Source organism: Cupressus sempervirens, chromosome 7, assembly GCF_028749045.1.
Source record: "Cupressus sempervirens isolate cs-2001-9-10 chromosome 7, ASM2874904v1, whole genome shotgun sequence".
Lineage (NCBI taxonomy): Eukaryota > Viridiplantae > Streptophyta > Pinopsida > Cupressales > Cupressaceae > Cupressus > Cupressus sempervirens.
Genome location: NC_143124.1, coordinates 14,239,914 through 14,312,002, shown reverse-complemented (window position 1 = coordinate 14,312,002; position 72,089 = coordinate 14,239,914). Strand labels below are relative to the sequence as shown.

General features: G+C 33.5%; 1 protein-coding gene across 9 annotated transcripts; it reads right to left on the bottom strand.

The window, feature by feature from the left end:
• Positions 1-21,363: 21,363 nt before the first annotated feature.
• LOC149545176 (RING/FYVE/PHD zinc finger superfamily protein) lies at positions 21,364-51,264 on the bottom strand. 9 transcript variants are annotated; one of them, XM_089790561.1, is made up of 9 exons: positions 51,086-51,264; positions 50,432-50,473; positions 49,976-50,073; positions 49,481-49,709; positions 44,315-44,400; positions 44,070-44,216; positions 22,570-22,693; positions 22,120-22,406; positions 21,364-21,986 (listed from the first exon to the last, which is right to left on the bottom strand). In XM_089790561.1, the coding sequence occupies exons 4-9, from the start codon at positions 49,674-49,676 to the stop codon at positions 21,894-21,896; spliced, it is 933 nt and encodes a 310-aa protein (XP_089646687.1). In that variant the 5' UTR covers positions 49,677-49,709; positions 49,976-50,073; positions 50,432-50,473; positions 51,086-51,264; the 3' UTR covers positions 21,364-21,893. The 9 variants fall into 9 exon arrangements, with proteins under 9 accessions (XP_089646687.1, XP_089646685.1, XP_089646688.1 ...); XM_089790559.1 differs by having other exon boundaries at positions 49,481-49,705; XM_089790562.1 differs by lacking the exon at positions 50,432-50,473 and having other exon boundaries at positions 21,364-21,691; positions 21,873-21,986; positions 49,481-49,705; positions 49,976-50,234.
• Between the last annotated feature and the right edge of the window lie 20,825 nt (positions 51,265-72,089).

Here is a 72,089-nt window from a genome sequence, read left to right as displayed (position 1 = left end):
GAATCTAATCTTTGTTATAGCATTTGAAGATTATGGACATAAGGTTGCATTCATGGATGGTAAAGTAATGACTTGGTCTAAGAACTCTTCATTTAAGAAATCAAAGTTGATTGGTCAAAGAAAGGGATACTTTTATGAATTAAATATAGAACCTATTCAAGCCTTGATCCATGAAGTTGTTGATATAAACAAAATGTGGCATAGAAGGTTAGGGCATCTAAACTTCAAATTCTTATCGATTATGGAGAAGATGGTTGTTGGTTTACCTAAATTAAATAAAGATGATTATAGCATATGAAAAGGATGTGCACTAGGTAAGAACACCAAAAGTCCATTTCAAATTAGTACTAGAAAATCTAACAATGTTTTAGAAATAGTCCACTCATATTTATGTGGACCTAGGTGTGTTCCTTCTCTTGGAGGATTTTTGTACTATATACTTTTTATAGATGATTTCTCTAGGAAAAATAGATTTACTTCTTAAAATGTAAAGAATCAGAAGAAATCCTTAAGAGATTTAAAGAATTCAAAACCTTAACTAAAAACCTATCAGGACATAAAATTAAAACTCTTAGGTCTAATAATGGAGGGGAATTTACTTCAGATTTGTTTGAATATTTTTGTAAAGAAGTAGAAATTAAAAGGGATTATATTGTTCCTTATAATCCACAACAAAATGGGGTAGTAGAAAGGAAGAATAAGACAATTATAGAAGCAGCAAGAGTTATGATACTTGATCAAAACTTAGAATTTTATCTTTGAGCAGAAGCCTCATGTAATGATGTCTATATTCAAAATAGAAGTCCTCACTCCCACCTTAGAGATAAAACTCTTGAAGAAGTCTTTTCTAAGGTTAAACCAAATATAAATCATCTTAGGATATTTGGGTACCCTGTATACATACATGTTCCAAAAGAAAAGAGAACTAATTTAGAACCCTCTAGAAGGAAAGGTATCTCTGTCGGGTATATTGAAACCTCTAAAGCATATAGAATTTACATGCCTGGTTAGAAGAACATTGAACTTAGTAGAGATGTTATCTTTGAAGAAGAGCTTGCATTCAATAGAGCCCTAAGTTTTGAAGACCCCTCTCATACACTTAGTTCTGAAGAAAATCATGATCTTGAGTTTTAAAGGGAGAACATTGAAGAAATCAAAGGTGAGATTCAAAAACTTAATCTTGAAGAAACTCAAAATCCTAAGAAAACACCACTTTGGGTTGTTAAGTCTATAGAGGAAGCACAAGACTTCGCTACACCATATGGAACCTTCAAAGAGAGCAAAAGATCCAAAAGATTATCTAGCTATGCAGTAAACATGAGTAACTTATCTAAAAATTAGAACCAACAAATATTTCAGATGTTATCAAGCATATAGCTTGGAAGGATGGCATGACAGAAGAATACCAATACATTATTAAGAATGATATTTGGAAAATTATTCCAAGGCCTGAGGGAAAAAATTGTGTTCCTTTGAAGTGGATATCCAAGATCAAGCATACTAATAATAGTAGCATTAAAAAATATAAAGCCATATTCGTAGCTAGAGGATTCTCTCAGGAGGGAATTGATTATGAAGAAACCTTTTTTCTAGTTGCCAGATACACCTCTATAAGAGCAATCCTAATTATTACAGCATTGAAGGGATGGAAAGTACATCAGATGGATGTGAAAACAACATTTTTGAATGGAAAGATTATAGAAGAAGTATACTTGGAACAACCTAAAGGATTTGAAACTCATAATCCTATAGTCTTTGTTTGCAAACTTAAGAAATCTCTCCATGAATTTAAACAGGCTCCAAGGGCATGGTATGAAAGAATCGATACGTATCTCACCGGTTTAGGATTCTCTAACAATGAAGTTTATCCAAATCTCTATTATAAAAGGGATAAAGATGATATGATAATTCTGCTACTATATGTTGATGATTTACTAATAACAAGTGATGATCATCTTATAGATCAATACAAAAAATATCTAATCAGAGAATTTAATATGAAAGATTTAGGACTCCTTCATTACTTCCTAGGACTAGAAGTATAGCAAAACTCTGATAGTATCATACTTAATCAAGGAAATTTTACATTAGATATCTTGAAGAGATTTGGAATGTGGAATTGTAGACCTATGTCTTCTCAAATGGAGACCAATCTACAAAAACATAAGGAAGCAACAACACAATCACCCTCCATAGATTCTACTTTTTATAGATAGATGGTTGGATCTCTTATGTACTTGGTAAACACAAGACATGATATTTGCTATGCTATTAATGCCTTAAGTCAATTTATGTGTGAGCCAAAGGATATTCACCTGGTTGCAAACAAACACATTATGAGATACTTACAAGGCACTCTTAACCTTGGGCTTAAGTATAAGAAAGTTGACTTGAAGTTACACAAATTCACAAACTCAGATTGAGCTAGAAGTATTATTGATAGTAAAAGCACTTTAGGATGTTGTTTCAGTTTAGTCTCAGCAATGATATCATGGATAGGAAGAAAGCAGTCATTAGTAGCACAAAGTTCCATAGAAGTTGAATACATTGTAGTTACAATGGCTTCTCGGGAAGCAGTTTGGCTTAGAAAGTTACTTGTGGGATTATTTGATCAACCCATGAATCCCACTATCATTCATTGTGATAATTATAGTTCCATCAAGCTTTCTGTGAATCCATTTTTCATCACAGATCCAAGCATATTGAAATTCCTTAACATTATGTAAGAGTTTTGGTAGACAAGAAAACTGTCAAGTTAGAATACATTTGCACTATAGATCAGACAACAAATATTCTTACCAAACCTCTCTCTTGAATGAAGATAGATCCCTTCAAAAAAGGACTTGGTATAGTTGAATTATAATACATATTTATTCTTTAAATTATTAAAGAAATAATTTTGTCTTAAAATTATTATTGTCAAGTTATTGCCTGTTATGGGCTTCATCATTTGTATTCATTATCTAAGAGGTGACGATCTCTGAGATAATGAGCACTTGTATACAAGACATTATGAGAGATGATGATCTCTAAGATAATGTACTAAATAGTAGAGAACTACTAATAGATCTGGATGAGTTCAAGATCACATTATGATGTAGACATTTCTATGCATATAAGTCACAACTTGGATAAATGAAGAATTTAATCATTCTCCAAATTTTATCTTGTGTACTAGCAAATATTAACTCAAGATCATATAGTGATATAGGCTTGTTAGAGCCTATGAGTCACATCTTAGATAAAGGAAGAATTTAATCTCTCTAGATTTTATCTTGAATATTGCATTCCATGTAATATTGTTATCACAAATATAAATGATAAGCCATATTACAGGTATAGTAATATGACAAAGTATCATGTGTACAATGATACCACATGCTTAGAAGATTTTGATAGACATATTATCTTTCATTTGTATTATCATGTTAAGAGGGAGTGTTAATTCTTGATAACTTAACAATGTAAATATTCTGATTTATCATATCAGTCTGAACAAGATGCATGAATAACCTTATAAAATGGACCTAGAATTATTATACTTCCTCTAGGAATAATCGGCAATTTTCTATGGGTCTTATTAGACCTACTATTGACTAATGTGGTTATTTAACCACTAACCATTAGTCAAAATAGAATGGATATTGATTTTGAGGAAGGGACGTGATTTGGAAAAGGCCAACCTAGGAAGGGGTGTGTTGTTGAAAGGTCAAGACCCTTGGGTTATGTATAAGATAGGGGTGTGTTTGTAGATAGAAGGCACAAGAAAAATTATTATACAAATCTGCTCCTTCTAGCATTCAGCCCTAGGTGATCTACTTGCAAAATTAATAACAAATTCAAAACTTACTTTCAAATCGATTATATTCAATCCATAATATTTGAAGGTTACTCTCAGCAAATTATAAGTACTTCGTCAACACTCTCATTATCAAAATTTGTAGAAAATTTACATGTTGCGTGTTGAAGCATATGTTTGATTCATGTTGGATCAATTATTGTTGTCATTGATGTCAACTTGATTTTTGGCTCTAAACTAGTCATTGGAAAGCTAATTTTTTTGCTATGCAAGTGACAAATCAAGTGTATGATTGATTTGTGTGGTGAACTAGCATGCACAATGCATATGGGAGACTCATAGATGTTTCTAGTTGTTGTATATGAAGTTTCAAGTGCTATACATAAGTATTGAATGAGTTATGATTGATTGAAGGAAGATAATCCAACTAGGTTGATCAGTTTATGGTAGACATAGAATGATTTGATTGGCCTATCAAATTTCTTATTTTTCAAGAGATGAATTTTAGGATTTATTATTTTTAATTTTTTTAATCCTACTCAAAGTTGTGTATTGGTTTACATGAAGGAAACTTTTGGATTGACTAAAGACAGTGCAGGAAAGAAATTGAATAACAAGTTGAATGTTTAAGTTTGATCTTGAACTAGTAACATGTAGGTCATTTTCGATAGATCTTTCAAGATGATAAGTTAGTTGATGAAGTGACAATGACATAGAACCAATAAATTTTTATGGATGGGTTATACATTGGTAGTTGTGATGGAATTTCTTGGAAATGTGTATCTTCATTGGAAAAGTGATATTGTCAAATGTTGTTTATTGATTCAATGTTTGATTCAAATGGTTGATCGTGTGGTACCAGCTAATGATGGATTAGGGTTTGGTAATACATTTTGGTCAAGCTATGGTTGATTCTGTGTAACACAATTAGGTTAAGTTGGTGGATTGACCTAATGTTGAGAAGTATATTTATATGGAAAAAAAAAATTGCAAGTATTAGTGAGACTGTGTGATCAACAAGGGTTGTGCGATCAAGTTGGTAGTTGAATATTTGTAAGGAGATGTAGATGGTGAGCTAAAAGGGATCTATAAAAAGCATATTGAAGTGTTATTTCTAGATCATGGCACTTGGATAATCCTAACAGGTTTTCAAGTTTAAAGCCTCTAATAAGGTCAGTTTTACCAGGGTGAGCAAGATCTTGACAGGGCTGAAGTTAATTCCTTTAACCGAGTGACTCATTAATTTGAGTTAGATAATCCTTTAACAAGGTTATTCCTAAAAGGGTCAAGATCTTAACAAGTCTAAGTTAAATTTGTTAATTGGGTAATCTTAACAAGGTATGCTCTTAATTGAGTATTTTTGTAAGCTCTTAATAGGGCCAAGCCTTTAGCAAGGCACATTATAGAATAGTGCAAAATACTTATGAGTATTAATTCATGTCATGTTTCTTCCCTTCGACAAAGGGTTTTCATGATAAAAATCTTGGTGTTATTATGTTACTTGTGTGGATGTTTTTGTTTGATATTTCATTGATAAGCTTCACAAGTTAATATGTAATGAATAGATGAAATGAGATACGTTAGATTTTATATTGGTTAATCAGTTTTGTGAAGTTGTGGCGAAAGTTTGAATTTGTGGATTAATGATTTTCCACCCCTCGCTCAGTAATCTTGGAACTTGAGTATGTTCTAAGAGTGCAGTAGGTAGATCTTTCTAGTGGGCATGTCTCTAGCTTGTCTAGGCTTGTTGGTGTAGTATTTTATTGTGTTCTCAAAATATTTATCTTTCTTGACAATATGACCAGCTTTTGTTATCCTTTTTTGGTCAAAACTTGTCTATTAGGTTTGAGTTGCTTGTACTCTCAAGGATAGATTTGGTGCAATTGGATGGTGATGGGTTTGATAACTTGGCAAGCTAGCAACTTGAGGTAATGTGGAATGTGTCCTTTGTTTTCATTTTTCAAACATCTTCCATGAGTAACTTCCATTGTGTTGCTAAATAGATTCGTTCTTTTTATTTTCTGTAAAAATATGACTCAATGCCCGGATTATGAACAATATCTATTCACAACAGTTGAAAAACCGTTTTATGGTTACTGGCTTTTCTCTGAATTGGTAGGTACAGCTCCCTATATGAATGATACTCAATAAATTATGTTTGTTCCTACTTATCTAATTTGGGATATGCTCTTAACCTGAGAGCAAAAAAGGAAAACCAAATTAAGCCTAACTAGAACTTAATTCAGGCAAGAAATACTTCTCAGTACTGCAATGGATTCACGTATCCACACCTCTTACGAATCCATAAATCCATCTGCACAAGACTTAAATAAGTTGAAAATTAAATCTAAACTATGACTGATGAATTGGAGAAACTAATAACAAAATCCTTTCATCAAATGAATTATAACAATACGTATTACATTCATTTGTGTTTTGGAAAATAGGGGAAATGAAACTCTATTCTTCCTCAGTTCTTTGTAATACAGAAAGGAAATACTAACAAACTACAATACCTACTGGAATGGAAAATGATTGAAATAAAATACCATTCAATTGTCTCTGCAACAAATAGTACTTTACACCAAAAATTTTGTTGACCTTTGATTAATCATTGAATTTCATACATATAGGATTTGAGAGATGACCGTTACAATAGGAATATTAATCAGTTCATCTTCTCTAGATGAAAAATGGCAAGATGCCAAGTTATCATATCAAAACATTAACAAAGATTTCAAAATTTACAACAAAAAATGAAAAGGGGGTCATCTGAATCACTTGGACTTCTTCCCCTTTTCAGTTTTTGTCCTATATGTTTTAGCAGCCACTATGATGGGAATCAATTCTTCATGATTGGGTACTTGCACGTTAGTGAATCTCAAAAGCCACCTTGAATGTTCTAGAGCTAGTTCTTTTACTTCATTCAGCTGACTTGTCACTTCTTCAACAGCCACATGCACGCATCCGCCAAGGGTTTGCAGTTCTGTCACTCTATTTTGACTGCTTGAAGCTATCTCGGACAGATTACTCAAATACGTAGAGAAATTATTCTTCATCACTTCTACATTAATAAAGGATTTCCCTTGCCCACTGGTTTGTGACTCAGTGTGCAATCCTCGCATAAGCTCAAATGCTCTGTCCTGGGTCTTCTTCACTTCGTCCCTTGTTTCTCTGAGTCCCTTCTCAGCTTCTTGAATCATTTCTAGCTTGAACTGCATACTCTGGAGCCATTCATTCAGGGGTTCATATCCTTTCTTCAGAATCTTCACTTCAACTGCATCCTTTTCTTTCATCTGAATGACCATTTTTAGGAGAGAAATGCAATATATACACCTCTCTCTTTCTCCAGCCAACGCATTACTGTTAGACGTAATATTATCCTTTTCAATTTCTAGTCGAAGGATAATATTTCCAATTTGATCAACTAGTGAAACTCCATCTACATTGAGTTTCTCAATCCATTCCTTTCCAATTTGACCCAAATGCCTATCTTTCTGGAGCTGAGATATGAAAGCTTGTACCTCTTCTGCTGAAGGATTTTCAGTAGCAGGCACACCAGTAATAGTTGCCAATGGAACAACTAATTGCCTGATAAACCTTTTTAACTCTTCTATTTCAGCTTTCATTTTGATCTTCGACGACTTGAGGTTCTCCAGTTGCTCTTCTATCACCTCATTACTCGATTTCCATAGGCTTACTTTTGTATCATGTCTAGCCTCTCCAAGATCAATTGAATGCAGAGTGAAGTCCTCTAGCATCATATCTTCAATTCTCCCTGCTTTGTTTGGTTTTGCTACCTCCATAGTTAAGTGCCCTGTTTCTGGATCTTGTCCCAATATTGACAAGGTCTTCTGCTTTTTAGCTTTTACTATGGCAGATCCTGAGCGAACCGCTTGAGATATAATATCCTTTGAAGGAACACTTTCATCTTTTCTTTTCCTCTTCTTCTCCAAAGTATCCTCGAGCCAAGACTTTGTACTAATCACTTTGGAGGCTGTTCCAAGTGATTCAATGCTAAACATTGTCTTCTTCACTAGAGTCGTTGTCACTGTAGTTGCAGAAAAGGGGGTCTTTGGATCTCGAGAAAGGAGCCGAGATGAACCTGAAGCTTTCTTTTCTTCTTGAGTTCTCTTTGCAACTTCATCAGACTCAGTGGATTCAGTACTACTACTTTTATCATCTCCAATCTCTACTATTTGAATAGGAGAACCACCGGGCTTTATAAAAGGAGCACTCACATATGGAGTAGGGCTATGATGAGGGGATAAGACAGGGGTGACATGAGGAGATGGAGTTGGAGAAGGCTGAGGAGATGGGGGTAGAGTGGCATGTGGAGGTAAGATTGGAGCAGGAGATCCATCTTTTTGTTCTTTCGTTCCTTTTTCAGCTTCATCTTGAGCTCCAATGACTGGTAGTGATCCACCTTGACAGGTTGGGGCGATTGGAACATTCTTCTCTAGGGGTTGATCACCTCCTCCTACATATTGGGCTGGTCCTTGAGCAGTTGTGGTAGCAGCACTGGGTGTGGCACTTTGAGATGAAGCAGGAGTAGCTGCAGGTGGAGAAGCTTGAGTAGTTTTGCTCCTGCTTCGGCCTTTCTTAGCTGTCCACTCAACCCACTTCCTAGTCCTTTTGGTAAATCTTACTAGGTAAATCTTGCCATCATGACATCGAAGTCCTCTTCTATGTCAACATATGGTTCAAAACTAATGGGAGTATTCCTTAACTTAGTCAAATATGTATTACTGTACATATTTTGACCATCATCTTCCAGCCCTTCCACATCTAAATTTATACCATATGTCTTTACCTGATCAATTATAAATCTAGCAAAGGCATGATCTCGACTCTCCAGCTCATTTTTACAATTTTCCCAATAATCCTCCATGGTTGTCACACGTTTGATTACACTTCCAATTTGAAGCACGTCTCTGGCATATCCTTTCGGATCAAACATGGGCCTTACTACTTCATACTCTTCCAATTTGTATTTACTCTCAAATGCTTTGAGTATATTCTTTGCATCTGATCTGGTTTCACAACTATATGCTCCAACTTTTATACGGAATTCATACCCTTTCTTCCTCAGGGTGGCGCTCAACACATTCACTTTGATTGCTTGCCTCACAATCTCCACGAGCACGATCATATCATCTAGATACCTAGGCAGCTTCAGTGGAAATCCATCAAACACTGCAAGACGAAAATAAGAAAATGATGAGAACTGAATGAAATAACTGCCAAATTGATTGATGGTCACCATTGCTTCTGGACTGAATCTCCGCTCTGGACACACTTGGAGCTCCTTGCAAATCCTCATGGTGAATGCATCATTTACCCTGATATACTTCGCATAACTATTCTGTAATTGCAAGCATGGATAAAACTCATAACTTTTTACATTATCAGGAAAATTCTCAATTCTAGGGAGTCCCGGCCACAATTGTAGAGAAGCCAACATGTATATCAAGAAAGAGGACATATAAAATGAATTATAAAGCTTAGTTGCATTGAGAGCCCTAGAAAGATGCTCACTGACCTCATATGCCTAGTCAATATACTGTGTGTCTGAGAAAATAACTTGCACCAAAAAGAAGTACTGCTCTACAAAATTAAAAGCTTCTACCTCACCTTTGAGTTGATGCAACAAAACCAAAATGTCAACAATTTCAGGTTTGAGTTCTGTGCCGAAAAGAGTTTTAGGGACTTTACTCTTAGCTCCCCTTAGCTTTTGAAACCAAGATTGCATGATCTCTTTCCTCCAGACCATCTTCTTCAAAGAGAACTCAGACATAGCTCCTCCCATCATTAAATCAGAGAACTCTTCCCATTCTGGAATCCGCAAGCAATTCACTACTGCTTGACGATCAATTGAAATCAACACCATTTGATCAGGCAATAGAATTTGCTTTGTATCCGGGTTGTAATGATTGATGCATTCCAAAATCAACTGTGGGGCTTGTACTGCTACAGGGAACCCAGCTGCTTCCACTAATCCGCTTCCCTGAAGTTTCTCCGTTATGGGATGAACTGGCTCTACTCTTAATCTCCTTTGAAAATCTTGCATATCATAGAAACGGAGTGAAGTATCTGTGATAGTCAACCACACCAACTTAATTCCACCCAATCCATCGAAACTCGCAAATCTTGTTGTCATTTTATTTCATGTATGATAACAAAAATTCAAACAATTGCAAATGATATAAGAAGCAAATTCTGTAACTTTGAAAATTACTTGAAAGCACTATCCAATACAACAATATAACAGTAAAATGGTAGTTTGAAAATCTATTACTTCCCTCTTTATAGAATAACCCTAGATTTGCTCGTTGAATTTCATAAATCGCGCCACACGAGCGAAATTAAGGGTAAATCCATTGGATTGGTGAATGTAAAGGTTCTAACGAATTTATCTTTGTCTTTTCATTGTTTCTGTTGGCTCAACGGTAACTTTCATTAATTACTGGTTTACTTTCTGTTTTCACCCATCTTTCGAAAAAATAAGAATGGAGTACTTCCTTGGGAAAAATTCGCTTAACTCAATTTTGCTTGCAAAAACCTTATCAATTCACTGATTTGCTTCTATTTACTTGCCCAAAATAATCTGCAATCAATTCACATACTTACCATGCTTGCAGAAATGATTTTTCTTCAAATGCGAAAAATGGCCTTCGAGGGTAGAAAACCCGCAGCGGAGAAGTTGATTTCTGATTTTCCTCTTAAGCTTTCACTTTTACCTTTTCTACCCTAAGCACTTTACTACAAGCCATCGGAAAACATAAAAGAGGCTTCGCAAGAGAAAGGTGGGGCCCACTCGTAACTTTACCCTTCTATTTAGGCCTTTGCGAAAAACTTACTTCTTGGTTTGAAGCCCGCCAAAGGAGAAGCTACTTCTGAGTTTTCCATCGATGCTTATCCCACTCATCCTAATGAGTTCTAAGTAATTTCCACTATGAAAACACAATGATATTTGAATGATTTAACCATAATATGGCTTACCTATCCTTGTTTCAGCCTACAAATAGCAGCTATGGATCCCTACGGAGTTTCACCTTCTAGGTGCGAAAACCCGCTATGGAGAAGAAGAAACTTGATTTTCCACCAATACCCATCGTTTTACTTCCTCTGCCCTATTCACTTTAATTTAAGCCTTCAAAAAATACAAAACTGACTTCGAAAGTGAGAGGTGGGTCCCACTGGCTCTCCTTATTCCTTTACATACACCTTTTCGAAAAACTGATTTCTGACTTCGAAACCCGCCACGAAGAAGCTCTTTCTTGATTTTTTGCCGATCACTATTTCGATTATTTTTCGAACTTTAAAATGATTCTCGCTATGAAATCATGACATCATTTGAATGATCTTTTCATAACATGATTCACTTTACTTCAATAAAGCTTACAAATAGCATTTGCCAGCCTTTGCAGAAATTCACCTTCGGGGTGCGAAAACCTGCTGAGAAGTTGAAACCTAATTTTCTGCCAATTCAATTTTCTCTATCTCCAGATTAAATGAGCTGCAAGAAAATCAAATGATGTAGCACAATTGGAGAATCTCCATCGAGTATGGCTCTAAATTACCCCTAAGACTCATGACAATCAAGAAATACCCACCCGAGCTATATGTGACACGAGAGAAGGGAAAAGATGAAAACCCGATGGAGAAACTCAGCATCTAAAGAGGAAAGACCTATTGACCAGACTTTGACAAAACATGACATTAGTTCACTTTCCACTTTGCAAAAATTGTATATGGTGAAAAGTGGGGCAACACATTGTAACAACGAAGAATTTTTTTGCTCAAGGATAAATTTGTCTTGTAGAACTTCTTCGAGCTTGTTCATCTTGTAACTAAATTGGATAATCTTTAACTATGTGTTAGATATTTCCTTCATTCTAAGCCCTTCCTTTCATCTATTGTGTGCTCTTTTTTATGTTGTTTTCTCTACTTCAATTTAGATAGCTATAGATAATATTATTCTAATTAGTGTGTATTAAAGCTTGGTAAATTCCTCGACTTAGGATGTTGCCTCGACCTCTTAACTACTCTCCATCGCAAAGCTAATCTTTTATATTTTTGTTTGTACTATTTATTAATCTAAATATCATACACTATTTATTTATTTATTTATTTATTTATTTATTTATTTATTTACTTATCTATTTATTAATTTATATATAAAAAATTCAGATATATTGATAATAAGTCTTTAACTGTCATTAATTTATGTATTTATTAATTTTATTATATAGATTTATATTTATGAACGATGAACCTGTATCTATAAATCTATATTTATTATCATTAGTTTATTCAAAATAGTAGCATATATTTATACTAAAATAATGTGTATGTGTTATTTTAAGAATATCTTTAGAAATTAAATATTTTTAAATGTTTGATAAAAGTGCCAATTTCGCCAATAGTGGCATGTTGTGATGGTTAAATTGTTGTGTTGTTATCCTTTCCATCAAGGTTCAAATCTAATGGGGATGAGGTCCCCCGTTTGTGGCCTCACTGGTTCATAGCTCCAGGTCAAAGCGTTTACCCCTCTTTTAAAAAAAAAAAAAAGGCCCAATTTAATGGAGAAAAAAAATTTGGGTCAGATAAGTGATTGTTCAGAGAAATTTTATAACCATGCTTTATTACAGTTAAATATTTTTGCTTTGATCCCTTAACTATGTTACCAACATTGTAGAAAATCATTGATGACCTTGTGTTTGTATCTTGCCGTCAATCTATCCTCTAAATGCATTCAAATTCCCAAGTTGAAATTTCCATCTAATCCCACTACTTTTGCAAAATAGTTTGACAAATTGTCAGTATCAACTGCCTAGCTCTCTACAATTAAATGTAGGGATTCGACTATAAATAGGATTTTGGAGAGCTCCTTAACACAACAGTGACCATGTTTCATCATTCACGGGCTTCTCAATAGATAACTTATCACTTAGATCCTTGAATAACAAATATTCAAAGACCGTTCCTCCCAAACTTACATGAGAACAAAACTTTTCTTTTAACGGTGGAGTGGGTCGGAGAGCCCAGCAACTTGGATCTCGCATGGTGGAAGGGTGCTTAAAAAAATATAAACTAGCTTATATATACTTATATATATATAATGCTGAGAGTCATCCTTCTCGAGGTACCTATTTTAATTTAAATCATAATGGTTTTTTTGTGTTGGATACGATTTGAATTAAAATAGGTGCCTCAAGAAGGATGACTCTCAGCATTATATATATATATATATATATATATATATATATATATATATATATATATATATATATATATATATATAGAAAAGCTAGTAGCAGTCGCCACGAATATGGAAGATATGATAATAATTTTAATATTATATATATATTCTAATTTTTTATTTTTGATAAAATTAGTATCGATTTATTTGTTTATATATATATATATATATATATATATATATATATATATATATATATATATATATAAGTATATATATATATATATAAGTATATATATATATATATATAAGTATATATATATATATAAGTATATATATCTAAGTTTAACCCTAACCCTAACTCTAACTCTAACTCTATCTCTAACTTTAATTCTCCCCCTAACCCTAACCTTAACCCTTTATAATCCTAAATCTAATGCTAATTCTAACCCTAACCCTAATTCTAGCCCTAACCCTAAGCCTTCCTATAACTCTAATCCTAACTCTAATTCTAACTCTAATGCTAATTCTAACCCTAAATCTAACCCTAATTTAAACCCATATTCTAACTCTAACCCTAACTCTAACTCCAACTCTATCTCTAACCCTAACCCTACCCCTACCCCTAATTCTAACCCTAACTCTAACTCTAACTCTAACCCTCACTATAATTATAACTCTAACTCTAATTGTAACCCTAACACTAACCCTAACTCTAACCCTAATCCTACTCATAATCCTAATCCTAACACTATATATAATGCTAATACTAACCCTAACACTATATGTAACTCTAACTCTAATCCTAACCCTAATTATAATCGTAAACCCAATCCTAATTTTAACCCTAACTTTAACTCTAAACCTAAATCTAACCCTAAAGCTAACCCTAACTCCAGCCCTAACCCTAAATCTAACCCTAACCCCAACTCTATCTCCAACTTTAACTCTAGCTTGATCCCTAACTCTAACTCTAATTCTAACCCTAACCCTAGCCTCAATTCTAGCCCCAATTATAACCCTAACCCTAACACTAACACTAAAACTAACAGTAATTATAACCCTAACCCTAATGCTAACCCTAACTCTAACCATAACCCTTATGCTAACCATAATCCTAGCCCTAATTCTAACCCTACCTCTAACTCTAACTCTTGTTCTAATTCTAATTCTATCTCTAAATCTAGCTCAAATACTACCTCTAAATCTAACCCTAACCCTAACCCTAGCCCTAACTTTATTTGTAACCCTAATTCTTGCCCTAACCCTAATTATTACCCTTACCCTAACTCTAGCTCTAACTCAATATGTAACCCTAATTCTAACTCTAACTCTAATTCTACCCCTAATCTTAACCCAAACCTATATAACCCTAACTCTAACCCTAATTCTAACCCTAACCCCAATTCTAGCTCTAACCCTAACCTAATTGTAACCCTAACTATAACTCTATTCCTAACTCTAACCCTAACTATAACTCTAACTCTAATTCTTTCCCTAACCCTAACCCTAACCCTAACCCTAATTCTAATCCTAGCTCTAACTCTAATGCTAATTCTAATCCTAACCCTGATTCTTACCCTAAATCTAACTCTAACTCTAACTCTAACCCTAACTCCAACTCTAACTTTATCCCTGATTCTAACCCTACCTCTAATTCTAACCCTAACTCTAACTTTGACACTTTTTGTAACCCTAACCCCAATATTAACCCTCACCCTAACTTTGAATATAAACCTACCCCTAATCCTAACCCTAACACTATATATAACTCTAACTCTAACACTAACCCTAATTCTAATCCTAATCCTAGCCCTAACTCTTACCCTAACCCTAAATCTAATAAGGTAACTTTAACCCTAACCCTAATCTAACCCTGATCACAATTCTATCTCTAACTTTAACTCTAACTCTAACTTGAACCCTAACTCTAACTCTAATTCTAATTCTAACTCTAACTCTAATTCTAATTCTATTTCTATTTCTATTTCTAATTCTAATTCTAATTCTAATTCTAATTCTAATTCTAACTCTAACTCTAATTCTAATTCTAACTCTAATTCTAACTCTAATTCTAATTCTAACTCTAATTCTAATTCTAATTCTAACTCTAACCCTAACTCTAATTCTAACCGTAACCCTAATCTAACCCTGATCACAATTCTATCTCTAACTTTAACTCTAACTCTAACTTGAACCCTAACTCTAACTCTAATTCTAACTCTAACTCTAACTCTAATTCTAATTCTAACTCTAACTCTAATTCTAATTCTAACTCTAACTCTAACTCTAACTCTAATTCTAATTCTAATTCTAATTCTAATTCTAACTCTAACTCTAACTCTAACTCTAATTCTAACTCTAATTCTAATTCTAACTCTAACTCTAACTCTAATTCTAATTCTAATTCTAATTCTAACCCTAACTCTAATTCTAATTCTAACTCTAACTCTCAAGTTAATTCTAACTCTAACTCTAATTCTAACTCTAACTCTAACTCTAATTCTAACTCTAACTCTAATTCTAACTCTAATTATTTCTCCATGATGATGTGAGAACATTATATATTGTTGAATTTTTAATAATGCTAATGCAATTTTTATTGCAATGATTAAGAATTGTAATCAATAAATCTCCCTATCATTCTAACCCTAACCCTAATTTAACTCTAATTCTAACCCTAACCCTAATTTAACCCTGATCACAATTATATCTCTAACTTTAACTCTAACTCTAACTTGAACCCTAACTCTAACTCTAATTCTAACTCTAACTCTAATTCTAATTCTAACTCTAAATGTAATTCTAATTCTAACTCTAACTCTAATTCTAATTCTAATTCTAATTCTAACTCTAACTCTAATTCTAAGTCTAACTCTAATTCTAATTCTAACTCTAATTCTAACTCTAATTCTAATTCTAACTCTAATTCTAACCCTAATTCTAATTCTAACTCTAATTCTAACCCTAACTCTAATTCTAATTCTAATTCTAACCCTAACTCTAATTCTAATTCTAACTCTAACTCTAACTCTAACTCTAATTCTAACTCTAATTATTTCTCCATGATGATGTGAGAACATTATATATTGTTGAATTTTTAATAATGCTAATGCAATTTTTATTGCAATGATTAAGAATTGTAATCAATAAATCTCCCTATCATTAAGGAATCTATTTAGACTTATGATTTTCTTTCTTAATTAATATATTTAGTAGCCACATATATAATCTAATTAAATAATGACAATATAAACTAAATATATGATTCGTTTATTTTAAATTAATCACTAACTTTAATAAAATACAAATTTTATTGATAAGGTGAACTTCTTGTCCGCATCAACGATTAAATTTAATTATGAAACATTAAAAATATAAATATTTTGAAACATGCAAATATAAAACTATTATGAAACATACAAATCTAAACATGGAAACCAAAAGTTTTTTGAAATATGCAAATCTAAAACTAATTCTTACCCTAACCCTAACCCTAATTCTAACCCTAGCTCTAACTCTAATGCTAATTCTAATCCTAACCCTGATTCTTACCCTAAATCTAACTCTAACTCTAACTCTAACCCTAACTCCAACTCTAACTTTATCCCTGATTCTAACCTTACCTCTAATTCTAACCCCAACTCTAACTTTGACACTTTTTGTAACCCTAACCCCAATATTAACCCTCACCCTAACTTTGACTATAAATCTACCCCTAATCCTAACCCTAACACTATATATAACTCTAACTCTAACACTAACCCTAATTCTAATCCTAATCCTAGCCCTAACTCTTACCCTAACCCTAAATCTAATAAGGTAACTTTAACCCTAACCCTAATCTAACCCTTATCACAATTCTATCTCTAACTTTAACTCTAACTCTAACTTGAACCCTAACTCTAACTCTAATTCTAACTCTAACTCTAACTCTAATTCTAACTCTAACTCTAACTCTAACTCTAATTTTAATTCTAATTCTAACTCTAGTTCTAGTTCTAATTCTAATTCTAATTCTAACTCTAATTCTAATTCTAATTCTAATTCTAATTCTAATTCTAACTCTAATTCTAATTCTAACTCTAATTCTAACCCTAACCCTGATCACAATTCTATCTCTAACTTTAACTCTAACTCTAACTTGAACCCTAACTCTAACTCTAATTCTAATTCTAACTCTAACTCTAACTCTAATTCTAATTCTAATTCTAACTCTAACTCTAACTCTAACTCTAATAATTCTAACTCTAATTCTAATTCTAATTCTAATTCTAACTCTAACTCTAACTTTAATTCTAATTCTAACTCTAATTCTAACTCTAATTATTTCTCCATGATGATGTGAGAACATTATATATTGTTGAATTTTTAATAATGCTAATGCAATTTTTATTGCAATGATTAAGAATTGTAATCAATAAATCTCCCTATCATTCTAACCCTAACCCTAATTTAACCCTAATTTAACTCTAATTCTAACACTAATCCTAATTTAACCCTGATCACAATTCTATCTCTAACTTTAACTCTAACTCTAACTTGAACCCTAACTCTAACTCTAATTCTAACTCTAACTCTAACTCTAATTCTAACTCTTACTCTAATTCTAATTCTAACTTTAACTCTAATTCTAATTCTAATTCTAATTCTAATTCTAACTCTAACTCTAATTCTAACTCTAATTCTATTTCTAACTCTAATTCTAATTCTAACCCTAACTCTAATTCTAATTCTAACTCTAACGCTAACTCTAATTCTAACTCTAACTCTAACTCTAACTCTAATTGTAATTCTAACTCTAACTCTAATTCTAACTCTAATTATTTCTCCATGATGATGTGAGAACATTATATATTGTTGAATTTTTAATAATGCTAATGCAATTTTTATTGCAATGATTAAGAATTGTAATCAATAAATCTCCCTATCATTAAGGAATCTATTTAGACTTATGATTTTCTTTCTTAATTAATATATTTAGTAGCCACATATATAATCTAATTAAATAATGACAATATAAACTAAATATATTATTCGTTTATTTTAAATTAATCACTAACTTTAATAAAATACAAATTTTATTGATAAGGTGAACTTCTTGTCCGCATGAACGATTAAATTTAATTATGAAAATTAAAAATATAAATATTTTGAAACATGCAAATATAAAACTATTATGAAACATACAAATCTAAACATGGAAACTATAAGTATTTTGAAATATGCAAATCTAAAACTAATGTAAAACATGCACATTAAAAATCTGCAAAAGAAATGTATTATCAAATATCTCAATCAAAAAAAATTTGAATCCTAAATCTAAATCAAACGTACAAGGCTAAACTATATGAAACTTTAATCTACTCCTGTTAAAAAACTCTAATTGCTCCAATAATCTCCATCTCTTCCTCTCTGCAAAAACACAAAATGAAAATGAAATGAGGAGCATTTGTTTTATAATTTATGAGAGAACCCTCATATCTCCCAATAGATGTCTTTTGACATTCCATGAACTTGTTTCAAATTCTCCCACTCCTCAGAAAAAATAAGCATGAATGTGCATGCAAAAATATATTTAACAAAAAAAAATGTTTTATATTTAAAATTTTAATTAAGTTATTTCATCCTTATTTTCTTGCATTCTATTTTTTTGGCCTTATTTTTTCAAGTTCTATTATTTCAGCATCCATTTGGCTTAATATTATTTTGGCTAGCTATTATTTTGAAATTTTATTTTATTTTATAATTCAATAATGTTAAAATATATACTAAATATATGATTTATCTACTTTAAATAAATCATTAACTTTAATAAACTATAAATTGTATTGATATGGTGACTTTCTCATCCAGATTAATGATAAAATTATGTTTTGAAATATGAAAATATAAATACTTAGAAACATGCAAATGTAAAACTATTATGAAATATTCAAATCTAAAACATGCAAACCAAAACTATTTTGAAATATGAAAATCTAAAACTAATATGAAACATGCAAATATAAAACTAATTTGAAACATGCACTTTTAAAATATGTAAATGAGAAGTATTATAAAATATATAAATCAAATAGATTTTGAATACAAATCTAAATCTAAATCAAACATGCAAGACTAAACTATTAAATGCAAGCCTAAATGGTTATGAATAGAATTTTAAATCTAAATGAAATTAATTAAAATTGAAATCTAAATCAAAGTAGAATATTATAACTAATTTTGAATTTCAATTTACATTTACATCTAAATCTAAATGAAAATGTAAATAAAAAATAGAAATTTCACCTACAAAAATGTTACTCCAAAACTTCAATCTACTCCTATTCAAAAACTCCAATCTAATCTTCCAATAACCTCCACCTCTTCCTTCCTGCAAAAACATAAAATGAAAATGAAATGGTGAACCTTGGTTTTATAACTTCTGAGAGGCTCCTCATATCCCCCAATAGACGTCTCTTCACATTCCACGAATTTGTTTCAAATTCCCCCACTCCCCACAAAAAACAAGTATGAATGTGCATGCAAAATTATATTTAACAAAAAAAAAATCATATTGAAATTATTTCGCCCCTACTTTTTCGGGCCTATTATTTCGTTTGTAACTCTCACCAAATCTTTTTGATTGCCAAATGGCATTCCGTATTTTACTTTCGTTTGTAACTCTCACCAAATCTTTTTGATTGCCAAATGGCATTCCGTATTTTTATTTCGTTTGTAACTCTCACCAAATCTTTTTTCCTTACACGGATTATTCCTTGGAATATTCTTTGTGCTGGGAAGTGTTGCTGCCATTGTATATGCCTCTCGGCATAACTAGATTTCAATATTGAGCTTCAAAAAATGACACTGCTAAATATTGCGAGTGTTCCCTTATTCTTCAACTCTGAACATTAATACAACACACTCATAGACTCGTGACTGTTTCCTTACTCTTCAACTCTGCCTACCATTTCTTATCTTCTACGGTGGAAACCACTAATCAAATTAAAATATACAGGAACAATTTGATCCATAGCCCCAATTATGAAAAAAAAAATAGTTTTCAAAATTGGAATCAAAAATGACTTCTAAATATTACAAGTCTAAAACTCTGAACATCAATAAACACACGTGAAGACTCGTGACTGTTTCCTTAGTCTTCAACTCTGCCTAACATTTCTTATCTTCTAGCCCACCACCATCACAACTCCTGCCAGCCTCAGTCACCGCCATGAAACAAAACTCATTTGAACAGGTTTTAAAATCACACCCCAACACTATGGTGCTTTTTGCAGCTTCCTGTACAAGCTTCAATTACATTATTGTAGTTGTAGTTGTAGTTGTGCTCCTATGTGCCATTTACCTGCTCGCAACTCACCCGTGCCCCTCTATAAACAGTCATATTGAACGATGCTGTGATGAAAGGTATCATTACATACCCTTGAAAAAATACTCTCCACCTGATGTTGTCGGTTCGCAAACATGCATCCCACCACTTCCCTTGCTAGTGGTGCTAGAGAGCAACCTATGCATTTCACTGAAGTTGGTCCTATTTTAATGGTGCCACTACAAACAAGGCAATGTGGAATAGAAAGTAAAGGATTTTTCTAGTACTTTCAGACTTTAATTGTTGTGGCTAAAACAAAAGCAAACTCAATTCACTCATGGAAATGCTCCGGCCAATACATATTCAAACTCAAACAAGTTATTTTTAATCCAGCGACAAAGCAGCATAAAAGATTCAATGGATTTTTAATATCTCAACACATGTATCTCCAGTATTCAAGTAGTTTTCAGTTTTACCCTTTTCAAGAAAGTTATTGTAGTCACAAAGTCGATATGTAAAAAGACCCATCCACAGAAATGTAAACTAAAATAAATTTGGTTTCAAATATTAAATATAGTGATTCAGGTCATATACAATAAGGCTTCCATGGGGAGACTCACCAGGGAAGTAACTCAATGATTACATTTGTGTAATGCCATCTCTAGTGCCTTTTTAAAGCACAAAAGATATCAATGTCAATATTTTGAACATCTTAAACCATTGCACTAAACTATAAATGTAGTATTGCATACAACTGTGCCTTTGATTTGGAGGGATACATCTTGAGAGTATGTTTATCTCTGAGTATATTAAAGAAGTCAATACTATCATCCTTAGATCAAATACTAAACATTTCTGAACATATTAAATATGAAAGGTAATCAGAATACCTATATAACTTGCAATCAACCAATGAAGACAATAGAGACTAAAATTGATAGCGGTAAAATGATGATGGTATTTTAACTTCCATTTGTTAACAATCTATTTAATTATACAGAAAACATATTTAGCCCATCAAAAATGCTACTAAAGCATCCAAGTCAGTAGCCTCCAAATTTTATTTGATGTTATATTCAATTTGAATGCAAATCATTCTGATTTTGGAACAGAACTATTCTTTGTACAGGGGAAGACTTGCCATGATTTTTTGAGTTCAGAGTATGTTTCAATCAATTTTTATAAACACCTGTTATACTGATAGATTTCTGTACTCTTAAAAGATCCAAAATAGCTACAGAAGCAAATAGATTAGAAGCACCATGCCTTGGTTGCCAATGTTAGCAATGCAGTGGTGAAGACTCGATATCAAAATTAATACCGCCACATTGCCTTGGTCTATGGTTCCAATGAAGGTAGATATGAAACCATCAACCTGTAGGAGAAATTGAATAGTTGAAATTAACTTACAGTCATAGAGTAGTCCATTCTTGGGCCTACTATAAGTGTGAACTTATACATTCTTACTAGGCACAGACATTTACATTTCTGAAGATAGTTGTGCCAATTACCAGAAGGCCAAGGAAGAAAATAAAATATCAAACTGGTACACACACCATATTGGTTTTCAAATGGACCTATAGGAGCTTCAAGGCTTTCAAGCGTTCTTCATGTTCTGGTTCTAGCTTAGGAGGCGTGTAGTGTCCATGCAGGTCTTCAACAACATATTCCTAAAAATAAAATCAGAATACAACGCAAAAGTAAATAGATAAAAGATTAACAGAAACTGGAAATAATAAAGACAATTATAGATAATTATTTGTCTTGTAGATCTCAAAGTCCAAAATGAGTTTAAAAAACCACCTTTGTGAGTTCCCTCTTTGTCAATATGTGATAGTGTCTTTGCCATATCCTTTGAATTGCCATTGTTGCTGCTAGCAGCCCATAGGCAATGCCAAGGATCGCAAAAATAATTACAAAAATAACCAGGAGTGCACCACAAGCTTCCATGGATGCTGGAAAACAATCCAAAATACCCCATCCATAACAACAATTGCGGCATCCTGCCATACATGGATCATTGTTGTTGACTGATGAACAGTGCACTATCAGACCTCCAATACCCAGAATTACGAAAAAAACAAAAACTCCTGCATTTCAAATTGTGTTGGATTATTCAAATTGTGTGCAAGCAAAGATAAATTTTCAAAAACAAAATGTAATTCTGAGTTTATAATCTGCAACAATCAATAACAGATAACGGATAAGTAGACAACCTATTTGAGAAATTGAATCAAAATATAAGGAACAAACCAAAACAATAGTAGAAGGGTATAGGATGCTTGGACAACAGTCGATCCCATCCATCGCTGAATGAATTTCTGAACTCCCCATTTGTGTCCATCAGGTATGCAATACTGCCCATAACAGCAATTGTCTGCAATAACAAATGAGAGAATGATTTAGCTCCACTTCTACACATTAGGTAGTGAGAACTTTAAACAAAATGTGAGGAAATGGTGACACCACTACTGGGGAAAACTTGTATTGTTAATGTTTTAATTAATTTGCATGACCAACTGAAAGTAATAGACATTTTCCTTCTATTTAATAAAATATATATATATATATATATATATATATATATTTGAAAGCCGAAAAACTGCAACCAGAATCACTGTATAGTCAAAAAGCGTGGCAAATGAAAAGAAGCTACATTTGCAATAAGATCAACAATAATGTCCAAAGGCCTGCCATTCCCCTTCTGCTTTAGAAAATGTGAACAATGAAATTTTATTACTCGCAAAGATTCTCCAACTCAGAATGAATAATTCTGCATTTTTGTTCTATTCTCAATGACTAAATGGGTTAAAAACAATCAAATCTTACAACGAAAAATTTGCTATGCTGTTCATTTTAAAAATTTGAGTGAGCAATAACTGCTCATAGGGTGGCTGCAAACTCAGTGGGTTACAATGAGAAGAAATTATTTATTTCATAAAATTACTGTACCTACTCATTCAAGAATCAATATCTTCTAGTATTTGTTCTTTAAGCTGTACTATGATGAACATAGCAATGCCATAGAAAATGCATTGATTCTAAATGTTATCTCAAGGGATAATGAAAACAAGTTGATATGTCTCTGTTTATTTCCACTGATGAAGAATATATTTATTTTGTGGTGTGTACTGATTACACATGCAATTCTTGTTTAATCGACTTGAATGTTTATGTAATGGTATATGTTAAGAAGAGTACCAGTGCTGTTGAATTATCCTGTGGATGCAGGTGGAGGTTTGGGTAAGCCAAGACGTGAATAGAGGGGGTATAAAGTGTAGGCTGTAGATCACATGTTGACATCATCCAGTCCAACTCCCAAGTGATGGTAGCTACAAATTCTTCTACTCCACATCCTTGGGCTTGCTGATTGAGATAAGCTTGGTAAATCCTCTATGACTGACATTGTGTTGTGTTGATAGTCTTTTAAAGTCCATTGCATTGTGTTTAAATGTTGGATGTCGCCTTAGTAATAGTTCAGGCATGTGTTGGCCTGTTGGATATATTTAATTTTTTAAGCGTAAGCCCAGTTTAAGGAATTGTTAAGAGGTAGATCTAATGAAATTTTAAAATATTTGACTTCCTGGTTAAAGCTATCAGCGTCATTCAGATGGCAATGCTCTAAAATTAAAGAAAACAAAAACTTGCAAACAAACAAAGATGGGAAAGGAAAACCCAACTGCAATTTAACCCACAGTTGACTAGAGTGAAGACTAGTTAAGATAACAGAGATTTAATTTTACAAAGGGTAAAGAGCTTTTAAAAAAATTTAGTCACCACCATGGATTGTAGCTGCGGGAGATGTCCTTATTACCTGCATGGTGCTCTTTCATATACTTGTGTTTGGAAATATGAAGAGATACATTGGAAAATGAAAAGACTTCCGGTTATGACATAAAGAGTCTCTTATTTCAAGATATATATCATTGTTTTGTGTGATGAGTTTGGTATACAATTGAAACCATTGTACTCTGACCTCAATTTTTAGAGATGTATTTTTTTTGGGGTGGCTGGGATTTTCCCATCAAGTTGGAGGATTTTCCCAGGATGAATTGCCGTGTCTTTCTGTGTTTTTGTTCATTATTTTTGTTAATTGATGTAATATCTTTATTTCTAGGCAAAACATTACCATTGATGGCATGCCAATTTTGGTGATTTCATAGAGGAAGAGATGTAACAAATCAGAAGATTTGTTTGTAGATATGGGAGAATTATGAGTAGATTTCATTGGCATGTTATGCATCTTAAAATATTAAATTTTCTTAACTTCCCAAAGAAGACCCGCCCATGTTAAGATGCCATTATTGCAGTTTTGCAGAACGTTTTAGGGCATCAAAATACTGAGAAGACCAACAAAAGAAGATGCCACTACTGCTTCTCAATAACTCCCAATGGCTGCCATATTTTGGTTCTTCTTCTATTTTGAAGCTTGACATTGCTGTAATAAATACTCTACTGTTTGGATACTAAGAGCTCAGATTTAATCATGTTTTAGGGTGCCAATATCTAGAAAATGTTCTCCTAATGATACTTTGATCTGCTGAAAAATTCACTCCTTTTGGGTGCCATTAGGAAAGATCTCTGGAATAGTCTATGTGCCTGTAGCTTGACCAGCAATGCTATAGTGGATCTCATTATACATTCGGAGTTCTCTTTTTTTAACGTTTTCTTCTTATCCAGGTATATGAACCCCTTCACTGTGAGAGCTGTTTTATTTCCTCTTTTTTAGTTTGAAGAGAATGCAAGATTTAGGGAAATATGGAAACAAAATATACATTTCCACAAGTGCATGATTATATTTTATAATATATATCAAACCCCAGTTTAAGGAACAGGAAGAAATGTAAAACAAAATTTTTAAAGAAAATCATAACCTTTCCCTTGTAATTACTAGAATTTACTACTAAGCTTATCTATGAAGTAATCTAAGGTTCAACTAAGAACTTTACCATGGGGGAAAAGGTGAAACTAAATATATTTCCTTTAACTCATCGTATGCAAATAAGATTTGCAAAAAAAATCAGAAGAGTGAAATCAAGTCAGTCCTTTTGTAGGCAAAGAAAACTGAAATTAAATCAGTCATTTTTGGTGAGTAAGTTAATGAAACAAAAAAACCTATATTTTTATATGAATAACATTATATTTTAGAGGATGACTCAAAAAAAAAAACAGCTTGCCAAGTCTGAGCAGTGTCCAAGTCTTGTAACACTGCTAAATTAACTAAGTTCAGCGCCATATAACCAATGTCTAAAATTAATCAATAGATGCCACTCCTTAATAATAAGCATGTAATGTTTTCTCCTTATAAGGCAAAAAAGCTACCCAAATAAAGACATTCTGCCAGCCTCCTGATTTTAAAATAGATCTGGTTCATCACCATCATCAGTTGTTCAAGTCAACTGTCTGAATTTGATGAGCCCAGTTCTGGCCTCATAGATGACGTTATCTAGTAGGACCAAAAATAGTATTTGTTGGCAGCCAAAGCTGAATTTCTAAATATTCAATTTGCCCTCAACAATTTATGCACTTCAAAGAATACAGCATATAGCTTCAAGTATGTATTTAAAAGATAAGGCTTTCAGAACACAAGATGTAAGGCAAAATAATGACTGAAGGGGCCATTTTGTAACTGTCAGAGTGGTGATTTAACCAGTTGTCCCTTGAATGAAATAATTTCATTCCAACTATAGAAATAACAAATAAGAATATGAAGCAACAGTTCAATAATTGCTGTTACAAGTCAACTTCTATTTAAGGACATTAAGAGGTTGAATTGGATCATCAAAGGTATTCCATACTCAGCATATCTTCAATAGAAGCACAAAGAGAGGAAGTGCAGAAAAGAGGAGTTTCCAAGAAGATTACACAGCTCATAATTTTAGGTGTTTGACACCGAATTGCACCAAGAAGGAAGAAAACACAAAATGTGCCTCACATTTGCAACTATTTCAACATTCTAATGAAGTTCAGAAGATAAGCATTTTTCACCTCCAACTGGTTTTCCTCACCTTGAGGTTTCCACAATAAATCTGTATTTCTGTATAGTGTGATTTACTTCTGTTTATGTTAATTTATTAAATTTCTCATAGTTTTATGCATTCTAATTTTAATCCAAAGAGCTTCCAATTGAAGAGCAACAGAAAATACTGAGAGCGAGGAGGGGGTGAATCGGTATTTTAAAATTTTAAATAAATGTAACCACATTAAACATAGAGAGTGCAAACATCAAGACGCAAATGATGAATTTCACATGAAAAACCCTTTCAGGTAAAAACTATGGCACATAAATAGCTTTCATTAGTGTTATGTTCACTGATCCACATTTCTGATTATATAAGTGAGCACCAACTCTCCTTGAAGAACCAACTCAAAAATACATTGAAACCTGACACAATTCTTGACTAGTTCTCTTTAAAACATATCACTTGAATCACCAGCTCAATATATATTGTCAAAGAACTATTTTTTCTACACCTATTTTTTCTTCAAAAGCACAGTTCCGTCAATTTCCCAAGAACTATCACAATCCTTCCAGCCACAAACCCATTCAGTGGATTAATGATTTCCACCTCTTGAGCACTCTTGAGAGACTCAATATTACCGGAAAGGTAAGAGTTCAATACAACAGATATATTAATCTCAGCATCACTCCGCATGAAATCTCTTCTGGCTATATAATCTTTTTTGTGTTGTTACATCAATACAGCAAATGCGTAGCCCACTTCAATGTATCTTCGTCATGTATCTCTGAAACAATCCTCAGTCTATTGGCTCATCACTTTCACAGGTGGAACGATATGATGTTACTATTAACATGAATCTCATCCCCATGATCAGCAAGTAAAGATCCTTTGCTAAAGCCCGCCATTTTAACTCCTAAGACTGCTGAATAATAAGTAACGGAATGCAATTGTTGTATGTTTTGTGCAGAAAAACAACCATCCAAAACAGCAATCAGTTATAAATTTAATTTTTAGTGCACAGTTATACTACCACGAGCGGTATTGTTCACCCCCTCCCTGTGATTTTTTTCATGTGTTAAACAGTGTATATTGACCGCCTTAACCAAAGACCCAGTAATTGCCAGAAATTGGAAAAAATAACATTGCACTCCAAGTACCATATGTTGGCTCTTGCATTAAAAAACCACTACTCACAAAAAAAACCTCAATCTACAATATCTTTGTTGAATAAGGATCTATTGTTTTACTTCAGAAATCAGAAACAATTCTTAAATGCCAATATACGTTACAAAGTCATCAACATAAAGGAGCCATCCCGATCACAACTTAAGCTGTTACACCACACATAGGAGAAATTAAAAAATCGGCTGTAATAATATGTCAGACATCAAATTTAATAGACAACAGCAGTATTATAATGGAAACACCTGAATCCATGACAATTAAAGTTCATAGAGGTCAAACCTTTTGAATGTTTAATGGTGACATGGCATATAATCTGACTTGGCACAATCAAGCAGGTAAAGTGGACAAGCAACCAGCTCAAACAGATGACCAGGCAGCTCAAGCAAACAACCAAGTAGTTGATGAAAACAATGAATCAGCAGCTTGATAAGCATTTCATTCCTTTTTCATGCTATAGTACCTTGATACTATGAGTAATCCTCCAAAATTTATATAACCTTGATCATCAAACTTTGACAAAAATATTCAACACCCTACCTCTTTGTCATTGATGGCAACTCCATCTAAAACCAAACTGAAACAAAAATAAATCTGAAATAGTACTGTACTCCCTGACTTATTACTCCTTTTGACATCAATAACAAAGACCAACCTGCATAACTGAAATGGGGCTAAAAGAATATGACAGTGACAGCTCCCTAAGTCCAAACAGCAATTGATGGATGGAGTGAAATCACTCCCAACATCTCACTTTTGATATCATCAAAAACATATAGGTTGTTAACAGCCCTGCTTGCATCAGCAATGTATTTGCCATTTTTAATAATTCACAACCATCTGAATTGAAAGATAAATTGTGTCTTTGATCACATAATTGACTCACATTTAATCTAAGTTGTCGGTTCAGATGCGGGTTCGACATTCGTTTGAATTTTTTGGGGGCTGGGTTCGGGTTCATTTTGGGTTTGCCAGTACAACATTTTTATTTTTTTTAAATCTAAATATATTATTATAATCATTAAGACTATAATATGTTATACTATTAAAATATAATTAAATAATATATTACAATCTTAATTTAATAATATATTATTATACTGATAATTTTAATATAAATATATTATAATGTTAAATAATAAATATACAAATATCATAAAACAAATGTTAATATAATTGTAGTGTAAAAAAATTAATAGTAATTAATATTTGTAGCATAGTCCACAATACATCACTTCCACCCGAATGAAGAAACGCTCCGTAGAAAACTGATCAATGTTAACTGTGAAAGTTCTTTGTTCTGCTGAATAATGTCAATAGCACAACAAAACGACATAGCAGATACAACAGAAAGTATATTTCTTTTCAGTGTTCATTCCATGCATCCCTCTGCCAACACCTCATTCTGTGTGTTTCTCATTGATTATGTGATCATCGTTGGTTTTACATTAGTGAGGCCCACCCATTGATTATGAGGATCGCTGTTGGTACTGATTTTGTGATTGCCATGCATTGTTGTGCAAGCAGAAAAGACAACAAAATTAATCAATTTCGCCTTAAGTCATCAAACATTCGGTCAACGTCACCCAAAGTCACCCCGGGTTCAACCGCTTAAAAGGAAATTCATTAAAAAATATGCCCAAATTCAACGATGGTCCATTTTATCAAGTGTGCAGCGAATTCATCAATCAAACAGTGAATTTGACCCGAATTCGAACCGCATTTGACTTCAGAGTGACTCAACTTCTGATTTTGGCTGTCCGTGAGCGAATACGACAACTTAGCATTTAATAGATTGTGTTATAGACCTTCTATGCATAAAACATTGTCAACTTGGTCTCAACATCTTCTAAAACAAGTGTACCTTTACCTTTGCTTTTTGCAGATGTATTAGCACCATATCTTACCTTACCTCTATTAGTGCTTTTAAAAGTGAGAAACTTGCTCATCTCTAGTTGTATGCCTAGAACAACCACCATCAATGTATGATATCTCCTTTTTATTTTGTGCAACAAAAGTTGTTTCCACAATCAAAGCCTCCACTAAAACTTCTTCTTCCTCCAAACCTTGGTAACCTTCTTTGTCCTCTCTCTCAAACATTGTGTTTATCTTGAGAAATCTGAAATTCCACTTTTATAAACTTTAGTTGTGGGACCATAGTTATTTCATTTATAACATATAACATTGTAGTTCCTTGGGAGTGCAAAAGAATCTCTACTCATAAGTCTGAAATCATTTCCTTCAAACGTTGTACAGTTGATTGCCATGTGTCGAAATCTGAGTTACCGTGTTCGAACCTTGGAGCTGGGGTCCAGGTGTGGATTCATCCAGGTCCGGATTCGAGCTAGGGTCAAGTGCAGACCCGGGCAGACGCATAGTTCCAAACAGGGACCCTGCTCGGACCTGGGCAAATCCGGGAGGACCTGTGGCATGTGAGGCCATAAAGTGGTCCAAAAAGCATTTTAAAAATGAGTTTTTTAATTTTATTTTTCTTCAAACCCTAAAGGAAGGCATATTAGATACTTTTCATTCATCTAATCTCTCATTTGCTTTCTCATTTTGCTCTCTCATTTTGATGTGGCCATTTTGCAAGTTTGAAGAGAAGGTTGTAGAGATTGTTTGTGGAGTCTCAAATCCTTCAAATAATCAATGCCGAGTGTTCCAGGTATGCATTTGATCCTTACTTTCACTTCTTTCATAGTTTGGTTTTAGTTTTTTTATTGTTCTAATTTTTTATCAAGTTTTGTATAAGTTCTGAAAAAAAAAAATTTTAAAAAAATTTTAATAGATTGCAAGAATCATAAAATGAGTAGTCAAAGTTTAGTGGATGGGGAGGGCTCCCAAAGATTTAAAATTGATAAAAGCTCTCCTTTGTGTAAGTATACAACAAGAATTGAGAGAAGCTCATATTACCGGTTTAAACACTATTTGATAGGCCCAGTAGGTCAAGGGATTAGCATGTGTGAGGGTCCCCCAAAGGGAGGTAAAAAGGGGTTGTCAGCTTCTCAAATAGCGGGCATGTTAAAAGAACAACAAGAGGCTGATAGGTTAGTGTCAAAGGGGAAAAAAGATAGATCAAAGCAAAAACCACCAACACCACCCTCTCAAACAACCACTAGACCACATCCCTTCCTACCTACCCCATACGGAAGAAGATGAAATAGAAACACTCCCATCCCACAAGAGAGGCCCATTAGATAAGGCATTTCAAAATGAAAAGAGAGAAATTGCTGACATAAAGGTTGGGCGTTGCCTCATTAGGAGTGGTTTCATTCAATCTAGTGAGATCACCTTATTGGAGAGAGATGGTGCAAGCAATAAATGAAGCACCTCGTGGATACCGAGCCCCTGGATATGAAAAGTTGAGAACAGCCATATTGCATAATGAGAGAAAGAATGTAGAAAACCTCCCCAAACCAATAAGAGATTCTTGGATCCAAACGGGGTTGGGCATTGTTTTTGATGGATGGAAAGATTGCAAAAACCGTATATTAATAAATGTGATTGTTGTCTGCCCCAAGGGGGCAATGTTTTTTAGGGTAGTTGATTGTGAAGGGCAAGTAAAGGATGCAAATTTTATTGCCAAACTTCTCACTAAATCCATACAGTCCGTGAGAGTTGACAATGTTGTCCAAGTAATAACGGACAATGCTAAAGTTTGTAAGGCTGCAGGTGCTTTGGTAGAAGCATGATATGAGCATATATTTTGGACACCATGCATCGTCCACTCCTTGAACTTGGTGATGAAAGCAATTGGCACCCAAATTGAATGGGTGAAAAAAGTGCATGAGAGTGAGGAGATCCAAATGTTTGTGACAAACCACCACATGTCACAAGCAATTTTCAAAACTTTCTCCCACTTGGAATTATTGAAGTTAAATTTTGAACTTTATTTAGCTTCATTTATCATTTTGTTTCATACTTTACACAATTGAATACATATTTTTTGTGTTGTTTACATATTTGATATTTGAAATGTGTTATTGTATTAACTTACAATTTGAATTCTCATGGTAATAGGTTGCTAAAACAAGGTTTGCTTCACACACAATCATCCTTAGACAACTTGTGAGGGTCAAAGAAGCATTGTGTCAAATGGTTATTAGCAACAAATGGGGTGGATGGAAGCAAGCCGATACAGAAAAGGCTAAAACTGTAAAGGATATGATCTTGAGTGATGATTTTGGAATAGGGTGGACTATGTATTAGAACTCACCAAGCCAATCATGTCTATGCTTCGATATGCCGACACTGATGAACCTTGTTTGGGGGACATATATGATGCCATGGACTCCGTGCTAGAAAGAATGAAATCATCCTTGTTTATTGAGAGATTTTGATTTTTTATTTTAATTAAGTTATTAACAATACATCAAGATAACTTACATGTACACCATTTGACATCCCAGCTCAATCAGAGGAGAGAGCAAGATCCAGAGGATACCTTGTGAATAAGGTGAAGAAAATTGTTCTACATCGATGGAACAAGATGACTACACCTTTACACCTCCTGGCATATGCACTTTCTCCCCAGTATTAAAGTGATGAAATACTTTCTATTCCTGGTAGAGTGGCACCATACAAAGATCTTGAGGTTGCTACTGGGTATAAGAGGGCATTTAGCATCAAAATGCAATGGAAGAGACCTTAAAAAAAAAATTAGCATTTAGGTAGCCAACAAATAGAATTAATTATATTCGTTGACTACATAATAATTACCGACAACATGCTAATCTACCCGTCGGCTATCTTATAACTTTACTGACAACAGATACTATGAGTCTATAACCATCAATAAACTATTAAACATTTGTCATTGACTAATTTATCACCATGTTTCAAACTTTATTAAACTAAATTATTATCTATCAATCTAATGAAATAGTCTATGTTTTGAAACTCCATTTTGCATTTTAGTAATTCAATGTATGATTTTATTTACAACATTAACATAGATTAAGATTAACAAGTGAGTATTTAATGTTTATCTTTGACATTTGCCATTGATCAATAATCAAGTAACATTGATATATTCATACTATGAAATGACTTAGTTTTACAGCTATGCGAGTTTCTTTTCTTCTTTTTTTGCATATATATATACTCACTAACCCAAATGGGGAAAGAAAATTTGCCCAAATCCACAAACCCGAACCCCAAACCCAAATCCATTCCCAAATCGGCAACTTAGGTTGATATAACTGCAAGAGAAACAATAACCACAAAAGAAAAAATTATTAAACCTGTTTGTATGTGTTAATCTTGAGATGGGAGACCTTTTGAAAGCATCATTTCTGATTTATTATGATGAATCCTTTGTGCCATCAATATTTGTCTTATGTTGTTCTTTTGCACACTTGAAATTTGAACTTCTTCAAGACCAACTCTGCCTTTATCAGTAGATGATCTTTGTGAGACAATGACCTTGTCCAAGGGCATTAAAAAAAAATTGAGTTATCATCTCATGATTCAAATTTGTCAAAGATTTATCCAAGTGAAAAATTTTCAGCTTCAAGTATTTCACAGTTTTCTTCTTTGATTTTAAGCTGATTTTTTGTTTCTTCTTTTATTCTCTTTGCTTCTTCAACCTGAACCTTCAAAACAGATTTATCAAAGTGAAACAATTTCAGCTTCAAGTCTTTCACAGATTTCTTCTTTGGGCTTAAGCTGATTTTTTATTTCTTTTTTTAATTTTCTTTGCTTCTTCAACCTGAACCTTCAAATCAACTATCAATTACTCTGCTTCTCCGAGAGTTTTAGCTATCTTTGTTTCTGCCTCATCCTCTTCCTGTAGCAGCAACTTCAAGTTCTAATTTTTATTTCTAATGTCTCTTGATTCATCTAAAACACTCATTGGTGTAAAGTTTTATTATTCAGAAGTCTGATTGGTGTAAATCTCAATTCAATATGAATATATAATGCAGAATTTGTATTGCAGTAAAACTGCTATGTACTTATTGTATGATTTTATTAAGAATGAGGTTATTCACTGAAATGAAGAGTGGATTAATATATTGCAAGTATGAACTGTAGACTGTGATGATAGAGAAGGACTGCCGTGGTTATTGGTCCTTTCTTCACCGCAGTTTAACATATCTATATACTTCCTATCAGGAGAGGACGTGACTCAGCACGGTGACCATTCAACCAAAGGTCACGATGATCGCTTAACATGTATGTTGCGCTAACAGTTTGTTAAGGATATTAATATAACGATAGCAAGTGTAATCGGCTGTCAATAATAATATTGTCACAGCTGATGACAATTTATTATCGACAGTTGGTGATAATATATTTGACATGAATATTACATCGGCTATTCAAAGGAATATTTCATAATATATATATAATTTGTATGTATAATATATGAATCAATCATGCAATATTAGATTGAATACAGATTAAGGAGCATAGATTAAATTTCACTCATGCTAACAATCTTAACACTCCCTCTTTAGCAAGGGAAATTTGAAATAAGATTAACTTACATAATCAGTGTAGTCATCATTATGTTTTAAGCTAAGAGAGAGAGAAAAGAAGGAAAACATAATGGATTTTCATGGTGTCCAGCTATTGCCCAAAAGACCCATGAAGGTTATCAATGTGTCCGGCAAAATCCGGCCCAAAGAACAAGGATAACCCAAACTTTCAAAACAATGGGTTTTCATGGTGTTCGGCTATCACCCAAAAGACCCATGAAGGTTATCAATGTGTCCAGCAAAATCCAGTCCAAAAGACAACAACAAATTCAACCATTGTTTGAAAATAGATCAACTAAAATAAAGTTGTCACTTTATCATAGGATCAGAACACATGAAAGGTCGTCACCTTTCTCAAGAAAAGTTGTCACTTTTCACAATACAAACTTGCAAGCAAAAATAAGAAAATAATTTGTATTCATGAATAATAGATGCATTTACAATAATATCATACCAAGTTTTTCTCGGAAGTATACAATTTTCAACTAAGCAAGAGGTCTGGTGAAAATATCAGCATTCTATTCATTTGTATTGATATAACTCAATTTAATGATATCTCTGCCAACCATGTCTCTTATGTAGTGATAGGGAGTCTCAATATGCTTTGATCGATTGTGGAAAACTAGATTTTCTGATAGCTTGATGCAACGTTGATTATCACAATGAATCACAGTTGGTTTTAGAGGTTTTCCAAATAGCCCAAATAGAAGTTTTCTTTACCAATTTGCTTTACATGCTCCCATAGAAGCGGCTACATACTTGGCTTCGGTAAAACTTAAGGCAACAACTGGTTGTTTTCTGCTGAACCAAGATATCATAGCTGACCCAAGACTGAAGCAACAACCTGTAGTGCTCTTGCGGTTAGATGAACATCCTGCCCAATTTGAATCAGTATATCCTTCCAAATATATCTCAACCTTTTCATACTTTAATCCAAAACCAATAGATCCTCGTAAATATCTTAATATATGTTTTGCAGCCATAAGGTGGATCTTCTTAGGTTTACACATAAAATGACTAAAGACATTTGTAGCATAGCATATGTCAGGTCTGGAATTTACAAGATACCTAAGAGATCCAATTATTTGTCTAAAGAGTGTAGGATCAATGTCCTCAGATTTTGATGCTTCTTTCAGCTTGTGTAAATTTGTTTCCATCGGAGTAGATAAGGGCTTACTATCCATCATTCCAAATCTGGTCAGAATATCTTGGGTGTACTTTCCTTGATGCAAGAAAATATAGTCTTTCTTTTGATTAACTTCTAACCCCAAGAAGTAGTGTAGTAGCCCTAAATCTTTCATTTCAAATTTAGCTATCAAATCTTGTTTACATTTTTCAATTAATTTATCATCACCTGTTATTAGCAAGTCGTCAACATATAGAACAAGCATTACCATACCATCATTTGTGGTTTTGAAGTATATGTTAGAGTCGACTTCATTTTTTGAGTACCCAAGTTTGGAAAGGTAGATCTATCCTTTCATACCAAGCTCGAGGAGCCTATTTGAGACCATAGAGTGCTTTCTTGAGTTTACATACATATAATTTTTTATCTTTTATGGTGAACCCTTCAGGTTGTTCTATGTAGACTTCTTTATTAATGACCCCATTTAGGAAAGCAGTTTTTACATCCATTTGATGAATCTTCCATCCTTTTGATGCTGCAATTGCAATAATTGTTCTTACAGAAGTGTAACGAGCTACTGGTGCAAAGGTTTCTTCATAGTCAATGCCAGCTTTCTAGGAGAATCCTCGAGCAACAAATCTAGCTTTGTGTTTTTCAATACTTCCATCAGTGGCATATTTGATTTTGTATAACCATTTTGAAGATATAACTATTTTGTCTTTAGGCCTAGATATAATATCCCAAACATCATTCTGAATTATGGAATTGTATTCTTCTACCATGGCATCTTTCCACTCTTGGGACTTTAGGGCTTCTTTAGTTGTAGATGGTTTGATTTTGTTTATCTCAGTTATAAGAGTAGTATAACATGATTGGTTTCGAGTTCTCTTATCTTCTTTTGAGATCTCATTTGGTTCCACATTGTTTTTTTCAAGCATCTTCCTTGCCCATAATGGTCTTTTCTTCCCATTAGTTATATCTGGTTCTCTCTCTTCAGGTGTATGCTCCCTCTGATTTTCAGTTTGTCTAATTTCCTCATCATCTAAGATTGGTTCATCTTCTATGCCGGTTGAAAGTTTTAAAGCAGAATCCTCTTCAAAAATTACATCCCTACTTGTTTCAACTAATCTTTGTCCCGGAATGTAAATTCTATAACCCTTGGAATTTTCACAATATCCTATAAATATACCTCTCTTCCCAGAAGGTTCAAGTTTAGTCCTCTTTTCTTTGGGTATGTGAATGTATACTGGACATCCGAATATTCTAAGATGGCTTAGATCTGGTTTGATCCCTGAGAAGACTTCTTCAGGTGTGGTATTCTTTAGAAATGAATGTGAACATCTATTTTGAATGTATACTGCAATCTTAGAAGCTTTTGCCCAAAATGAGCCATGCATATTTTGATCATGTAGCATAGCTCTTGCAGCTTCAATGATAGTTTTGTTTTTCCTTTCTGCGACTCCATTTTGTTGAGGATTATAAGGTACTGCATACTCCCTCTTAATCCCAACAAAATTACAAAAACTTTTGAAGATATCTGATGTATATTCTCCTCCATTGTCAGATCTTAATGTTTTAATCCTTTTACTTGTCTGATTTTCTACTACTGCTCTGAAGGTTTTGAATTTTGATAGAACTTCATTTGATTCTTTGACTTTCAAGAAATAGATCCAGGTCTTCCTAGAAAAATCATCAATGAAGGATATGTTATAAAGAAAACCTCCTAGAGAAGGTGTGGGCATAGGTCCACAAAGATCTGAATGGACTAGTTCCAAAACTGATTTTGACTTATGTTCACTAGAGGGAAAAGGTTTTTTTATGATTTTCACTAGAGCACACCCTTTGCAAGTTCTTCTATGAGATCAGTCTAGTTTAGGAGTACCAGAAGTTATCTTATCTAAATTATGAAGTGAACTAAACCCAATATACCCAAGTCGTCTATGCCATAATTCATTAACATTGGAAGTTTCAAGACTAAGAGCTTGAGTTTGAATATTGCTTATTCTATATAATGTTCCAAATTTGGACCCTATGATAATAGCATTTTTCATATTTGAGTTATTATGCAATATAGTACTTTGTCTTTGTTGAAGGTGACATGATATCCATCATCGGCTAGACTTGAGATAGAAATTAGGTTCCTTTTTATGCATAGTACAAATAAGACATCTTTAAGATTAAGTGTAGTTCCATCCTTTAATTTTATAGAACATGTCCCAATACCTTTTACAAGATAGGTAGAATTGTCTCCAATTGTAACTCCTTCAATGATATGAGTTCCAAATGAATCAAACATATCTCTGAATCCAGAGATGTGACAAGATGCACCACTGTCTACAATCCAAGCTTCTTTATTTGAATTTACTTCACTTGAAAGTGCGCAATAGTATAGTTGATTTTCATCTTCCTTTGTTTCAACAAGGGAGGCTAGAATTTTCTCTCTTTCTGGACAGTTTCTGAAGGTGTGTCCTATTTTCTCACACTTAAAACACTTAACATGAGAATGATCTTTATTAAACTTCTTTTTATTGTTATTATTGAATTTCCTCTTCCTTTTATTTGAGACAGTGTCAAGAGCTTGATTTTCTCCCTCTTGATTTAAAGTGATCCCTCTGGAGATTAGCCTTGATTCTTGTGCTATGCATTCATTTTTTAATTGATCAAAAGTAGGAATTGAGGGTATGCTTACAACTTGTATGAAAGTATCCCAAGACATTGGAAGCCCTCTTAGAGCTATTAATGAGAGTTCTTGATCTTTGATTTTGTTTCCAATGGAAGATAATTGTTTCTTCGTTTTAGAAATTTTCTCAAAGTAAGAGTGAATAGAGTCTCCTTTTCCATTTTAGTATTCAGTAATTGGGATTTTAAGGTGATTAGTCTACTTGAGTTATTTATCTCAAATGTATTTTTTATGGTCTGGAATACTTCATATGCACTTTTGATCTCTGAAATGGAAGGAAGGATGTGATCTTTAACTAAATCAACAATGATTTTCCTTGCTTTATTATTACGTCTTTTCCAGGTGAGTTTTTTGGTTTCATCTTGAGGTATTGAGATCTCTTTTTCAATGTATTCTTCAAGTTCCAGTTCTTCCAGAATCGTAATGATATGAGTTTTCCAAGAGAAGAAATTTGATGCACCTTCAAGTCTGTCCTCCACCCTGACATTATTTGCCATTATTTCTTCCTTTTTTAAAAAAATTGAGATTTCTCTACCAATTTGGCTCTGATACCATGTAAAGTTTTACTATTCAGAAGTCTGATTGGTGTAAATCTCAATTCAATATGAATATATAATGCAGAATTTGTATTGCAGTAAAACTGTTATGTACTTATTGTATGATGTTATTAAGAATGAGGTTATTCACTGAAATGAAGAGTGGATTAATATATTGCAAGTATGAACTGTAGACTGCGATGATAGAGGACTGCCGTGTTTATTGGTCCTTTCTTCACTGCAGTTTAACATATCTATATACATCCTATCGGGAGAGGACGTGACTATGCACAGTAACCATTCAACCAAAGGTCACGATGATCGCTTAACATGTATGTTGTGCTACCAGTTTGTTAAGGATATAATATAACGATAGCAAGTGTAATCGGCTGTCAATAATAATATTGTCACAGCCGATGACAATTTATTATCGACATTTGGTGATAATATATTTGACGTGAATATTACATCGGCTATTCAAAGGAATATTTCATAATTAGATTCAATAATATATATATATATATATGAAATTATGAATCAATCATGCAATATTAGATTGAATACAGATTAAGGAGCATAGATTAAATTTCACACATGCTAACAATCTTAACAATTGGCTCCACTTTAGGATTTACTTCTTCAATAATATGATCTTCATACTCTTGATTTTCATCATGTACTTCCTCTATGGCCATGAACAATATTTCTTAACTTCAAGAGTCTTCATCACTAAAATCGGATGAACTACTTCTTTAGAAGAGAGTCTCTCTTTAGATTTCTAAAACTTCTTCTCTTTTCCCTTATACTTCTTGCTCGACTTAAGCTTCTTTCCATGGTTGCTAGCCTCACTTTTTGCATGTGAACATTTAGCAGCAAAATGTCTTACCTGACCACAATTAAAGCACTTGAAAGGCAACTGTCTTTATATTTACCTGAACCTTTCTTCAACTTCGTTATGAAATATGTCTCTTCAAATTCAGATTCTTCATCAAAACTTTCACTGGACATACACTCTCTGTCTTTTCCTTTCATCAAAATTTTAAAGGCTGCCTCTTTTTCAAATGAAGAATCAGAGTTTGTCACCTCATAGGCTGTTAGAATGCCATGAAGCACATCAGCAGTCAACTTATCAAGTTCCATCATCTCTTCAATCATGGAACCTTTGCATCAAAATGCAAGGGAGGAGACCTTAAAAAAAATTAACTACAGTGGACTCCTCAACCTCAACTCCTAATCTCTTAACAGTGTTAACGATTTCATCTACTCGCAGCAAATAGGAAGCAACATTTTCCTATTCCTGAAACCTGAGACTTCCAGAATTTCTTCTAAGACTTTAAAGCTTTGCCTTCTTGAACATTATCATCTCCTCCATATGTTTTGTAAAGTTTCTCCCAAATATCGTAAGTTGTATGGCAATGTATGACTCTCACAAATTTTGTCTCTAACGAACCACATAAGATTTGCATTCATAGCTTTTGCATTATTTTCAAAAAGCCCTCTTTCGATCAGCATCGATTGGAGGAAATAGAGGAATTTTGTAACTAGTCCTCACACTACTTGAGACATAAAAACCAAGATATATTAGATAAGTACGCATTTGAACACTCTAGAATGCATAGGTGGAAGTTGGAACCATCAAATAAGGATGCTCTATTCATGGCAAGACCTTCATGACAATCTATGTGTGAAATTTGGATCAACATCCAAGCATTTAAGCTCTTTTCCGAAGGAATCCTGCTTTGATACTAATTGAAAAGCACACATGAAATACTGAGGAGGGGGGTGAATAAGTATTTATAAAATTTAAACACGTGTAACCACATAGAACATAGAGAACAAACATCAAGACGTAAACACTGAATTTCACGTGAAAAAGCCTTTCGGGTAAAAAACCACAGCACATCAATAGCTTTTATTAACCAACTCTCACACTGTACCAACTCCCAAAGAACACCAACCCTCCTTGAAGCATCAATTCCGATCAGTTGAAGTACCAACTTCAGTTGAGCACCACCTCAAAATTACATTAAAACCTGAAACAACTATTGACACAGTTCTCTTTAAAATAAATCACTTCAATCACCAGCTCAGCATATATATTGTCAAAGAGTTATATGAATAAAAGACTTTAGTCATTGTTCCTAGGGAATGATCACACCAAAATAAACAGCCATGCCTGATATATTGATTTCTTTTTCTGTTTCTACACCTATCTTTCCTTCAACCACATATCTCCATCAATCCCCAAGGACTGCCATAAGCGTTCCCATCACCAACCCATTTAGTTGATGAATCATTCCCGTCTCTTGAGAGACTCTTAATATCATCAAGTAAGAGTGAGTTCAATACAACAAATATATTAATCTCAGTATCACTTTGCATGAAATCTCTTCTGGATGTGTAATCTTTTCTGACTGTGTTGTTACTCACATCAACACAGTAAACAGGCACCCTTCAATGTATCTTCCTCATGTATCTGTGAAACAAATCTTAGTCTGCCAGCTCAACACTTTCACAGTTGGAATGATATTATGTTACTATTGGTATGAAAACTCACCCACGTAAAGTAAAGATCTGTTGGAAGTTGGAACCATCAAATAAGGATGCTCTATTTGTAGCAAGCCCTTCATGATAATCCATGTGTGCAATTTGGATCAACAAGTATTTAAGCTCTTTTCCAAAGGAATCATACGTTCATACTAATTGAAGAGCACACATAAAATACTGAAGAGGAGGGAACTTGAATAAGTATTTTAAACTTTTAAACATGTGTAACCACATAAATTAGAGAGCAAACATCAAGAAGCAAACACCGAGCCTTTCGAGATTAAAACCTCTGCACATCAATAGCTCTTATTAACCGACTCTAAGGCTGTACCAACTCCCGAAGAACACCAACCATCCTTGAAGCAACAACTTCATTTAAGCATCACCTCAAAAATACATTGAAACCTGAAACAACTATTGACCAGTTCTCTTTAAACATATCACTTCAATCACCGGCTCAAGCATATATATCGTCAAAGAGTTAAATGCATAAAAGACTTCAGTCCTTCTTCCTAGGAAATCATCACACCCAAATAAACAGCCATGCCTGATATATTGATTTCTGTTTCTGTTTCTACACCTAACTTTTCCTCAGCTGCACAGCTCCATCAATCCTGGAGGACTGCCATAAGCCTTCCCATCACAAACCCATTTAGTCAATGAATTATTCCAATCTCTTAGTATCATCGAGTGAGTTGCAATAAAACAAAAATATTAATCTCGGTATTATTATGCATGAAGTCTCTTCTGGATGTGTAATCTTTCCTGACTGTGTTGTTACATCAACACAGTAAACAGGTAGCACTCTTCAATGTATCTTCCTTGTGTATCTCTGACACAATCCTTAGTCTGCTCAAGACTTTCACAGGTGGAACGATATTTTGTTACTATTGGTATGAAAACTCACCCATGTAATCAGCAAGTAAAGATCCTTTGCTAAAGTCCACTGTTTTAACTCCTGAGAGCGCTGACTATTAAGTAATAGATGACAATTGTCATACATTGTGTGTGGAAAAACAACCATCCAGAAGAGGCAATCACATCAACCAACTATATATTCTATATTTAGTGCACAGTTATGCTATCAATGGGGATGTTGTTCACCCTGTCCATGTGTTTTCTTCTTGCATTAAACACTGTGTATTGACCGCCTTATTCTAAGGCCCAATAATTGCTAGAACAAATTATGCTGCACTCCAAATACCATACATCGGCTCTAGCATTAAAAAACTACTACTTGCAAAAAAACACCTCCATCAAAAAAAGCTCAGCTGAAGAAGAATCTATCAATTTCCTTCTAAAATCAAAGCAAATTCTTAAATACCAATCGACATTAGAAAGTTGTCGATATAAAGGAGCCGCCACACTCACAACTCGAGCCATTGCACCACACATAAGAGAAATTAAAGAATTGACTATTAAAAAACATCAAGCATCAAAATTAGAAGACGTTGTCAATATTACAATGAAGCGCCTTAAAACTCTTGAAGTTGCCATAATTAAACTTCATAGTGGTCGACCCTTTTGAATGTTTAATGGTATCAGGGCATATATCTGTCTCAGAACAAGCACGTAGGTGAAGTGGAAAAGCAACCAGCACAAACAGACAACTAGGCAGCTCAAGCACACAACCAAGTAGCTCAACCAGACAGCCAAGCAGCTCAAGCACGCAACCAAGTAGCTCAACCGCAAGGCCGAAACAAAAAACCAAGTAGCTCAAACACACAAACAGGTATCTCAAGCACACCTACAAGTAGCTGATGATCTGATGATTAATCAATGACTCGATAAGCATTTCATTCCTCTTTTATGCCATAGTTCCCTGCTACTTGGAGTAATCCTCCAAAATTCATATGGCCTTGATCATCAACCTTAATTGGATAATCCATAATAATGATGACTAACCAACAAAAAACAAAACATTTATGGATCCATTAATTCCATGAAGACAATCAAGTTCAAATCAGTAAGTGAGATCTTGTATATGTTCATATTTATTTTCATGTTCTCTCTTATTCAACGGATGAATGCAAAGAAATTGCTTTAATATCACTGGTTGTAAATTATCAATCTCACATAAATCAGCCTTACTCGGTGAGTAATTTATGACTAGGTTCTTCCTTGTCAAAGCTCAGCTGTGTGAGATGCTCTATCCAATTCCACATCATTTTTAGCCATGCTTTTGCTAGAGAATCCTGCTAGATTCAGCAGTTAGTAATTGTGTTGAATAGTGTTTGGGGTGGTAGCTATTGTGAATGCTTACTCCCATTATATATGTCCAATGAATTTGTAAATAATGAATTAAAATTCATATTATCATGATCCGAACGGTCATTCCTAAACATGATCTCCAATTGTGATATGAATATCAGGATTTAACTGTGTGATTTTGAGTCAAACTCGATGACCCATGTTTCATGATATTCATATCACACAGTTAAATCCTGATATTCATATCACAATTTGACTAGCTGTGGAAATTATCTCCTAATGATCTCCAATGTCAAAAGGTCATCTAAATTTCTCAAAATTCCATATACACATCTTCATGTACACATGACTGGTGGATATAGCTTAGTTGGCTTTCAATGAAGCCTTAATTTGAGGGAAGTATAGTGAGATGGCTTGCTACTCGGCTAAATAACGAAGATATTATATCATAACATGATTACAGTCTATTGATGCTTTATAGGCCAAATTATAAAGGACATGTATGTATGCATGTATGTATAAAGGACATGTATGTATGTATGCATGTATGTATATTGCTTGATCTCCATATCCAAAACTTCAAATGACAGTTGGACCTCCACCCATACACAGTTCACATATTAATATACCCAATGTTTATGATTTGAAACAATTGAAGAGAACTTCGACCCATAGCCACAGTTCACATATTCATATACCAAATGTTTATGATCTGAAACAATTGAAGAAAACACAGTGAATGTACTATCCTATGTGCTACAAAAGGGTAGATGAACAAATACAAAGAAGGATTCAAATAAGAAGCAATGTATTATATTATGTGTGTATATATACTGACAATTCAAATTTTATTATAGTTGCAACATTTCTACTGGAACACAAAGATCTGTATTAATGATCCAACACCTGATGAAAATGCACAGAAAAACATAAAAGCATAGATATGTTTTGGTGGCTATTAATAGACCCTCGGAGTAGTAGTTATATAAACAAATTTAACATGCAGAACCCCCAAGATCTATCACTTACTGTTTGCACTGCCAAAAACACGAGGAGGACATCACGTGCAACAAAAATCCTAAACTTTAGCTTACGCCAAGAGTAATCCTCAGGTATTTCAGTCCGCAGATGGAACTGGGCTTTACAGGTTGAGCAATGTGAGAATGCAAAACCTTCCTGGACACCAAAAAAAGGTACGTTATAATGCTAGTTATGCATTGTCATTGCTCACTTTAAAAATGAACATGTGATACTGATAAACACACATAAAATACCTTTACAGATCGCCAGTGGTCAAGGCATGAACGATGGACAAGTTGTTGAGTGCCTTTGCACATGCAAGGAGAGATCAATTCATCTCCTAAATCATAAAACATCAAAGATCATCAAATAAGAAAATGGTGTTATAGTGTGCAATCAAGCAATCTTTATATATATAATGAGTTTCAAAATATTAAAGAATAAATTTCAATACTTCTCAACAAATGCTCCGCACAACAGCTGTTTAAAAAAACACAAGTTTGCTACCTAAAGAAATTATTGTTTCTCTAGCATCCATCGAGGCTCTTAACCTGAGAATTGTGCTTCTTGATAACTGGAAAATGTTGCCATTTCAGTAGCTATTCCCTGCCACTGCGATGTTATTCCAGATTCACAGAAGCAATGTTGTGGGTGTCAAATCATAGTAAAGGAATGTAAAGGCCCTCTTATCTAACTTTTTGTAGCTTATTTTAAATATCACTGTTCGACCTTTTTTATCCAGTTCAGCATCAAACATAATGTGGAGCATGCACATTATAAAGAATATCAAACGCTGATTCCATAATTCATTTATACAAGTACTGATGTGGCATTACCTTACCTTATATAATAAAAACTACCAATCTTATTTTCTTATTGGAATTTACTTTTTTTTTTTTTGGGTCCATTTCAGGAACAGATAATGTGCAGCATGCACATTGTAAATAATATCAAACATTGCTCCATAACTCAATTATGGAAGTAGTGATGTGACATTACATTACTTACCCTCATGTGGCAGAAGCTACCAATCTTTGATTTTCAGTGGCATTTACATTTTTTATTCTTAAAAAATTGTATCTTTTATTAGCCAATAGGCTATATTGTGTAGGTTCTCACTCAGAACCCGGCTCACGCCCGGAACAAGTGCCATAAAACAATTTTCTAGCAGTTGTCTGTTAAAAAAACATTTACCATCCATCAAATTGGAATGAATTCAAATCAGATATAATCCAACCTTTCAAATCAAATATAATCCAATCTCTGAATTTAATTGAATTTCAAATAGACAATCAAATATTTATTTCTCTGTGTTATTTCTTCTGTATGTTTTTCACTCGCTATTTGGTTCTGTGTAATCTGCCCAGACGCCAAATAAACTGACTCGAATGCAGTCAGCTAGGGCTTAGAAATTAGTGTCAAGAATAGATTTAATGTCTGTCTAGATATAATATAAGCTTAAGTATGGTCAGATTTGACCCTTAGAAAACTTTTGAAATTGAAAGAAAAGTAGAAATTCAGGGTGGTGGTACTGGTAAATGAATGCAACTCATTTAAAACTGACAGAGGTATCAGTAGATATTACAGAGTTCTATTATAATCTGAAATCCACCCATAGAATTCATCTCTGCATTCACTTTTATTTAATGGTTATGCAAATGGACATGGCTATCAATTGTATTGCATGCGCAAGTTGGAAAGATTGATAACTGCTTGTACAGAGTATGATTTCAAAAATACTAAAGGCTTCTGTACAGGATGTACAAAACTTCATCCCATCAGTTATGAACAATAATTGCAAGAACCAGTTTTCTTTCTCTATGCTACAACACTTTTTGCAGTCTATGGTCATATGGAAAATCAGGAATAATTACTGGTTCTTAAGAAATGCTTTGCTTGCCTTATGTTCCCATCTTTTTACAGTCCATAGTTATGTAATTAAAAAAAATCTCCAAAAGAATGAATCACAAGATTGGATGAATTCAACATCTAGAAAGGTTTAAAACTTAAATGTTGCATGGAAGTTCCAAGAGAGACAATTTTCTGTTTTCCAAGTTTTCTGTAAAAGTTGGATTAAAAACTTTTGCAAAATAGAAATCCAGAAAACTTATAGATGCAAGCAGTGAAGAAAACCAGGTGTGTCTCCTTCTAATGGTGCTCTTTAGATAAATAGGTTTTTCAACTAACAGAATGGCTCCAAATATTTAGAGATATGATTCTACTAATGCCTCAATTTTTTGTTTGAAGTGATGAAGAATTTCACAATGGTTATAAATATTTGACTCTTACCATAGTGGAGCAAAATAACATAGTTTCATAAAGTCTTGAATAAAGGAATGGAGGGACATGATGACAGTTTAGGAGGAGAGAATCATGTGCCAAAATTTTGGTATGGTAGCACAAATATGATATATTACTTGAATAATTAGTTGTAAAAACTGTATAAGAAATTGTAATTTTATCATTTATGAAAAGTTAAACTGTAAACCTGATAAATTAATATTTGTGTTGTCCCTTTTTAATATTTCTGTGAACTCTATAGTTTTTTAATCTCTATCCATTCAGTACGTATGAAATATTGAATAGCAACATCTAACACAATTATTTCATATCGAAGCCCTTTCACAAAACTATGAGCACACAAATCCAACATAATCAAACTAGAAATGACTGAATACAAACTACTGTCATACAGCAGTACTCAATATGGATGCAAGAAGATATAATGAATCAACCTAATTAACATGTATGTAAATACTGTAATCTGATACGTACAACTGTCACCATAAACTGCTGAATAATCAATGTTGTGCAACAGCATTCACAATCATATTTTGCAAAAATAAACTCAGAGAAATATAGGAATATTGAAAAACAAATTGGAATAGCAGCTTTCATATGATAAAAATCCGAATTTGATTCAAAACTGAATCCAATTCATGGCCTACATATGCAGATCCAGCAACACAGATAAAAATGCAAGAATTCATATGCTGGTACAAACTGGTATTAGAAATACTTATTATAATGACAGGGTGCTATATCAGCACTGTAGCGGCAACACTATGTCAAGGATATTGTAGCCTCATTATAGAAAACTGAAATGCTGAAATAAACATACCACAGCGAGTGAAATGTAAACAAGGGATGATTTCCTTTCAGAAATTTTTAAGTTTATGTTGGTTCTTTTAATTTGAATTTTTACCCCCCAACAAATACTTTCCAAGCATTAAACAATATTATATAGACAATAAAGAATATGCTTGATTGCATTTTTGCTTGAAATACTTTTGAATGAGCGTAACCCTTGCACCTCTTTTGGGTGCAAGTGATAGTTTTATATCGTTTTAAGTTTATGACTAATTTATTAGCATCAGCTTGCAAAGATGATAATACGTAGCTAAAGTCATGTGTGGGCATGCTTTTGGTGAATGATGATGACCAATGCCCATTCTCTTATGATATTTAAATAATCGGCAGCGTCTCATTGCTAAATTTCTAAAGAATATGTAAATATGAAGATGGGCAATTTCTAAAACCTCACCGCCCCTGAAACCAATCATATTTTCCATTTACTACCATTGGTAAAGGCTTTTATTACAGTGTCATATTTTCCATTTACTACCTTTGGTAAAGGATTTTATTACCATGTGTCTTACATTATCCCAACAATGCATAATCTAAAGCTTCATCATGCTGATGGATATCTGGAAACAATCAGTAACCGAAACTTCTTGAGTGTGTACATTTAAACAAGCAAAGGGGGTAGGAAAACTAGGACACTACTTCCCTAGAAGCTGTGAAGAAAACTTAAGGCAATTTGGTATAGATATTTAGAAAAAATATGCAGAGCTTACAAACAATGAAAGCAGCACTCAAGCTTCTTGAAATAGAATATCTACATGATATACTTTATTCTCAACTTGATTAGCAGTAAAAGAGCAAAAGCATCCAACTACAAAAATCAACAGTCTGGAGTCTCGACTTAAACTCAGTTGAGAAATCAAAATAACTGTTTTAATCTTAACCCTTTTTATGAAGATAATAAAGAGAATTATATCGAGGTCCTCCTCATTTTTCATGAGCTTATAGACTGAAGTAGGTCTGCATAGTGCAGGCTGCCACCACTCTTCAAATAAATGAAACCCAAATACAAAAAAACTGAGTAGCTACAAGTTATGTTGTGACCCTTTAGCTCATATAAGGATATTTATGATTGTTCTCAAGCTGAGGATGATCATCCACTACTGATCCTTGGTGTGGAAACAAGGACTCTGCAACCCTTAAGTTATAACAATTGTCCACCTTTGCCAGTTCATTACGTAAGTCCATGCAGCCTTCAATGCTAAATATCTTGAGCTCTGCTAAAAATAATTTACATGGGCTCTTCAAATTAGGGAAAGTAAACGTCAATGTTTAAATAGACTCTCCTATGATATATCAATCATCTGATATTTTAGTATATCAGCAAAAAAAACAGTCAATTAAATGGTTATCTTTTTCATCAGGAAATAAATCTGAACCCAAAATGATTGAAAAAAAAATCAATTGCTCCTTCCATTAATAGCTCATATTTCTGTTTATGCCCACACAGAATGGCATGGCATCACATGAAAGCCAACAGGATACTCCAAATAGTCAATGTTCAATTTGCAAATAGTGCCATACAAGAGATATCTAAAAAGGGATTAACAAGTAATGAAGCATAACAATCCAATGGACAATTATTGTGACAAACACAAATTTGGCGAAACTGTTCATTGTTGAAGCCTGATTTGAGTTTAAATATTTAGGCATTGTAGATAAATTAATTTATTTTGATAGGATTGAGGGAGAATAGCTTGTAAGTTGTTTCCTAGAGCTGAAACATCAAATTGTTTTTAAATTACCTTGAAAACTCAGAAATGGAATCAAAAAGGAATTGGCTTCAAAATGCTATTCCAATTAGCAAATGAATGACTATTAACATTTGATAACAAAAAGGCTAAAGTACTTCGAAGTTTCAAACTATTAGTCAAGTGCAGTATGACAGAGGAATCCCAATATTAATTAGGTCATGCTCAAGTGTTAAAGCTTTGGGGTTTTCATTAGTAAACCTCAGCTTCAAATCCTCAAATTACATGTGAAGGGGTCACGTGCAAGCTCAAATTCTGGGTGACATGTACAACAAAAAGGTGCAAATCCTGAGTCACCTAAAAGGAATATACATGCATTGATAATGACCAATTATCTCAAGGTGAGCAATAAGCTTTCCTCAACCTCTGCCTCCCATCCACACAAAAAGAAACACCTAACATGCTTGGCTCTACTACAAAATGCAAATAAAATTAAACCACACACAGCTACTCAGTTTACGGTAAATTAAGAAGTGTCACCAACCAAGAATTGAAGAAAACAAGACAATAATAAAAGAAAATTACCTGGCTCAGAGCCATCCAACTCAAGGCAAATACGGCAACAAGCAGCTGAGGAGGTATCGCTTTCTTCATCATGGATTTCACTATCCTTCTCGGCAGATACAATTGCAGGTGGTTGAAGAAGAGGAACTGAGTCCACATCACCAACTTCCTGTTCGTTGGAAGGCTCTAATTGTACTTCACCCTTCATTCCAACCATACTACAGTAAGCTCCAACCCTTGTCAGCCCTGCCTTTACAACGATTGTTTAAGCTCTTCAGTCAAAGAGATAAACATATCTAGAGAAATAAATCAACAGTTTCCATCACAGTGACTGATATTATAGACAAATTAGAATAAATAAAACCCAGAACTATGTGTCAATATATTCAATGAAGCAGTAAAAAAATTATTTATTTTTCAAATTGCACCAAGAAATGGACATAATCGTTTTAAAACCAACAGAGATTTGATCAGAAAGCAATAAAGGCATCTGTAGAGACTGATTTCATTGATTACCTCCTAGACACCGATTTTCTCCGGGAATGTTGAAACTCCTTCAAAATTGCTTCAAAGTTTATATCGGTAATTCATTGCAATGGAGGAAGGTCCAAACCCTACAAGCAAAGGGCTTTCACGCATAAATTTTGATAGATAGAAAACACGTTGCAAGAGTTCAACCCAAAAAATCGTTGGTCCAAGCCTCCATTTTAATTTTTAACAGTAAAAGCAGATACGATTTCTAGTATTAACTCCTCCATGTATTTCAATTTTCAACCTGCGTTTCATAGTAAAACAGGTCAAGTGATTGGAAATGGTCAAATTCTTGGAGTTTGTTCAAATACTTATAAAGGCATAAAATATGACACTATAGGAAAAAACACAAGTTTCATTATCAAGCCTGTCAACAGCGTAAACCCTGCGATCAACAGGATTCACTCACATTTTTATATCAGGGAATCAGATTGACATTACCACAAAAAGACAGCAATTTCCTCAAAATTAGGCAGCCAGACCCTGTATTGAACCGATCAGTTTGTCTAATTAATTAAGAATTTACATACAGAAGGAAAGCAACGGAAATTTCCCGACTCTTATTTTTCTCTATATTTGAGCCTGAATAATCCAAGTAAATTTATTATTAAGATCATATCTTTTTTCATTTTAACCGTTGCAAAACCTTCAATATTTGTTGTAACCGTGCATACAATAGTAAAATCAAGGAATTTTGTCTTTTCATGGCTCTAGGCGCATTAACCTCTATTGTCAAATAGGAGCAGCCCTGTGGTAGGAAAAGGCAGGAAGGACATATAATCGGTCGGCCATTCACCAGTTTGTAAAATATTATCTCCCAAAGTAAGAAATTTCATCAGCAAAACGCAACAGATAACAAATACTTCACCACTATTGACTCAAAATAGCTGAAACAACATCAATTAATGAGTAAATGACGAAAATTCAACCAAATTTAACTCCACGAGGCTCAAATCACACCAGACTCTGAAGACAGCTGGAACTTATCATCGAAGTCACGGGAACGGGCAGAACAGGCTTTGATTTAAACATACTCTCAAGATTATCAAGCATAGATGAAATCAGCGGCGATTTTTCCAAAAACTTTCAACATACCTCGAAAATGCCGGTATAATCGGAAACCTTTTTTCCTACGATATAATATGGCGGCTTGTCAAAATTCGCCAAGGAATTGTATTATTGAGGGCACCTCTGTTGAGGAAAACGTCCTTCAAACATAAGATATGCGTATTGTTGTTTTTCCTTGCCGTGGCTTCCTGAAGGTTTCGGATTATGACATTTTATTATAACCAATATTTTATTTTATTTCTTGAACCGATGACCTTTTCGATGGGTCAGAACAACCGTGTTATCAGGTACCCATTTTTAAAAAAATACAAGAATATTTGAGGGCAGGGTCTTCGTTTACCTGTGGGCTTCCTATAAAGGTAGCTGAAAATCATGCATTGTGACGGTAGGCCCCATGTTTCCTTTAATTTTATAATTGAGTGGTATTAAGGAACAAAGCTGCAATTATTATTTTTCTAGGCGTGAGGCGCGGGGGGTTGCTGAATCCAAGTAGGATACTTTTTTGGATTTGTTTACTTACCCTATGATTATATTGAAGTATTTGGTGGTAAAAAAATTAAAAATTAATATTGTAAGAATAGGTACATTGTGTAAAAAGAGAGGTTTTGGTAGATTATCAAAATCTATATATTTTTTATTTAATAAAATGTTCTAATGGTCTTTTTATTGGAGGATTTTATATAAATTTATAGGTATCAATTTCTTTAGTTAAGAATCAAAAATTGAGATGTATGCATTATAACAAATTAGACATCTAAAAATATAATGACTTACCATTTCAAAAATAATTCTTCTTTATTAAATCATCAATTGGTCATCTTATTTCTTCTAAAAATCAAATATTTGCATCATTTAATTTTCTCAAATATTAATTAAATAATTAAATTAATTAACATTTAATTAATTGATTATTATTAACTGAGATTTAAATGACTATGAAAATCAACGAGGCTAAATTCAAAAGGTTGCTCAAGGACGGTCATGCTACCTTTTTTGCGAATGAGGTTAAAAATGGATATTTCTGGAGGTTGCACTTGGATAATATACATGTTTTCAATCAAACCTTCAGCAGAATTAGCAAGGAGATTAAAAGAAGACCTCAGAATGCTACTAGTGAGATGGTTTAAATGCTTAAACAAATTCAATATCAGAAAAGCATAGTGTGGATGGATGGCTCCATGGGCAAGATGGCTTGGGTGGACACTTGAGATGATGTGCTTTACTAGGTGTCTTGGTTCATGATTTTGTTCTTTTGTTTCGTTGTATATACTTCTTTTTTGATGGTGTGAGGCTTGGCCTACTCTGCGATCTCTTGTATTTTTAATCTCCTTATTTCTAATATATAAAAAAATTAATTCCTCATTATTTATTATTTAAATTAGCTAATTTATTCCTCTTCATTAAATTAAATTCTGAATTTATTTTAATTTCATCTTAATTTCTTTCAAGTTTAATTTAAATCAACTTCTAATTAATTTTTATTTAATTTTAACTAATCTCATCTTTCTAATTTAATTGAACTTTTAATTCAATTAAATTTTTTAAAATTTGAAAAATCAAATTTGTGAGGAATTGTGATTTCTTAAAATTAGAAAATCCTCATAAACTAAGAATTGATTTTTTCTAAAATCCCAAAGTCACAAAATATCTCTAACTTCTCATTTTAAGTTTTTTAAAACATTACCTCTCCAAAAATTGAAAATATCTCATATTATATCCTTGTCTTTTTTAATTTGAAATTGGAAACTTACTAATTATTTCTCAATCTCTTTCATCATCTCGGTTGTGGTTGCCCATAATAGATCTCAACCGTTTGTGGATTTCTTGAAAATCTATATAAACAACCCTTCTTCCTCACAATTTCATTACTCATTCTCATGTCAAACCTTTGCCATTTTACTTCTAGAATCATATCATTTTATCATTTCTCGAAGTTTGGAGTCAAGGTGTTGCTAAATTCACATCTAAGTATAATACCTCATACAAATGAAGAAAAGCAACAGAGGCATGAAACAATCTCTCGACTTGCATGGTTAGTTATTTATTAATTTTTATTTGATTATGTTTTCATTTATGTTGTTTGTAGGGTTAATGGATTTATTAGTTTAGCATATTGATAAATCTATGCTACTAATTACTTTGTTTGAGTCTTGTTGATTTTCTTCTACATCATTTTGGTGAACCAGATTCATTCTTGGATGATGGAAAGAGCTAAAGAGATAAATCATTTATTTCCCTCATCTACATATGACTACCTCGGCAGGACCAAATTATAAAATTTTGAAAGATTTGGTCATATCTCTCAAACAATTAAGAATTTATCTCTAAAACAAATTTACAAGTTTTCATTGACATAAGGGGACTATAGAAAAATTGGACTTTTTGAAGAAAAACAAATTATAATTTTTCATAAAAAAAAATAGATATGGACTTAAAAGATAATGTGATATTTTTAGAATGTAAATATGTGTATGATTAGCCTTTCAGTGTAAATCATCTAATAAGATTTGTTTTTTCTATACAAGAATTTTAAATTTTATTTTCAAATACGCAATATGAGCTCTAACCCTCCTTTGAGGAACTAGTTATTTGTGTGTATTGATGAATTACAGGTTAAGCAATATAAGCAAGGATGAAATATCTTTTAAGCTACTATAATTTTAACTTAAAATTATAGCCATCTACTCACTATGGACCCTCTGATTCCTCATTAAGATGGAGAAATTATTGTAATCAAAGGCTATGGTCGTTTATCAATCAAAACAAAAATAATTAATTCTAGGTGCAAATAAGAAAAAAAAATCTAAAAAACTTGCATTTCTAGAAAGTTTGTAAAATTATAGAGGGGCATGTCCTCTATGATTTTATTTTTGATGAAAAATAATAGTTGAAATAGATATTTGAGAACTAGTATGTTTTGACAAATCAAGTCCCTAGGCCACAAATGAGCATGCATTTCAAAAATTCTTGCATTTTTGGAAAGCTAACTAATTTTAAACATGGGTTTCTTCTTTCCATTTATCTTTTTTGGGGTCAAAAATATATATCAAACTTGCATCTTTATGACTATGTCAAAATCACAAAAAAAATCAAGCTAAATATGGATTAAAACTCAATCTATGTGCTTATCCTTTCTAGAGTTCATTGGTTCTTATTTCACATTTACATTCTTCACTTTTCTGGCCTTGTGTTGGACTAACATTTTTTTAATTTGTTGTGGATGCTTAAGGAGTTGGAATGATTGCCCAAGCATGTGCAAAAAGCAAAACAATCTCGAAAATGTTCCTAGGCTTGCATAACTTTGAATCAGGTAGGTCTCAAACCTTTGCTATATGTCATTGTTTTAACTTCTGTCATTTCCAAGTTTGTGATCTAGTTAATCAATTTTCCTTTTGAGAATGAACAAACACCAAACTAAAGCCTTATGTTTTCCAGTAGATAAGGGTTGGAAAGAACAACCATGTTTATTGTGTTTGGAAGCTAAAAGTAATAGGGATATGCTTTCATCCTTCCAAATGATCAAACTCTTGGACCTACTCTTAGTTCCATTTCATTTCTTTTAGCAGCGAGCATAAAAAATCTTAGGGGCAATACCTCCCAAGATTTTCCTTAATGAGGTTGGTGAGAGGGAAAGCCTGATATAATTGCTTAAATTGTGATATTTTGACCCACTGTAAAATGAAACACCTTCGTCCTTAATGGGTTGAAGGACAAAGAGCATGTAATAGCCTTCCTTTAATAGTCCTCATGGATTGTGCAAACCTCCTTGGTGTTGGTGGGAAGCTCTCAAAAGAAAGGTAAACGTAAGCTCTTTGAACAGAAACCCTAGCTACATCCTTGTCAACTAGAACCCACCTTTTTGGCCATATTCAAATGAACTTGACCTTAGGTAGATTCTCTCAAATGTATTCTTGCACAAGACTTGTCAAAACAATCTGGAACATACATTTAATATTTATCTCCCAAAACTATTGATTGAAGTGAGTGTTGTGCTTGTTTACTTGTTGTTAAATTCAAAATTTCATGTTGTAAGCACCATCAAACAACCTTCAAATTATATTTCAATGTTCATCATCAAGGATCCCAAGTCCTTAGAACTAAGAGATCAAAATCAACTCATCAATAATTCTAAATCATAGCGATGAACCTTTCTCTATCAGACTTCAATTCAAAAGATGCACTTTAATCTTAGAATCATTGTAGCAATGATTTGAATCACATTCCAAACACTTCAAATCAATATCAATATGTCTCTTCCATACCCTTTTGGTGAGAGACTTCTCATTCAATCTCAAATAATGAACAACCTAGATGACATGTACTTCAATTGAATTTCCACCTACGAAGAGGAACGAGATCGTAACTACTATGATGACATAAACTCTGGGATGACACAGCAATAATGGGAAACTAATATTGTCATACAACAAATGTAAGACCTATGAATTGAGATACATGATCTTAAAATTCAGAGGCAACCAAAGTCTTACACCATGAAGGACATATGGCCCTACCTTGTCAATCAAACAATCAACATGCCTTTAGTCGCATCACCAGTCAATGAACATTTGTTTGCTTCCTCAAATCCACCACAAAGAATTTTAGAAATAAACAAAATAAAAAATATGCAATCCTTTGGACATCAATCAAGTATGATCAATAAGAAACCTATTGTACCACATATTCAATTACCAAATTCTTTACAACATGCAAACATCAATGTGGCATCACCAAGAAAATCACCTAGGAAACAAAAATTCCATTCTAAACATTTCTATCATTTGCATCAAAAATTAGTTGACAGTCGTCATCTTGTTATTAAACAAGATCAAAATCATTTACCCATGTCTAGAAATGGCATAAATACCTCCCATGACAAAGTTGTTCCTCAAAAAGCCTCCACAACTCCCACCATTCCTCCATCTCCTAAAGTACCACAAGAGCAATCTACTCAATTTCCATAAATGGCATATCTAATGATGAGACTTTCCAAGGGTTGTCCTTAATGGATTTCCAAGTTAATCCCTTTCAAGATGCAATTCCATTATATAAATCAACTATCCTAGATCCATTGCCACCATATGCTATATTCCTCGAAAAACCATTCTCAATGAATCTCATTCAAAGTCCTTATCCCTCATGTCAAAAGGTTGAAGCCTTTCAAGATTCCAACTCTCATATTCTAGTCCATACCCCATCTTAGGAGGATGATGCAAAGCACGAAGAAATAAGTCCTAAAAAAAGTCATGATCAAGATCCCAATAATCACTAAACCTTCCCAATATTTTACTAGGAAGCCATCTTTTTTTAGTCTGATAAAGATTATACCATCCATGTCCATCCTATCAATGAGGATTCCCATCTATATCAAGAAAAAGAGTCCTTCCAAGTCTTATACACCTTCCTCTTCTTATTCCTAAGCAAGATCATGACATCCTATCCATTCTTCCAAATGATTCCATGCATAGTCAAGAGAAAACCACCCTGAAAATGGAGTCTAATGTTGACATTCCAAGTCAAGATCAAACTATCCCTTCACCTTCACATCCACCACAAAATCCCATCATCCCTTCAAATCCTACTCATGAGCCTACCATTCCATCATCTCAATGTTGTAATCCTCCATACCCTCTACAATATCCTATCCTCCTAAATAATCCTTTCATTTCTCCTATAACATCACATGATCCCATTTTTCCTCCTGATTACCCACATAATTCTAATACACTTTTTCAAGGTTTTCATGAGCCCCATACATGGAAAATGAGTCCCTCTACTTCTATTTAGTCTAGCCTACTTCATGATTCTATTATTTCTTCCATATCATATCCACCTCAAAAGGGACTCACATCTTGTAGAAATTATCCTATTGGGGAAAATCACTATCAAGTCAAAGCGTTGAACCTCTATGTAAAAAGTATATTAAATCCCTTCCATATCAAAGACAATTCAAATAATAATGTCCTTAGTTATAAAGCTCATTCTAAAGGTGTTGGTTTCTCTTCCAAATACAAATCCAAACATATAAATCCTCCTTCATCCCAACTTGCATCCATCTTAGGTCCATATATTCCTCCATCCACTAGTTCATAATCCACTTGTCCTTTCCTAAATCAAATTCAACAAAGGAACACATCTTGGAGAACCTTCCACCCATCCAGAACACCTCCATGTCATTCATATACATTAAAAAATCTCAATATCTTGGGAAGGAACTTGAATTCCAAACATAAAAATAGCAAGTACAAAAATCCACATCCATCAAATAACCAACACATCCAATCTAATCAACATGTTGATCAAAGGAAAAAATACTCCACAAGGCCACAAAAAGGCCTATTGAATGAAAAGAAACACCAAAGACAATATATGTTCCTAAATCCCTCATTGAAGTAATGCATTCCAAATAATCACAAAAAAAAAAAAAATCAACTACTATGTAGATTCCCAAGTTTCTTGTAAAAAATGTCCATACTAAAGAGAAATAAAAATCGACATTCAAGCTTCCTAAGGCTTTCCAAAATCAACAAGTGAAACATTTTCCATCCACTTCCAAATCCATTTTGGGTCTATTGGTAAATAGATTCGTCACTTGAAAATGGCCCAATGGAGTGTATGTGACAAACTGTTCACAATAGTTGGATAGGCCCTTGATATGTGGCCTTCCTCTACGTTTAGAGCGGCAGCTCCCTCATATGATATAAAGTTTGAAGTTTTTCAAATAAAGATGAAATCAACTTTAAAATATAAATAGAAATTCATTGATGATGAATGCACCACACGACTTCAAAGCTTTCTTGGGCTAACTTAAAACCACTAACAACAACAATCAAGATCTATGCTTGAGAACTATTACTAGTACAATGCTTATCCAAAGATTCATAAACATCTACACAACACCGTGAGAATGCTCACTGCAAAGAGAATCAACATTTTTAGCAATTTAGATTTTGAAAGAAGAGAACTCAAAAAACATTTTCCTTTATTTTCTTGCACCAAGAACCTAAGAGGAATTTCTGACTATAAAGATAAAATTTCTACACACTTTCCAAATATCATCTTCTGATCAAAATTTTAGCATAGTGTTCCCTTTTTTCTAAAATCCAAAAAGTCCCCTTTTACAAAGCTAAAAATGACTCTTTATATAGATACAGAGGTTAAGAACTACTCCTTCGTGGTTAATAACTAACTCCAAAATACTTAATTTGGGAGGGGTTAATTAATCTCTTCAAAGTTAACCAAGTATAATATGAAACTGAGACCTTACATATTTCGAGAGGAAGATTGAACAATTAGTCCTTATCGATCTCCTTTTGATATTTGAATGATTTACCTAAGTTACATCACTTTATTAATTAATGCATATCCCTCTTTTCATTAAGAGGTCAAGAGCATGAGGTGTGTACGAGTGCACCGAATACTAACTTTATGTTCACAATCTCTCCAATTATGCTTATATCTACCAACTATGCTTTTCTTTGTTGAAGCTGCCTCACTATTTCATAATTGTGTTATGGGAATACTCTAGCAAATCCATTAGCCATTTCAATCAAATCATCAATGGGAAGAGATGCTTCAGATATCATCTTGTCTTGGCCAAGTAAGGTGGTTGAAGGATATATATTAGTTCCCATTCCAAGCCTTCATCCTATTTCTTTAGCAACAGCTAGATGGTCACCTGTGATTGTCTTTACATTGACTCTAAGGTTAAGAGCTTTGTGAATGGTTTCTCCACTGTCATGGCAAGGAGGTTCAAACAAAGTCAACAAACTTATGAAAACCCAAGGTCCTCTAGCACCCTCTATCTTTCTCTCTAGCACTTCTTGTCTGGCCATAGCGAGAGATCGATGCCCTCATTCAGCATACTTATCAATCATTGAATGCAGCTTCTTTTTCATGTCTTCCTTGCACTTGCAAAGTTCTAAAATCTGCTATGGTGCTCCTTTACTAGCTTTGTGCCAATTTTCTTTCAAATCAATGTAGGTGAGAGCCGTTATCTCATCGGTAGGATTAAATAGCAAAAAATGGAATTCAATGATCTTTACTCTTGCCTCCTTTAGACTTGACAACATTCCAACCATGGTAGCATCAATGACATCTTGATTTTCAATTCTTGAAGCCCTTGTTGCTAGCAACACCACATGCTCTTTATCTATTCTCTTTGTAAATACCTTAATGAGATTTTTATCCATGCTTAGCTTATTAGTGTTAGAGCTCAAGTTTTATCATTGTAGAGGACATTCATTCCATTTATTTCTTCAATGGTAGCCATTCTCTTAGTAATGGCTCCCTACTGAGAGAGGTGATGGGAACCAATAGTCATGGTTACAAAGAACACGGTGGGCATTGCAATGGGAATACCACCAATCAATAAAACAAGAAGATTGTTGACCCCCCTTTTTGTAAAGGAATTATGTCAAGTAGCTCACATGATTGTGTACGCTTTTATATCATGCATGCATATATGCCCATATGTCTTTCTTTGTGAGTAGGGAGAATGAAAAGTGTGACTTATTTAACATTCTTGTCATCGGTTTAAGAAGAGCTATATTACAAACTAGATGGAGGCAATGATCTTACTCATAAGCTACACTCATTGCAATTAGTTGATGATATTTGGTTTGACCATATAAGTACACTAGTCTTGAATATATTCACTCCATCATCTTGCCAACTCTTTGAATCAATTGGTGACATTGAAGTCTTTCTATGGATACCGTGGGGAGGGAGAGACGAAGGTCACCTGTGTGTTGGAGATTGAAGAATTGTGTCAAACAGTTCAATCACATTCTAATTGTGCATTCCATCAAACAAGTCACATCCACCACCTTTCTTGTTGTTTCAACTTTGATGTCTATGCCCTTTTTAAATGTCTTGGATTAGAAATGAAATTCTCCTTTGCGCATTGAGTTTGATAGATTTCAAATCATGTATTAGACCAATTCATGAGATATGGTGCCTATAGGAACCTTTTGTCAGATCACATATGTTGCATTGGCATTGAATGTTGTGGATTGGGGGATGGAGGAAAGCCACAAGCAAGTGAATTGAATCATTTAGAAATCTGAACCAATGTATGGTTGACTACGTAGGCTTTCTTAATTCATTTGTATTAGTAAAATTCTCATTTACCATATTAAACATTCCTTGCACACAAACTCAAGTTATTGAATCAATGACATATTGGGGACTAGGAGTTGTGCATTATCACCATGTTTATTTGCATATTTGAGTATTATCAAAGTGATATGTCAATGATCTGCTACCAACCAGACTCATGAGAAGTATGTGTTAATCATCTCTTTCAATAATGTAATGTATTGCAAGCTAAAACATCAAATTCATGGCAGAGCTGGGTTGTTGACCTTCCTTAATCATGGTACATGTCATGGCTCCACATCTTCAAACCAGTGATTCCATACCTTCATGTCTAAAATGCATTTTCCATCTTAAATATGATTTTGAGATGATCCTACTTCTGATTCTTAACCTTTATCAGTTGGACAAAAAGGTTAATAACCAAACTAAAACATGTGTTTTGAACTTAAATCTTAACCCTTTATTAGAGGTTAAGGTTAATGGTTCAGAATACGTGTTTTGGAATTTTATCTTAACCTCTTTTTGATGGAGAGGTTAAGATTTCAAAGTGAAACATGTATTTTGAACCCCAAACCTTAACCTTTTTAAAGGTTAAGAAGTTAAGGTTAATGGTTCGGATTACATGTTTTGGAATTTTATCTTAACCTCTTTTTGATGGAGAGGTTAAGATTTCAAAGTGAAACATGTGTTTTGGCCCCCAAACCTTAACTTTTTAAAAGGTTAATGATTAAGATTTTGATTGAAAATAAGTATATTGGTTCCTTCCATTAACTTGCAAAATCTTTTGACTTGGGAACTGGATTTTAAAAATTTGAAGTGTTGGATGGAGCTGGGAACAAGCTAGAGATATTTGAAGGGCGAAATTTCTCAAAAACTCTAAGAGTAAGTGACCATTTTAATGCTTAAAATGAGGCATATTTTGAGAATAACCATAGTTCAAAAAGGTAGGAATTGAGGCAATTTTGACATCTAGGCAACAACTGGCTCTATCTGGGGACAAGGACTTTATAAGGACAAATCTTGGATTCTAAAAATTTAGAACATTGCTTTATCCATTAGGTTTTAGAGTCACCTGAGGAATCACTTTACAAAGGAGAAAACTAGCACCAAAAACTAGACAACTGAAAGAAAAACTAGACACAACAAAAACTCCTAACTAGACTATATACAGGGCAGGTTTCCATACCTCCAGTGACTCAAAGTATAATCATGCAAATCCATTCACTAACTAGGGAAAATAAATGCCAAGGCTTGCTAACATGCAGCAACTTTTAGGTTCCTCTGGACTCAAGTATAAGTTCTCTCTTTGAATTCCAATTCTAAAATTCCTAGCATGTTTCACATCACTTGATAAAGGAATGTATCCAAATAACCATGTCTCATCAAAAATCTCTGACTTTAGAATCAACTTTGCTTCATATTGTATGTCATTGACGACTTCATTTTGAAAGAGTTGAAGGATAAGGCTCTCAAATTTTTGAATGCATTTATGATACTTTTGTCCACTTGACAAGCCTTTTACTTGAAATTCTAGTGATTGGTCATCATAAATCCCTAAACTTATTTCTGACACCAGACACTCTTTCTTTTCCACGAGGATGATTGTGTTTGTATTCTCTACAAAACTATTCCAATATGAATGTACATCCTTGTCACATTGAATCTTCCCATGATGTATTTCTTCCTCTTCTTCCATCAGATCACTCAAAGAAGGAACAATCATCTTTTCTATTTTGGTGTACACATCCTCTAATGAGTCTATCTAATCAAGAGAATTGATCATTAGTTGATATTGATATAAGGGAAATTCTTTTAGAAGAAAACACATTTCTTCAAGGCCAAGTACTTCCTTTAGTGTGAGATATCATCACAATGTTTTCTTCATTGTAGTCTCCACTTGTGAACTTGAATGCTTCAAATTCAAGTTTCATGCATGAGGAAGAGTGAGAACTTTATGTCTGATCTTCTCTTACTTGAAGCCTATCCTTAATTTCCCTGTCCATTGTACCTATTATTAAATTCTCATCAATGTTTTCACAAACTTGGTTCATTGATTCTTCTTGATAACCATCTTCACAAAATGGGAAAGCTTCGTATTTCACTTGCATGTAACCTTGAAAAGGATTTCTTGACAACTCATCATCTTTCTCTTGAACATGATCTTCTACTCTTGAGATGATCATACCACTTTCTAAAAACTCTTCAACATCCTCAAAAGTAAAGACTTTGATCTTAGGAGTAAACAAAGATGTCTGCAAGATTTCACTTGAGGTTATTTCTTCATCAGTGGTAATGGTAGAAGATTGTGAAAAATATACTAAAGAATCAATTTCAGCAATAGAGTTCTCATCATTAATGATTAGGGGTTAATGAATAGGAAGGTCTTCTCCATAGAGCAAGTCATCCTCTGAAGCATTGAGGCACCAAATAGGAATAAAAGTAGTATCAAATTCACCTGATCCAAATTTCCCTCATCATTAATCATATGTTGTGTAGTTTCTTGAGAAACATTTGATATTTCTTTTTCTTTCTCGTTAGGATTGAGATGATTGAATACATTCTCCTCGGCATTGAGAGCTTCATAATGATGCCTTGATACATTAGTAGGCCCTTCTTCTCCTATAGATTCCATTTCTCAACCCTCTCCTTGATTAGACATAGAATCTTCATCCTATTTCACACATGAAGATTTAGATGAGTCCTTTATAACGTTTGGATTGGGAGATGTTGTGCTATCAAGAAAATAATTCTTGCATGGGTTTTCTTTCTCAAGTTCTCATCGTGTTTGAAGTAAAGAAGGATGTACTTTTTCAGGATCATGGTGTGCATTGCCATAGAAGCTTTTTAAAAATTCAACCTGATTGGGATCAATGGAAGTTTGATCTTGATGAGCAATAGGTGTAGGCATTGGAGCACCTTTTTTACCACCATTATCCACCCTCAATTCACATGAATCACTTTTCTGATCAAGTTCTTCATTATAATAGTGTATGGAACTTATTTTTGAAAATGGTTACTAATCTCCTTGAATGTAGCTTCTTTTTCATGTCTTCCTTGCACTTGCAAAGTTCTAAAATCTGCTCTAGTGCTCCTTTATTGGCTTTATGTCAATTTTCTTTCAAATCAATGTAAGTGAGAGCAGTTCTCTTATCAATAGGATTGAATGGCAGAAAATGGAATTCAATGATTCTTACTTTGCCTCCTTTGGACCTAACAACATTCCAACCATGGCAGCATCGATGGCATCTTAATTTTCAATTCTTGAAGCCCCTGCTACTAGCAACACCACATGTTCTTTATCTACTCTCTTTGTGAATACCTCAATGAAATTTTTATCCATGCTCAACTTATTTAGTGTTAGAGTTGGAGTTTTATCACTACAGAGGACATCCATTCTAGCCATTTCTTCAACGGTAGCCATTCTCTTAGTAATGGCTCCCTACTAAGAGAGTCAATGGGAACCAATAGTCATGGTTACAAACAACATAGTGGGCATTGCAATGGGAATACCACCAATCAAAAAAATAAGAATATTGTTGACCCCCCTTTTTGTAAAGGAATTATCTCAAGTGGCTCATGTGATTGTGTACGCTTTTATATCATGCATGCATATCTGCCCATATGTCTTTCTTTGTGAGCAAGGAGAATGAAAAGTGTGACTTATTTAACATTCTTGTCATCAGTTTAAGAAGAGCTATATTACAAACTAGATGGAGGCGATGCTCTTGCTTATAAGTTGCACTCATTGCAACTAGTTGATGATATTTGGTTTGACCATATGAGTACACTAGTCTTGAATGTATTCACTCCATCATCTTGCCAACTCTTTGAATCAATTAGTGACATTGAAGTCTTTCTATGGATACCGTGGGGAGGGAGAGCTGGAGGTCACTTGTGTGTTGGAGATTGAAGAATTGTGTCAAACAATTCAATCACATTCTAATTGTGCATTTCATCAAGCAAGTCACATCCACCACCTTTCTTGTTGTTTCAACTTTGATGTCTATGCCCTTTTTAAATGTCTTGGATTAGAAATGAAATTTGCCTCTGCGCATTGAGTTTGAAAGATTTCAAATCATGTATTAGACCAATTCATGAGATATGGTGCTTGTAGGAACCTTCTGTCAGATCACATATGTTGCATCCGCATTGAATGTTGCGAGTTGGAGGATGGAGGAAAGCTGTAGGCAAGTGAATTGAATCATTTAGAAATTTGAACAAATGTATGGTTGACTGCGTAGGCTTTCTTAATTCATTTGTATTAGCACAATTATCATTTACCATATTAAACACTCCTTACACACAAACTCAAGTTACTAAATCAATGACATGGTGGGGACTGGGAGTTGTGCATTATCACCATGTTTATTTGCATATTTGAATACTATCAAAGTGATATGTCAATGATCTACTGCCAACCAAACTCACAAGAAGTATGTGTTAATCATTTATTTCAATAATGTAATGTGTTGTAGGCTAAAACATCAAATTCATGGCAAAGCTCGATTGTTGACCTTCCTTAATCATGGTATATGTTGTGGCTCCATATCTTCAAACCAAAAATTCCATACCTTCATGTCTGAAATGCATTTTCCATCTTACATATGCTTTTGAGATGATCCTACTTCTGATTCTTAATCTTTATCAACTGGACAAAAAGGTTAATAACCAAACTAAAATATGTATTTTGAACTTAAATCTTAACCTTTTTTTTTTGAGGTTAAGGTTAATGGTTCAGAATACGTTTTTTGGAATTTTATCTTAACCTCTTTTGATGGAGAGGTTAAGATTTCAAAGTGAAACACATATTTTGAACCCCAAACCTTAAAGGTTAAGAAGTTAAAGTTAATGGTTCGGATTGCATGTTTCGGAATTTTATCTTAACCTCTTTTTGATGGAGAGGTTAAGATTTCAAAGTGAAACACATGTTTTGGATCCCGAACTTTAACTTTTTTTAAAGATTAATGGTTAAGATTTTGATTGAAAATACATATTTTGGTTCCTTCCATTAACCTGCGACATCTTTTGACTTGAGAGCTAGATTTTAAAAATTTGAAGTGCCAGATGGAGCTGGGAATGAGCCAGAGATATTTGAAGGGCAAAATTTCTCAAAAACTCTGATAATAAGTGACCATTTTAATGCTTAAAATGAGGCATATTCTGGGAATAACCATAGTTCAAAAAGGTAGGAATTGAGGCAATTTTGACATTTGGGCAATAGGGTCTTATCTCCTAAAATCAAAATCCATATTCACTTCCCCATTAAATCCAAAATGCATAGTCATTCCTTTGTCAATGTCCTTTTCCTCCATCATTTCAACACCCTTCAAGGTGTGTGCCAATGTTAACCTTCTCACCCTCTCCATCTAATCCTACACAAGTCTTCCAATATCCCATATATTATTCAACTCCTACATTATATCTTTCCATCCCCCATATCCAATCCTTTGGATAAACCATTATCCCACTTCATCCAATCATCCCTTTCATCTCCCTTTTTCACTACCCTACCAACATCTTTGAGCATACCACCAAAAGCCATGGTCCATTATTTCATTTCTTTCAAGAGCGTTGTCCAAGAAAAAACATGCTCAAGTCCTTCCTCTATGTATTATCATGTGTCTATCATCTTCCCAACAAAGTTAAAAATATCCACACAAAAATGTCAATAAAGAAAAACAAAAAAACAAAAAATAGAGAGATAATTTCATCAAATAGTGGAAACTTGGCAAATAGGCACTTTGGATAAGTATTATGATGAAAACTTAGCAAATAAGTGTCATGCATAAGTTATGAACTTTTTGTAATTCATACTTGGGGGCAAATTTCATCAATGCAAGAGCATCCTCGGTGTAAGAGCAATCTATCCTTTATATTCCTTGAATAAGGGTTGTCTCAATGCATAATTATTGTTTGTAGAGGCTTTCTACTTAGTAAGTCAGCCATATGAGCTCATAATGTCCTAATTTTAGAGGTAGATGTTCATCTTAGATATATCAACCTACCAACTAAGGCTCTATGTCATATCATGACTATTTGTGAATTTATTGTGAATTTTTGGTGTGCAATTTTGGTAAAAAAAACTTTAGGCTCAGTTTTGAAGGCCTTAGAGGCCTCAAATGGGCTCTAGAATGGAGTTAACAGGAGCTTGCACAAGTTCAGGCTTTGTAGATCAAAAGCAAAGGATTCAAAAATGGGGTTATTATAGTCAATCAGATCAATGATTCACAAGATATGGTCCTTCAAAGTTGCACTAAACAAAATTTATAAAATAAATGTCACAATTGTATTGGGTCTACTCTATATGTAATTTTAGGGTTGGTTGGCCTCAAGGGTTAGGGTTTGATGTTTAAAAAGCTCTTGGACGACATAAAATTACCTATATAAGCAAGACTCGTAGATTATCTAGCACAACTATGGGTGATAGTGTTAGCATGATTTAGAATAACTAAGAGGGGGATGAATCAGTTATCCTTAAGTCCAGATGTACCAATTGAACTTTTCATCACTTCAAATACTTCAGATATAAACATTTAATGGCTCGGTCTCTATAACAGATAATCAATAACATAAACTTGCAGTCCACTATCCTAGTAGCAACAAACTTGCAGAATGCAAAATGTTAATAGTAAAACATCTCAAATAACATCCACACAAGTGTAACAGTAGGATTTAACGTAGAAACTCAATTTGCAGAAAACCACCAGTAACATGTCACCAATTTTTCACTCTTCTAAAGTGAGCTCTGTTAGGAGCCAACCCTATTAAAAGTGGCCTTGTTAGAGGGCTTGATAACATTCTAGTAGAATGCCACCTTGATTAAAGGATTTATATGTGACCATTAGGTCAAAGCTTAATTAAATGATTTCAATACTAATACAATGGTTAGAAAGTAATAGTAGGTTAATCTGACAAATACAACTTACTTTTGCAAATACATATCATAATTTGGTCCAGTAGTTGACTCATTGACTAGCCTCCATCAATATCATCACTGATTCTTTCGACATCCCTTCAAGCAATCACTCTTCACCTCAACACTTCATTGTTTAGCCTTTTGCTCAAGTTTTCCAATCAACAAAATCAACAACTGCTCCAACTTGTTAAGGTCTTCACTAGCTTTGATAACCTCTTCAAGTTTAGCCCTTGTACCTAATTAAATAGGTAATTCTAACCTTTTACTGCTTAAACAACATCATAGATCTTAGGGTTAGTTAAATTCATTGAATCCTTCCATTATTTTGTCTCCTCTTTTCTCTTCTAGAAACTTCTCCAAACATCTACTTTAATTCTTGCATAGAAACACTCAAACACGGTTTCCCTTGAAATAAATGCTCCAGGTCATCCATCTTTATCTTCAACATGCTTTACAGATTCCAAGAAATAAACTATGTTAGTTGGAATATGTTTTCCCTCGACGAACATTGTGTTCTAACACTTGATCATCACTGAATTGCTCGAGATTGCTACTAAATGTTTAGTTTGGCACATTTACTAATACTCAATCAATATTGATGCTCAGTTGACACTATATTTTCTTGACTTATACTATCACTCAGTCAACTCTAGCATCACTCGGCATAAAAGTTCTTTAATCTTTTGCTCTTTTGCTCGGTCAAGCTTATGAATTTGGTCTTTCTTTGATCACTTCTTCCAGGCTTGAGTACAACTGTGTTCTTTACTTGTATTATAACTAAACAATCACTTTATCTTGTCAAAGTCCAACTGATCAAGTGCCCATTGTAGTTTCTCATAAGTAAACCTTTCCTCTAGGTCATTTTGTTATGTCCTTCTCAAATCCTCTCAATCAATCATCTTGATATAGCACTCTATTTAGATAGCAAATTGTCTTGCCAATAAGGTTTGACATCAATAACAACATAACAATTATTCTAATTGTAGTTTCCAACAAGTTCATAGCTCTATCTTGCAGATTATTATAAGGAAGGTGCTTATGTGGGTTTGCATTAATTCTAAACTTTGTAGTTTTGCATCTGCAACAATAATAAGAAGTCCATATTTTGTTCTCGCAATTTGTTGTTATTTCTCTATTTTTTTTATGTGTTTGTAGTATTAAGGGGAGCACCCTTAATCACCCATCCATGTTTTTCTATCATATCATATCCCTTTCATCTCCTCCATTATCCTATGTCCCTTATATCCCTTACCTTATTGGCATCCATATCCGCTTTTTTCCCAACTTTAATCTTGAATATCCCTAGAAGCATCATATGTTCTATCTTCTTCATGTTGTTCACATAGCGTTTGTCCATATCCCTTATCCTATCCACATTTATTTGTTCTATGTCCCTTATCTTTTATATATCCCTTTGATCCATATTGCTTATCTTATCATAACCTTTAATCCATATCCCTTCTCCTTGATCTTGCTTTTCCTACTCATGATCTATCATTATCATATTCAAATCCCTTTCTTGATCTTGATTAAAAATAAGGATATTAAAATGCAAATGTGTTTTCAACATTCTCTTGAAATGTCCATTCTCCACTCCTACATTTCATGCTAATAAATACACCATATTACTACTCTCTCTTGTCATATCCAATTCCTAAGCTTGGCAAAAACATAGTATGACATCTTGTGGATAGTCCTTAGCATCCAAACATCTCCTAGACATACCAAGGAAACTTTGGTCTTCTTCCACCTACCACTCAATCCATCAATCCATAACTTCATTGACTTGCTAGACATTGTGGGAAGTTTTAAAGTCCTAAAAAAACTCAAATACATTCAAATACAAGTCCTCAGAAAACAATCTTAAAAAAAATAAAAATTTAAATGATATTAAAAAATATTTGAAGAAACAATCTTAAAATGCCATGAAAAAAATTCTTCAAAAAAATTTAGAAAATGTGTTGAAAATTTTCCGAAAATTTTCAAAAAAATTTGATTTTTTTTTTTTTTAAAACATTATATACAATCTTGAAAAAATCCCACCAAAAGAACTGAAAATATCAAATTTGTCGAAATCAACAATGTTTAGGGTGTTTGTGATAGGTACTATCATTTTTGTGGTAGTCACACATACTTCAACTCTAATCATGTCTTCCTTTGATGAATCAAAAAAATAGAAATTGTCCTAAAGAAGTCAGCCAATCAAAAAAATCAAAACACATCAAAATTCTTTCAATAAAATGTCTATGGCATGACATGTAGAAAGTGATGATCAAACATCTTGAACATAATCAAACAATGAGATTTCCAAATCAACAATGGACCCATTAGACCCATCTTTATCAACAATCAAGTCAATAATCAATCAATCAATCAAACCAATCAATCAATTGTCTTATATAGGGATGGATACACTCAAAACTAGATGAATCAATCTTAAACGAGTAGTCCACTTCTGAAATAAGACACATTTGCAATCAATCAAATCAATTTGATCAACGATTATGATTATGTTCCTACACTCAAGGATATAATTTAGTGGTGAGAGAGGTTATAATGGTTCAATTAAATTCTAGGGAAAGAATGATGTAGGGTGAATGTAATAAGAACCATCATGCATCTAACAGTCACACACACCCATGATTTGAGATAACCATAGAATGATATTGAACCATTCCTTTTCTATTTTTGTTTGTAAATCAAAGATAGTAGTGATATATAGATGGTCAATATCTGGGTGCACTTGTATCTCTTTATTTTCATAATAGAAAATAAAAATCTGTGGAAAAATATTTAGTTACGACTCAATACATCATCCAAGTCAATAGCACAAGTTCAATTCTTCTAAATCATATCTCCTACCTTGTTCTTCTAGATAACTCATTCTTCTCACTAACATTTGTTCTATTAATCAAATCACTCAATTCATCAGTTTTTTTTCAAATTAATTTGTCAATCAATCAATTATCATATGTCTTATACATGATGCATCTTTCCTAAAACCAGATGTTTTCACTTGTCTTATACAGGTATGTTCCCTAAAACCATACACTATTTCTAATCTGATACATGATGGCTACTTTCTAAAACTATACAATCATCATCATCTACTAAGTCTTTACTTCTTACCATCTATTCTTCTCTTTCATCATTTCATCTAGCATTTCTCATCTTCTATCGAGAGATCATTCACATCTTTCTTACAAAAATAATCTCTTCAAGGGGCATACAGTTGACCTGCTATTATTGAAGCAAGCTGGGGTAGCACTTAATCTGAAATTCTTTGATACAACACTTATAGTCACATTATATCAAACAAGGGCAAATGTAGACACCCAAAAATGGACAAACTTGCAATTTCAAATTTAATTTTTCTAATATTAATTAAAGATTATTAAATAATTAATTTGTCATCTTGTTTCCTCTAAAAATAAAATATTTGCATAGTTTAAACTTCTCTAATACTAATTAAATAATTAGACTTATTATTGTTTATTTGCAAAAGTTGAAGATGTGTGGTTATGGCATAAGAGGCATATCATGTCAATTTTGAGAAAATGTGCAAACAATGTCAACTTGGTAAGATGAGCAAGTCAAGCTTTTCAAGCAAGACACATACTTCTAATGATATCTTGGAATTAGTGCACATAGATTTATGTGGAACAATGAGAGTAGAAATTTATTATGGTGACCTATATTTCATACTATTTATTGATGATTATTCTAGGATGACGAGTGTCATGTTTATGAAGTTAAGGTCACATGCTTTTGATATGTTCAAATGGTATAAAGCTAGAGTTGAAAAAAAAACTAGTAAACAATTAAATTTTTTGAGATCTGATAGAGGTGGTGAGTTTATGTCTGCTGAATTTACTAACTTTTATCTTGAGCATGGAATTAAGAGACAATTATCAGCATCAAGGACACCACAACAAAATGGGATTTTTGAAAGAAAGAACAGATCAATTGTGGATTGTGGAAGAACATTGTTAATTAAAAAGGGAATTGCTCAAATGTTTTGGAGAGAGGTCATTAGCACTATTTTCTACACTCTTAACCAAGTTCAACTAAAGAAAGGAATAAATAAGACACCTTATGAATTCCAATATGGTCATTCACCTAATCTGAGTTACTTCAATATATTTAGAAGTAGATGTTGCATTCACAAAGATGCAAAGAATGGGAAATTTGATTTTAAAGGTGATGACGGTATTTTCCTTGGTTACTTTTGTAAGAGGAAAATCTATAAATGTTTGAACAAGGATACTAACAGAATTATTGAAAGCGCAAATGTAAGAATTGATGAGTTTCAAGATAAGAATGATGAGGAAAGTGAAAGGGAGCCTAATAATTACAACAAATTTTTCTATGTATATGAAGATTTTTCTAGTGTAGTACGCAAAAAAAGAGAGAGAGCTACTGAGGATCAACATGTATTACCTAAGCCATAGGCAAAACAACTTGAGTAGGATGTTGAGCCCCAACTGAGTGAAGATAATGATGGAAATTAGAGAACTGAACTTATGCGAGAAAAATATTTGAGAAGGAACCATTCACCTTAAAAAATCATTGGAGATTAAAGTGTTAGAGTCCTAAAAAGAAGTAATTTAAAGGATAATACTTATTTGACTATTCATTTTAAACCTAGAACAGTGAAAGTTGCACTTGAAAATGAAGAATGGATTAATGCCATGAATGAAGAGATAGATCAGATTGATAAAACAACACATGGACACTAGTACTGAGACCTACTACTAAGAATGTAATTGAAAAAAAGTGGATTTTCAGGAACAAGCTGAATGAGAATGGAGGGGGTGGGTGATTTCCAAAATATTAGTACGCCCAAAAGTATGTATGCTAAAAGAGTGTTAAGGCACTGCCCCATTGGAAACAGTTTTGCCAAAAATAACACCAGTGCCAAACCCTAAGATAGGGCGTGCCTCAAAATTGTTGAAGTTAATTAATTACGACCACCTTGGTCTCCAAAGATATTTTGAGAAGATCATATATAACATG

Bases quoted from the DNA above. Each gene is read 5' to 3' on its own strand.
- LOC149545176 (XM_089790561.1), bottom strand. From the start codon at position 49,676: ATGGTTGGAATGAAGGGTGAAGTACAATTAGAGCCTTCCAACGAACAG. The intron at 44,217-44,314 runs GTATTTTATGTG...TTTGGTGTCCAG, and splicing joins ACCACTGGCGATCTGTAAAG to GAAGGTTTTGCATTCTCACA. The intron at 21,987-22,119 runs GTGGTTTTTTAA...TTTTATTTTTAG, and splicing joins CAAAGAGGGAACTCACAAAG to GAATATGTTGTTGAAGACCT.